Source organism: Hibiscus syriacus, unplaced genomic scaffold (assembly GCF_006381635.1).
Source record: "Hibiscus syriacus cultivar Baekdansim isolate YM2019G1 unplaced genomic scaffold, ASM638163v2 tig00110831_pilon, whole genome shotgun sequence".
In the NCBI taxonomy this organism is placed as follows: domain Eukaryota; kingdom Viridiplantae; phylum Streptophyta; class Magnoliopsida; order Malvales; family Malvaceae; genus Hibiscus; species Hibiscus syriacus.
This window is the reverse complement of record NW_024062882.1, coordinates 759041-831129: the sequence shown is the minus strand read 5'-3', so window position 1 is coordinate 831129 and position 72089 is coordinate 759041. Positions and strand designations below refer to the sequence as shown.

Below are 72089 nucleotides of genomic sequence, written 5' to 3'. Positions count from 1 at the left end.
TATCAAACATACATATATTAACTCTAGATATATTCCAGTAACGTACAACAATTATACATCCTTGCTCATTTCAATCCTAGGGTGTGACCTTGTAGGTTCTTGTAACGTTAGCAATAATTATTAAAACAATTCTAATATTACAAACAATGAGTGACATCTATAAATATATCATTTTCACCTAAGTTACAAGAAAATATGATTCGACATATCATCTTGGTGATTAACTCTTTTATGTATTACATCCTTATGTCCTTTATATCTAGAATAGGCACAAGTCTTGGAATAGTCACACTTGTATAGCTCATCTATTGTTTCTTGATATCTAGAGTATACTTTAATTAACGAATAGTTTGTGATATCTCATATCAACTTATTCGAGAATGGCCATGCTTTTCTAGTCTCACTCAATCAAGTGGCCTGTGATATATTTCCAATTATGTTGGAAGGACAAATCCTATCTTAATCATACACACCCACTACATATATTGAGATATATTCAATAACAATCTTTATAGAAAAACCAGTTATGGAGCTTGTTTAACTGCATCAAAACATACAACAATATATGTTGGGATAATATTGATCTCAAGTCTAAGGATCATACATATAGTTATCACCATGAGCAATGTTATGACTGTCACATAATAATCCAAGACATATGCTCATGGTGGGTCAATCCAATACATTGTTTTCTAAAAATGTAATCATGTATCAATTCTGACATCTCTATGTCAATGACAACTCGTTGTCATCAATCAATAACATGTTAGTCTTAAGCGTATTATTATTTTCCATGCCCATAATAATACTTGACTAGGGATCTTTTAATAATAACAATTATGTCATTATATGGACTTTATTATCTTCTAGTTTATGTTAAACACATATATATAATTGAAAATAATAGCGGTAATGCATTTATTCAATAAAATTGGTAAATGAAAGTATTATTACAATCATCATATGATTGGTCTTTGGGCGTACTCTAATCTCCCACTAGCACTAAAACCAATCACTCATATATCTAATACTGAGTGACTTACTGTGACGATCATGCCTCTGCTGTGTAAGAGGATTCGTCAAGGGATCAACGATGTCGTCATCCATGTGTACTTTGTATATTTCCATATCACCTCGATCTATGATCTGTCGAATGAGATGAAAGCGCCTACGAATATGTTTGGATTGTTTATGAGATCTAGGTTCCTTTGCTTGTGCAATGGCTCCATTATTGTCACAACAGAGTTTTACATCATCTGATATGCTGGGAACAACCCCTAATTCCAATATGAACTTCTTGATCCAAACAACCTCTTTTACTGCTTCACTGGTTACAATGTATTCACCTCTGTTATAGAATCAACTACTGTGTCTTGCTTCGAACTTTTCCAGTTCACAGTACCTCCATTAAGACAAAACACAAAACCCGATTGCGATCGTGAGTCATCCTTATCAGTTTGGAAGCTGACATTAGTATAACCTTTTATACTAAGTTCTTCCTCCCCTCCGTAAGCATGAATTTTCTTGGGATCTACTCTTATGCCTTATGTCGATACAACATGGCTAAGGAAAACAGCCTCTCCCAACCAGAATTCACACTTGGATAGTTAGGCATACAACTTTTTCTCTTCAAAAGTCTGAAGAACAATACAAAGATGAACATCATGCTCATTTCTCGACTTTGAATACACGAAAATATCATCAATAAATATCACCACAAATTGATATAGGTAAGGTTGGAATACTCGGTTCATCAAAACCATAAATGTTGTAAGGGCATTAGTGATACATGCATCACAAGGTTCACATCAAAGGAAGAAGTAATAACTCTTCCAAATGATCCACTCGTCCAAGCTTTGGAAAAGAAGATCAGAACAGCAGCAGACTTGTGACGACTTTTTGAATGGGATCCTGATCTTATTTAGTCGACATGTCTTCTGGAGATACAACCGTCTGTCTCTTATCTTTCCAACGGTTCTTGAATCGTATCAATTCAATATCGGGAACTCAAGATATGGTCATTTTACTGAAGATGGTGCATTCAGGAAATCCTATACGGGATTAATACGTTATTTTGTAAATATTACGAATTTTCAATATTTATATTGATTATTTGTAATATAACTTAATATAGGATGATGCATTATCTTTTAGGATTAGCTTTATTATTTTATTAGGAATTAATATTGGGTTAAAAATATTATCTTTAGTTATTATTATTTTATTAGGAATTAGAGTTAATATATGTTTAGTTTATTATTATTTTATTTATTAGTTATTTAGGACCTTTAGAACTCAGCCCCTATATAAAGGAGGCTTCATTAAACTTTGTAATTCAAGATTTATTTGATTAATGATTAAATGAGAGTTCGTTTTTGCAAGTGCTGATTGCCTTGTGCCTTCGAAGCTTCTTCTCCTGGAGTTCTTTCAAGTTCTTGTGAGGGAGATTAATCTTCACACTCCGATTTGCCTTTTCATCACGACTAGGAGGGTTGGTTAGAGCCATTTATCGTGTTTTCCTTTTCATTGCGACTAGGAGGGCTCGATAGGACACTTATCCATCTATTTTTCCACAAATCCAGCCGCACCATCAATCATCTTTACCGTTCACCTTCATAAGGGAGATCTTTTGATTTCTTTATTATCTTATTTCATCTTTCATTTATTTATCTTTTGTTTATTTTATTCTAATCGTGTTGTCTTGATTCCAGCACATAAAAGAAACCCTAAACAATCCTAGCACTACCGCTACCTTCCCATATTCATCACCTTTGTTCTTCATCGAGTCTAGAGCTTTCTAGGTTTGATTCTTCAACAAGAGCAACGTTCATCAATCCGCCACCGCTTCCCTATCAATTGGTATCAGATTTGGGCCGATTCTTGGAAAGAAGCAAGCAATCTTGTTTGTTCTTGTACACAACACCGTCAAGGTACCCCAACGGAGCTAGTTCAGAGAAGATTTATCGTTTCAGGTTATTTTTATTTAATTTTAATTTAGATTCAAATCCTTCTTGTTAGTTTGCTATTTTTTTTCAAAAACATAAAAACAAAAAAGGCAAAAAAAAAAAAAAAACAAAAAAACACAAAAAAGCCAAAATTTAAAAAAAATTGCAAACGAAGGTATTTAGGGCTGATTTTTTCCATATATCATATTCATCTTAATTTAATCTCTAGTCCAAAATTCACTTCAATCAGAGTTCATTAGAGCCTTCAAATACATCATTCAAGTTTTATCGGCAGATTTGGTCTAGAATATTGTCGAATTTCTTGAAAATTCTACAGGAGGAATTTTGTAGTGAAAATTTCCAGATTAAAACTTAATATATTTGAGATCATTCACACAAAAAATAAGAATTTTTGGAGATCAAGAACAACTTCGAACAAAGCAATCAAGAAAAACAGATTGTTTGAGGACTCACCGTTCAACAGAGTCTACTGGATACTACTGAAGGTATTTGGTTCTGAAATTTTACAGGTGATTTCTTGACACATCTAAAGACATTCAAGAATTTCTTCAGAATTTTTGGATACCGGTAACCCTCTCAAAAACGTTGCTCAAGTTGATCCAGCGTTTTCCAGGTTTTCTGGTTTGGTCCTTTTTTCTTTGACTCTTAGTGCTTTAGGTTCTTTTGTTTTTTCTCTGTTATTGTTCTTTTGCATTATCTAACACATTATCTTCCTTGTGTTAGTAGGACTAAAGAGTTTGCATACTTCTTCCTTCTTTGCATTCTCGTTCTCTTGGAGTCTAACCTTTGTTTGGCCTCTTAGAACTTTTAAGTTTTTTCTTATCGCCTTTGCTAGTAATCAAACTCCGATACGAACTGTGGAAGACTACTTGGTAAAGTGAGTTTTAAAGAGTACAAGATCGGCTTACTTGCCTCTCGTTGTGTTACTTTCTTGGAGTGACTTGTGAGGTTTCTTGCTTTGTTGAATTTTCTTCCTTTTATTTTTATTTTACTTTAAAATTTTCTTTTGAGTGTTATGATTTCAGGATGGACGACAATAACAACAAGACACTTACGGCTATCTTAGCCACACTTACCCGACTCACGACTCAAGTTGAAAGATTTGATGAAATCGTGAGAGAACGACAAAAGCCACAACTGGATCTACCAAACCAGAATCCAAGACCAAACAATGCTGAACTTTTTGTACCCGGGCGAGAACAACCACGTTTTCAAGCACCCGAACTATTTGCAAAACCAAAGTTCACGATCCCATCTTTCAAAGGAGACAATGATCCAGACAGGTACATCGAATGTGAAGGAAAAGTTGATCTCATGTTCGCATATCATGACTGCCCCCAAGCTAAACAAGTTCACCTCATCACCACATAATTCGAAGGATATGCTCGAACGTGGTGGATGCAAACAAGAAAAAAGATCCAGAACTTCCAAATTCCAACAATCACTTCTTGGACCGACCTCAAACAAACCATGAGGAAGTGATTTCTACCGACACATTATACACGAGAAGTTAAACTATGACTACACCGACTTCGACAAGGTAGAAGTTCAGTTGAAGACTACTATAAGGAGATGCAGTCCTTACTCAATAGGGCTAACATAACCGAAAAAGAAGAAGTCACCGTGTCAAGATTCGTCGTCGGCTTAAACTCAAACATCACTGATCTTCTTGATCTACAAGGGTACGAAAACCTCGAAGATACACTAAAGAAAGCAATGACAATCGAAGCACAAATCCAGAGGAGATTTCGAGAACATTACCAAGGTACTTCATCCTCTTACCAAGGTAATCATTCAAATCCTTCCTCATCTTCTGCTCCATCTTCTCTGATAAAGCCAAGAGATGACAAACCTAACAAGGAGAAAGAACGACCAGCAAAGAATGACACACTTCCAGTCCCTAAAGATCAAATGATAATTTGTGAGGAGGTAGGGAAAGCAAAAAAAGAACAAGCCGAGAAAGAGGCAAAAGAAAAAGAGGTCACTAGTCACAAAAGCCAAAAGAATAATGACCCATGGGAGGTGAGTGAACCTAATTGAAAGAAGAAAAGAGTGGCTCAAAATCTATGTGTGAGCACAAAAGAATTGAGAGAGAATATTCTTTACAAACAACCTTCTATCCTTGTTCACTTTAGGGAATCAATTGTTTCGATTTCTAACATTAACAAGGATTTGCCTAGTGTGTTTTCATCTTTGTTACAGGATTTTCGACAAGTGTTAGGTGATCCACCTAACGAATTACCACCGAAAAGAGGAAAACAACACCAAACCAATCTAATTCATGGTTGCATCATACCTCGTCAAACATACATTCTCGAAGAAACCAAAGAGTTAGATTTGTTACAAAAAGGCTACATCCAGGAAAGCCTTAGTCGTGACGCCATCTTAATGACGAAACATGACTTGAACAACTCCACATGCTTTATAGTTCGTGCACAGAGAATCCATGTAAATGATGAGAAAGTAAAAACAACACGAGACTGGCCCACACCATCTTCCATCGCCAAGAGTTGTCGAATAGTGCTAGGTGACCCTCCTGACGGGTTACCACCTGAAAGCCCTAATCACTATGCCATACCAATGAAGAGTCACGATTTACGAGAGTCCAAAGGTAAGTATTTTATTACTCATTTTAATGACATTGTAACGTACTTCTTCTCCTTCTTACAAGGTAAGGCTCGTGAAGTTGTCATCCATACTAAACACAACTCCTTTAAGTGCGTAACATACCGAGGTAAGCAAAACACAGTAGATGATACACTACCACGAAGGTATACTCTTACCTATCAAACTCATACTACTATTCTGAGAATTGAACATATCAAAGATGTATATCACGATAACTTGGATATTTCTGATATTTATACCCATACATTTAAAAGTGCTTTTAATGAGCTTTATCTTGTATATGAGTTTCCTTGCCAACTAAACAGGTTATACAGTCCACAAATCTCCTCCTGGGAATCATTAATTCATGAACCACACTTAGGAGACTTAAGGGATTACGTTAACAAACCAGTTGACATGGTTTTTAAACACTCATTCTCACCACACACGAATAAAACCATGGAGAAATTATCTGAAATAATCATACAGAAAGCCAACAGTGACCGGCGCCATGTTGAAATTCAACCAAAACATCAGATTACAAGACTTGTATGCAAAAGAGGATTTCAAGACTACAAGAAATCAGTTCCTACAAAGAAGAAACCTCGACTAAAACGCATAAAGACACATCACATTGATCCTGGTAAATGTTTCACAAGATTTTATTTCAACACATCTAATTCTCTTTCTTTTGGATTTTCAGATTCGAGGACGAATCCTTTTGAGGAGTGGGGGAATGATACATGCACCAGAGTCCATAATACATGCTTCTTTGGACTAATTTTTCTACTCGAACCTATTAGAAGAACAAAGTCTCGAAGATTCAAAGCATATCTATTCGGTAAGCATAATGTGAATGAATTATTAAACTATTCTAATGTTGCTCCCTTTAATGTTTCAGAATCGAGGTCGAATCTTTTTGAAGAAAGGGAGGATGATACATGCATCACAAGGTTCACATCAAAGGAAGAAGTAATAACTCTTCCAAATGATCCACTAGTCCAAGCTTTGGAAAAGAAGATCAGAACAGCAGCAGACTTGCGACGACTTTTTGAATGGGATCCTGATCTTATTTGGTCGACATGTCTTCTGGATATACAACCGTATGTCTCTTATCTTTCCAACGGTTCTTGAATCGCATCAATCCGATATCGGGAACTCAAGATATGGTCATTTTACTGAAGACGGTGCTTGCAGGAAATCCTATACGGGATTAATACGTTATTTTGTAAATATTACGAATTTTCAATATTTATATTGATTATTTGTAATATAACTTAATATAGGATGATGCATTATCTTTTAGGATTAGATTTATTATTTTATTAGGAATTAATATTGGGTTAAAAATATTATCTTTAGTTATCATTATTTTATTAGGAATTAGAGTTAATATATGTTTAGTTTATTATTATTTTATTTATTAGTTATTTAGGACCTTTAGAACTCAGCCCCTATATAAAGGAGGCTTCATTAAACTTTGTAATTCAAGATTTCTTTGATTAATGATACAATGAGAGTTCGTTTTTGCAAGTGCTGATTGCCTTGTGCCTTCGAAGCTTCTTCTCCTGGAGTTCTTTCAAGTTCTTGTGAGGGAGATTAATCTTCACACTCCAATTTGTCTTTTCATCGTGACTAGGAGGGCTCGATAGGACACTTATCCATCTATTTTTCCACAAATCCATCTGCACCATCAATCATCTTTACCGTTCACCTTCATAAGGGAGATCTTTTGATTTCTTTATTATCTTATTTCATCTTTCATTTATTTATCTTTTGTTTATTTTATTCTAATCGTGTTGTCTTGATTCCATCACATAAAAGAAACCCTAAACAATCCTAGCGACTGCCGCCACCTTCCCATATTCATCACCTTTGTTCTTCATCGAGTCTAGAGCTTTCTAGGTTTGATTCTTCAATAAGAGCAACGTTCATCAATCCGCCACCGCTTCCCTATCAGTTAGTCAAACCGAATGTCATCACCACAACTCATAGTGTCCATATCGAGTCTGAAAAAGTTGTCTTTGGAATATCCTCCTCTTAATCTTTAATTTGTGGTATCTAGGTCGAAGGTATATCTTATAGAAAATTGTTACTCCTTTTAGTTGATCAAACAGTTCATCAATCCTCGGAAGATGATACTTGTTCTTTATTGTCACTTTATTCAACTATCGATAATCTATGCATAACTGCATAGATTCATCTTTCTTTCTGCCAATAGCACAAAATACTACCCAAGGTGAAACACCCGGTCAGATGAAACCTTGATTAAGCAACTCTTTTAACTAAGCCTTTTGTTCTCCTAATTTGTTCAGAGCCATTTGATATGAAACCATAGAAATAGGCTCAATACCCTGTTAATCATCAATCTTGAATTCCACCTTTCAATCTGGAGCTACCCAAAGTAATTCATCTAAAAATAAATATGGAAATTCTTTAGTTGTGTGAATATCATACAATCTTACTTCAGATACTTGAGTATTTATCACATTATCTAGAAAAGATATACATCCTTCTAACATCATTTTCTTCACAATCTTTGCCGATATCACATTGGGCGGTATTTTGTTTTTTTTAACCAATCACTACAATTTCCAAATCCTCCACCTCTTTATGAAATAATAGCTTCTTGCGACAATCAACCCAACCTTAATGTGGATACAACCAACCCATTTCTAATATGATCTTAAGTCATCAAATGATAATCTTATCATATTCACCGAAAACATTGCCCTTTGAATCTTTATCAGATATTTACTACATGCCCGACTCATACTTGCACTATGACCCATAGGGTTTATCGCTATCATATCACTTGAGATCAAGTCGAATAGAATACCTCTATTTTAAAATTCCTTATTTCTTTCTTAAGGTAATATGTATAACTTTTCTGGATCCATTGAAAATATTCTCGGGCAGTTTAATTATTTCCATCTTAACTATGAAAGTCTAACTATTCACATAATTTATTAAGAAGACTTGAAAACTTTGTAGCAATAACTTCATAGCAGTTAATGCTAAAATAACACTAGTAAACAAATTTACTCTTTTTCCTACCACTACGAACTCGAAATTTTTCAAGTTCCTGAAAATCAACTACAATCTAAGCAATAATTCATTGTAGCATGGAAGGGGGTAGACAATCCATTCCATAATCTTACCTTCATAAGGTAACTCTATCAAGTCCATAAAACTTAACATCTACTCACATTGAAACTCATTTTAAACCATTTGGAATGATAACATAATTATCATCTGATTCACTAATAACTTAACTTTCTTTAAACTTTTAGCGAACAACTTACTTAACGCTTATTTATTTCCTCTAACTCAAATCAACATTTCCTTAAGCAACTTAATGCTTAACTTAAACATTCCTCAAATATTTAATCCTACCTGTAGAAAACTCAGTGTCATCAGTGGATTCAATAATATCCTTTGGATCCTCATTTGATTCAATGTCTCTTGTAATCCATTTAAACTTTTTAATAGATTCCTCTAATGTAATAACTTTATTAAATGATGAGGCATTTCTTCCACAGAATGGATGAAAATCCCTTACAACTCCAACTCTTCTACGGCATGATATTGAAGTCGTGTCAAATCTTTTTGGGTTGATTTCAATCTCGACATTCCTTTCAACATTATAAACTTCCTTACCTTTATCCTTAGTTCCGTCATCTAACACAACACACATAATAACAACTTAAGTTAGTGAGGAGTGACAACAATCATATCACATTGAATCCTATTAGTAACTTTGATATCCTAGTGGCATGTACTCACTTTTTACATAAAATAAACTCATTTTCAGCCGATAATCGGCTAAATCTATAACTCTGATACCAATAAATATAACACTAATTTCTCGTATACGTCCCCATACACGAGTCACATATGTCACATGACATTCAAAACATTTTCGTACTTTAAACCAAATAAAATTTTGTTTCTTTAAATAAAATAATTTAATAATATAGTTTATAAGACATTCTTCAAATATATATATATATATATATTAATGTTAAAATCCATCAAACAATAGTATAAGATTTAACAGAATATAATATAACAACTAAATACCAAGTATCTTATCAAAGTATCACCATATATCTAAGCACATGATAACTAGTAATATCATAATAAACATCTAGATATGTCATATTGTTACTGATAAGGCAATCCTTGACAGATGTTAGCTACACACCTTACTCTGCTCGTACGCTATTACCTACGCGTGAAAAACATCACACGCTAAGTATACACTTAGTGAGGCATAATAAAACAAATAAGGCATTTTAAAAACATGAGTAAACCATTACAAGATCAAAATACGATTTATCATATAAAATACATAAAAGTATAAAAACTGACTTGATAATCCAAATTTTCGTCAGGTAACCTGCTAAACAATATTTTGTATGCATAGCATACATATAAATCAATATATTCCAAAACAAACATTCACATCCCAATGTATGACAAATGAGAATGCAATGCACACAATAACATGGAACTAACCACCTTTGGAATAGTAATCTAGTAAGACTACCATCCCTACACACAGAGTGCCATAGTACTACTACAAGTACAGAAAATACTCTTGCCATAGTATACAAAGTACTTCTCCAAGTACACAATGTACTCTTGTCATAGTACACAATGTACTACTCCTAGTACACAAAGTACTATTTGCATAGTACACCAAGTACTACTCCAAGTACACAAAGTACTCTTACCATAGTACACAAAGTACTACTCCAAGTACTGTTACAAAAATGAAATAAGAATTTTCTAAATTGATAGATAACCATCTCAAACCAAATTTGTCAATTACATACATAATGCTAAAGTACACAAAGTACTATTACAATACCATATTATTTATGGTATTATTATTGCACCTATAACTGTCCATGTACATACAATAGGCTTTAAAATCCAAATTGCAAGTTAAACATTTATTCCAAACCATCAATATATAATAATTTGTATGAAACACACCCATTAGTTTTAGGGCAGTTCATACCCTAATCATTCGTAAAAACATTTTCATAAACTTTATGAAAATATTCCAAAATATGGTAAAACATGTTTGTATAAAAACATTTGAAGTTGAGTCGTCACAAGTCGTCCTCATACCATATAAGTGCATAAGAAATGCACTCACATGGTATGCCTCACTATTATGCCTTATTGTAGTCCGACTATTCTGAAACTTTTTCCTTGCCTCTTTGTTTTCTTGACTCACGAATTTGATTACAATCTTCACAAGCATCCATAATCACACATACCAATATAAATACAATGTTAATATCCTTACTAACATTTATACAAAATAATAACACTCAAAAGTACCATTATTTTCAATTCTTTTAAAATTCATCTTAACTTTTCTTTTTATTCAAAATGGGCCCTTGTCATAAAATTTTCAATTCAAGCCCAAATAAGCCCAATGAATTTCCAACATTAAACTTACATCCCAATATCTCAACAATACCATAATTACTACTTAAACCATGAACTTTCTCAATATTCACCATTTTGTACTTAAACTTTGCCAACTTTCCAAAATAGATTAATTTCACATTCTAAATTTAATTTTAGCCCTCAAACAATAATTTCTAGTATTGTACATCAATTATTGAGTAATTACAAAATCATCCCATAACTTTTAAAAAATACCAAGAAGTCCCTCAACTTTTGAAAAAGTACACTTTGGCACCAAAAACCAAGCAATTGTACCCTTTTTCCAATTTTATCAAGTAATTTTCCAAAAATTGCAATCTAGCCAATTTAATCCAATGGTCAAAATTTAACATGGAATAAATCTTCAAATGCAATGATCCATATTGTTTTCCATCAATTTAGCATGTGGAAATAATATTTTTAATCCGAATTTATCATCCTTCAATTTTTTCCTAAAAATTTTATTCGATTTGATTTACTGATTTCTTACTGGACTTTAACTATTTCTAATTTCAACATAAATTTTAGATCAAGAATTTGATTTTAATAAAACCCCACTCTCAAGAGTAAACTATACATTTATGGAATATAAATTATTTTTTGGGAAAATTACCAATTAGATCCCTAAATGTTTCCTATTTTTATACTTTAGCCACTAAACTTTCAAAACATACATTTTGGTCACTAACCAAAATTTGGGATATTACATACCATTTCTATGAAAAACCTCAAGATTTGATAGCATTTATCAACAAATTCATTTTTTTATATATTGGATAAATAGTTTTTCCTCTGCCAAACTCGATGTGTTATCGCATACCCATCGATCGACATGTTAACAATTAACATATCAATATCATAAACTCTTGTAGCAAACCAAAAAATGATTAACTCTTAATAAATGATTTTAAATTTAACAAATTAACTTATTAATCATAGCAGTTATCGAATCGAATAATAATATCATACATATTTGTCGAAAACGATAAAATTAAAACATGCATATCATACAGATTGTATAACCCGAATTCGGATCATACAAATGGCTCTGATACTATTGTTGGGACCATCATCGCACGTACCACGTAGCGAAAACCAAAATGTGACAGTCTCACCAACGATCCAAGTACGTTAAATCCGAAACTAGGAGGGAGAGATCCAATTACTTACATTGGATTCCTTGAAAATCAGCAAATACAACAATGAATAATGGAAATCAAGAAGAGTTTGAATCCTAGCCACCACGAAAATTCATCTTGGCCTCTACTTAGTTAACCAATTGATTAGTTGATAAGAGTAAAACCTTTTCTAAAAGGGTTCTATGAATTTTGGGATTTTTCAATTGATGTGAAAAGCGAGTGCTAGACCAATATATCCATTACATATGTACCACCCTATCTATTTGGGCTTTTTAAAAATTTCAAATTTAATTGGGAGTATGATTACTTTAACTATATTATTAAATTTGTTATTCTTGTGTAATTAAAATTACACACACACACACACACACACACACACACACATATATATATATATATATATATATATATATTAAATACATAATTTATTCATGTACAATCGAATTGTACATATGTGACACATTTATTTCAACCATTGGGTGCAACCTTGTAGGTTCATGTAACGTTAGTAATAATAATTAGAACTATTCTGTTATTACAAACAATGAGTGTCATCTAGTAGTATGTCATTGTTACCTAAGTTACATGAAGTCATGATTCGACATAATATGTCTGTGACTAACTGTTTTAATGTATTATATCCTTTTTTCTTTTATACTAAAATAAGCTCAAGTCTTGGAACAATCACACTTGTGTAACCCATTTATTATTTCTTGATATCTATAGTAAACTATAATAAACGAATAATTTGGGATGTCTCATATCAACATATTCGAGCATGGCCATGCATTTATAGTCTCACTCAATCAATTGGCATGTGATATATTTCCTATTATGTAGGAAGGACGAATCCTATCTCGATCATTCACACCCGCTACATATATCGTGATATGTTCAATGTAAGTCTTTATAGTGCAACCAGTTATGGAGCACACTTAACTTTATCAAAACATACAACAATATATGTTGAGATTGTATCGTGAGAAATATTGTGACCGTCACAAAATAATCCGAGACATATGCTCTAGCGAGTCAATCCAATATATTGTTCTCTGACAATATATTCATGTATTAATTTTGACATCTCTATGTCAATGAAAACTCTTTGTCATTAGTCAATACCGTGTTAGTCTTAAGGGTATTATTAGTGTCCATGCCCATAATAATACTTGACTAAGGATCTTTTAATAATAATCACATTATATATGAACATTATTATCTTTTAGATTATTCGATGCAAAAAAATACAATAAAAGAAAATAACGGTAATTCCTTTATTTGATAAATATAATAAATAAAACATATCAATACAATCATATATGATTGGTCTTTGGGCATACTCTAACAGTTTCACATGATAATGTTGTTGATGAAGATTAAAAATGGTCTGACTTCTGTGAGAAACATTGGGATGATTATTGAAATTAGCATTATATGTATTGTCAAAAGCATTGTCATTCCTTTGATAATTTGGCACGTAATAGACAAACTCTGGATTTTGAAAGCATTCTTCAAAATTGTGATTTTCGCCACAATAAATGTAAGCTTTCATCCTCCGTTTACTTGAATGAAGATAGATCATTTTGAAATTTGGCATTCATGTTTGGCGGGCTAAATCACAACAAACAATTATGTGATAGCACATTTCAGGATGCTATAGCACCTGTCGACAGTGAACTCAACGAAGCCCTTGCTTTTTCATGCAACAAATAAAGAAATAGCTTCAGTTTCAGTGCTTCCTCCAGAACATCTTGCTAAATAAATGAATCATAAACCTTCATGAAAACTCTCAAATGAGGCCTAGGATCATCAGCAACTGATTCTCCATATTGTCCCATATATTGTAGAATTTGGAACATGATAAAATTTAACTTGAAGTTTGCACCATTAATCATTGGCCTCACTATGCCTAGATGAAGATCATCCACCTTTGGCTCTATATGCTAACGTTATAGGTCGATCACGATCATCCATATTATAAAATGGTTGTCTCGCTCTAATGCCAGAGAGTAACACACAATCCTCTCAATTCTACAATGAGGGTAAAACACTATTCCCTCATCTTGCCATAATTGTTCAATTCTTTACATCTTTAAGGCAATATCTCCTAAAAGTCCTTTCAATAAATGGATCAAATGAATCTAATCTATCATCATTGTGGGGCATAAACTAGTAAAAATAAAATCCAAAAAGTACTTACAAAATAAAATGAGAAAAAAAGAAAAAATATAGATCCAACAGATGCTCATCGGTATTGGCGCCAAAACTAGATGACTGGTAAAATGCTACAGCTTAAGTGCAAGTATACACCAATTCCCAAGTAATAAGCGGTAGCTTAAAAAGCTACGAGTATTGTATCCACATTAACAAATTGATTTTCATTAGAGTTTTAATTATTAAATAAATGATGGGTATGAAGAATATTCAAATTCAAGGATATAAAAATCAAAGTAAGAAACACCAGGTCATGCCACATCAATACAAAAAGCATCAAATCAACAATCGAATAGCATGGAATAACATAATAAAAATCATATCTCAAGTAAGTAAAACATATTACCTTTATGTGATTAGTAATGATTAAAACCCATTGAACTACTCTAATCAACTTTTATTAATTAAAGGATTCAAAGTATTAACAAAGCTAAACCAATTGATGTATGTTTTTCAACTAACACACTACTACTCGTAATACCAAGGCTATCAAAAGTGCACAGCAAATCAATCAATCCTATTTTTAAAAATTAATTGAAAGAACCATACATTTAATCACTAATATTTCTACTAATAACCATGAAGCAAAAATCACATAAAATTAGTAGTAATAAAAACTTAAAATGATCAATTCAAAATATCATCCACAAAGTTTAGAAAACATCTAAATCACTCTCTCTCAACAGAAGGTTTCGAGTGGTGATCTATTGATTGTCGATGCTACTCAGTGAGCTTTCCTTGTGCTGCAGCAATCCCTATGAGGGCGCTCAAGCTTCCATGGTGTATAACGGAATAACATGGAAAATGGGTACTTTTCTCATAGCTTTCAATCCTCCTTCAACCTTGAAAAGTACTCTCATTTATAGTTTTGAGGATATTTCTATCTTCCAATTGATTGCTCCCATGATTCAGGTAGTTTCCAGTCCATTGACAGTTCACAGCTGTGCAATCTACTTGTCCCATTCCAGAAAGTTCTCCTAACCATCAGGAGATTCATCGATTGCTGCAACATCCACTCAGTATTTCTTGGAATTCTACGACATCAGTGTAACAATTTTGTAGGAAAAAAAAATCAATTTCAGCCCTAGTTAACCCACGAAATTCTCAATATACAATATATGTAAAATTAAACAAATATGACCCTAAAATGCTTCTAAAAAGGCTAAAGTTAAAACTAAACCTAGGTGAAAAAGGCTACTAAAAATAACTATTTTTAAGAGTTATCAGTTTTGTAAGCTCAGCCTTCGGATGTTTTTCGTTAGCACGTTAGTAGCTTGGGTAGTTCATCGAGCATCATTGTAGCACAACTTCCAGCATCTCCGGCAGAGAATTGTATTGTAGCTTTAGTGAGCATATGTATTCATAGAACCTTACTAATGTATTCAATTGTTAAACTCACAGTTTGTATTATTTTCATTTTAAATTAAGCGTCAAGCAGCTTCGTGTTTATAAATTTTTTATAAAGGTTATTTCTTTTTTAATTATGATTCCATCTGGCATGTTTGAAAAGAAAATGAATAGTTTTTGAAAATTAGGGTTTCCTTACTAGCCCAATGTGACACTTTAGGGCTAATCGGGCTCAGGGTATTATATTGAATTCTTGAATTTTTTTGAGATACCCTATGTTCGAATCATAAATATAAGATTTTTTTTTCATTTAATTTTCTAGTTTAGTATAAGTTAAATATATATTTGGCATTTAGAGCCAATGGTCTACCTTAGCCTAGATGGTTGAGCTTATTTGTTTCCCAGGAGACCCAACTTCAAATCTTGGATTGTTTCTCTTTGGGAGTTTATTCTTGGTATTATTTATAATAAGGTGGCTTTATTAGTTGAATAAAATTAATAAATAATTATATAGGCAATAATTTTAAAGTAAAAATTAAAAAAATATAACATCAGATCTATTGTTAAAACTTAAGGGCAAGCTACTAAAATGAAACAAAATGTTATGTATGATTTTGAAAAAATTGAAAGTTGAGGTACTAAAATGGACCAAAATTGATAGCTTGGATACTAAATGTGTAGTTTACACTATATTTTATTGTTTTATTGTCATGTAGCAATGAAAATATATATAGATAATATATGTTCATTTTTGTTTTTTTTAATCAAAGGTTATTTTCATGTGAACTCCAATATTAAGTTAGGGTAAATTATTTATTTAGTACATAAACTAGCAATTTTAATTTGTTTTAGTATTTAAACTTTTAATTTTTTTCAAAATCATACCTATAGTTTAATTTTTGTTTCATTTCAGTATCTCGTCATTGAAAACTTTAGTATTTGTTTGTTTTTAGTACCCTGTCCATAATTTAAAATTAAGTTTTGAAAAGGTTGAAAGTTAGGTATTAAAACGGACCAAAAGTGATAGCTTAGGTACTAAACTAATATGAATCCATCTGTGATGTCACTGAATGATATGTGATGCTTACCAAATCGTGATTCTAGTAAATGATGGAAATTGCAATGCTTGAACTCTAAAATGAACATAAAAAGATGATAAGAATTGAAGAAAATGTTTATAGTTATAATGGATTGTTGAAAGGAATATTTTTGCGTTTATAATGAAGTAAGGAAGAGTGATGGAAGTTGTAGTTTATATTAAATGGTAGAATGATAAAGGTAACGGTGAAATTTGTATGGAGATATAGGAATGAAAGAGCATGGAGTGTGACCCACTAGTTATATAGAACTAAGAACCAAAAATATAATATTATGGATTGGATAGAAGAGGTAAAGGATGGAACATGGCCCTCTAGATATAAGGAACTAGGAGCCAATGTTATAAACAAACGAAATAGATTTAATAGGAACAAGAAAAGCCGATAAAGTTCTTAGAGAACTACAAAGAAAGTACCCACAAAGAAGTTTTATATATAACAATGTTGTGTTTACAATGAAAGGATTGTGCTTATTTATAGTGTTTATAGGCTGAAAAAGAAGAGTCACACAAAGGGAATGAATTATTCATCTTAATGGTGATGAATAATCATGAATGCATTATCTCTTCTCTTCTTAGTAGTTGAATAGTCCAGGATGCCTAGTATGACTTTGAACATTTTCTAGGCTGAATTGAGACTCATATGCATCCAAAGGGAAAAGACTCTTACACTTCCATGGCTTTCTTTCTTGAGAAGTAGTGTAGGATGAATGTGGACTCCTTTGAATTTGTGTAGGCATCCTATGCATCCGAAGGAGAGTGACCTTTGATATTCATTGCCAATCTTCATATAATTATCCTTATTGAATGCCTTAACAGTAAGAATGAAGAAAGCCTTCAATATATATCTCATTGTAGAATTCAAATGGTCTCCCAAAGGATGTTAAAGAAGATGATATGGAATAAATTGAATGATTGTCTCCCTTATAGAATTTAAAAAGTTTCTCCTTGGTTCAAGCATATCCATAACCGATAGTGTACCTAGACACAATGGTGTCCAAGTTCAAGCTTAAATAAAAAATAAATAAAAAAGTCACGAAAACTTTAAAAGAGCTAGTTTAATTAATGTCCCAGTTTAAATGAATAAACTAGTTTAATTAGTGAACTAGCTTTATCAAATGGTCCAGTAAACTTAAATGAAGTAATTTACTTAAAGAAGTACATGCTTTGAATGAACTAAATTCTTTAAATGAAGTACAGGCTTTAAATGAAGTAGCATGGTTATTTATTCATATAAATTTATTATATGCAAATAATTAATACTTATGTAAATTTGTAACATCCAAATCTGATTTAATTGAAACCCGATGGGTTTAAGTGTTACACAGACCACCAAAGTGGTTAACCCAAATTTTTCTTAAAGCATTTCTTTTTTCAAATCATAATTCATCGCATAAAACAAAATAATATAGAGTTAGTTAAGTTTACAAAATCGGGGAGCTTCCAAAATAAATCTGAAAATACAAATAATCCAAGAGTTATGACTCACTATGAAATGCATGCCCACTATGATAATCAAAACATACTCTACAACTGCTGATATCTGATTGGCTGCTGAATCCACTATACTACATGCATTCATTAACTAAAAATTCTTAGCAAGTTAAATCATGCAACAATGAAATTCATCAAGCATATATTATACCATAATATTATGTAGATACATCATATGAAAGCATGGTATGGGCTTGCTACTTAATTATGGAAATGCCTTAACACTAATACTAAAGTGCCTCAGCCTGGTGCAAAAGTGAATTCGCACTTATACAATATTGTCATAGCATTGGGGAAGAGAATCCAAATATATATACTTACATATTCGAGTAGTACAAGCATACACTCCAGTAGCTAAGGTGTCCTTATTGTTTTTCAAGTGTCAAACAGAATCTAGTTTTATGCTACATAAATTAATGTTGTTGCTCTCTATGGTTTTGGATAATATTCTCACTTGGAGTCTTAATTAAGAAGCAGTGATGCCCTCATAACTGTCTTTCCAAGCTTATAAACTTAGCAAATTGTTTTACCCAAAATAAGATATTAGTGTTGATATTGGGCCTATCACTATCGATACTGGTCTTATGGTATAGATATTACCCCAAGTATGGATACCAAATTCAGCTTTGTTGTTTCAAATTAATTTCTAGTATTGATACCCGATTGAGAGTATAGATACTCCTCTCCTAGTATCGATACTCCAATGATTATCGATACCAAAATTACATTCTGGAATCCTCAAATTGTCACAAGTACCGATTCCACCTTTCGAGTATCGATACTGAACCTTGAGTATCGATACCCCTTGAAGGAGTATCGATATTTTCTTCATAAATTGTCCTGTTTTTACCCTATACAAAGGGAAGTATCAATATTTTTCTTTGAGTACTGATACCCTGCTCGAAAATGCCCTGTTTAGGTCGAAAGTAACTTTCTAGAGTCCTTCAAAACCCCCTTTAATGCTACCTAATATTTGTTAAGTCTTATGGGTTTATTAGCATCATAATGAGTTATAGTAACACAACAAAAACAACAAATATACATGATACCATTAAAACCCACCAAGAACCATTTTGCACCCATGAAGACAACAAGTAAGAAAACATGGTTTCATGACCTACATGTGGTAAAGGGAAATTATTTATGTTACCTTAATTCTAGTTGATTGAAGAATGCTCCAAAGACTATCCATGCACTAATTTGTCCTTGTTCTTAGCCTTTGAGCACTCTCTAAATAGTTCACTAACTAAAGCAAACAAAGGGATTACAATATCGTTTTAAAGCTCTAAGTGATTAGAAACATGTTTCTAAAAACTTAGAAACATTTTAGGGTCACACTTAAGCCCTAAAACAATAATCTATCTAAAATCTATAATTTGGCCATGAAGGCCAAGCCTTAAGATTTTGGGCTAGAAATGAAGCTCTAAAGATGTAGATTACACTTCTTACCTTTATAATTCATACTAGACTTGCTGAATAACAAAGTTCTCACCTTTAGGGAATATTGGAGAGGAAAAAGAGAAGAAAGAAGAGATGAAGAAGATGACAAAGGAGAGCCCTTTCCCAATGTGAGTGACGCAAGCACAATTAAGGGGAATGAACTTTTGATTCAAAACATGGGAAAACTACACTCTTGGTACTCCTCACTGTAACCCAAATTCAAAATACCATTTTTAACATCTTATGGGATCTTCTTTGAGCCCAATTCACTTCCCCTTTGGCCCAATGAATTTAAGTAAATCTTATATGAGCACTTTAAGCCCAATAACAATACCAAAACTACTAACCTAGATTTCGGTATGTTACAACTCTCCCCTCCTAAAAAAGAATTTTGTCCTTAAAATTTACCTACTTACAACATGTGTGGGTACTATAGTTGCATAGCTTCTTTTATTTCCCAAGTTGCTTCCTCCACTCAGGGATTCCTCTATAGAACCTTAACTAGTACAATCACCTTGTTCGTAGCTCCTCGACTTCTGGGACAAAATATCTAATGGTTCCTCAATGTAGGACATGTCTAGGTCTACATCAATCTACTCCAACAGAATCACATATGACGGGTCTGATCGGTACCTCTGAAGTATGGACACACGAGACACATTATGAATGCACTCATTCTTAGATGGTAAGGCTAGACGGTAAGCTAAAAGATCAACTCTATCAAGAATCTAGTAAGGTCCAATGAAGCACGGGGTTAATTTTCCTTTTTGGAAAAATCGAAAAACCTTTCTCCAAGGTGACACTTTAAGAAATACCTTGTCACCTACACCGAACTTGTTGTCCTTCCGCTATAGATCCACATAATAACTCTTTATATCAAAAGCTTCCTTTAGTTTACCTTGAATCAATCATACCTTATTTTTTGCCTCTTGAACCAACTTCCAAATCAACCAACTTCTTTTCACAAACATCGGTCTAACACAAAGTATTCATACGCTTTCGTCCATACAGCACTTCGTAAGGCACCACTTAAATATTGGTTTGGTAGGTATTTTTGTAAGCGAACTCTACCAATAGAAGGTGATCCTTCCAACTGCCCGCAAGATCAATGACGTAACATCATAACATATCCTCGAGAATGTGAATCACCCTCTCTGATTGTTCATCTGTCTATGGGTGAAAAACAATGCTAAAATGTAATTGAGTACCCAAAGCCTTATGCAACGCCCTTCAAAATCTCAAAGTGAACCGCATGTCTTTATCAAAAATGGTTGATGTAGGTACCCCATGAAGTCTCACAATCTCCCTTACGTAGAGTTAAGCTAACTTTTCAAAGTGAAGTTCGTTTGTACAGGTAGAAAATGGGTGGACTTAGGTAATCGATCTACTACTATCCAAACGGCATCATACTTTTAACGATTATTTATGAACCCAATAACGAAGTCCATCATCACCCTATCCCATTTCCACTGAGGTATTTGAATCGACTATAGTAAACCAGAGGGACATGATGTTCCACCTTAACTCGCTAACAAACTAAGAATTTGGATACGAACTCATATACCTCTCTCTTTATATTGACCCCCAATGTAGTTGTCGAAGCTCTTGGTACATCTTGTCATTTCTAGGGTGCATGATAAATGGAACGCAATGGACACTACCAAGGATCCTTGCCCTCATCTCTGAATTAGCCAACACACAAAGTCAGTTTCAAAATACAACACATCCCCATCTCTCAACTCAAATTCTGGCAGCTCCTCTGGACGAACTCGCTTTGCCCTAGCCATCAAATGCTTATCTGGTGCTTGTAAATCCTTTACCTCCTTAACTAATTTAGTCTCAACTTGCAGTTTTGCTACTAATTCTCCATATAAGGTTAAGCTCATCCTAGCTAACAACAATCGAAGGTTAGACATTAACTTGTGACTCAAAGCATTAGTGACCACGTTAGCTTTTCCCAGGTGATAGTTTATGATGCGATCATAATCATTGAGTAACTCTACCCATCGAAGTTATTTTAGATTCACTCTTTCTTTGTAAATAGATACTTACGAATCTTGTGGTTGGTGAAAATATAGCATTTTTCCCTAAAGAGGTAATGCCTCCAAATTTTCAAAGCAAAGACTATTGCGGCCAACTCTAAGTCATGGGTGGGATAGTTACATTCATGTGGTTTAAGCTATCGCAAAGTGTATACCATATCTTTTCATATTGTATAATAACACACCCTAGTCTATTCAATGAAGCGTCACTAAACACAATGTATTTCTTTCTGGGCTCGAGTTGCGTTAGGGACTGGTTCCTAAGAATCTCCTTCAACTTATCAAAACTATGTTGATGTTTTCATTCCAAAAGAAATGCTCATCTTTTCGAAGGAGATTGGACATAGGAGCAACAATAATAAAGAATCCTTTCATGAAGCGACATTAATACTCGACTAGTCCAAGGAAATTACATACTTCAGATACGTTCTTTGGTGGCTACCTCTCTAACACGACTTTAATCTTTTGGGGATCTACTCGAATACCCTTTATGGTTACCACATGGCCCAAAAAGGACAATTTAGACAACTAAAACTCACATCTGTTGAACTTTACATACAACTAATGTTCCTTAAGCGTTTGGAGCACAAATCGAAAGTCGCGGTTGTGATCCTCCTCTGAATGGGGTAAAATAAGATTCTTCGATGAATAACTCAAAAAGTTGGTCTAAATAAGGGTGGAACACTCGATTCATCAAGTCCATAAAAGTTTTTACTGCATTAGTAAGTGCAAATAGCATCACTAGAAATTCATAGTGACCATATCTAGTTCTAACGACGTCTTGGCCACACCTTCATCTTTGATATTAAACTGGTAGTAAACCAACATCAAGTCTATCTTGGAGAACAGTATGGCCCCTCTAAGCTGATCCAACAAATCATCAATGTAACACACATAGCCCTTATGCGTCTCAAAATATAAGTTAAAGATATTACATTAACATTACATACATTTACTGATCATAAACACTTAAAATTTGTTTCATTTTAAAACATTTCTTTATCAACTTTAAAACCATTTCATTAATTGTGTTTAATCATAAAATAATTTTTGAACATTCAAAATGAATAAAATTTTAGGCAATAATTAGGTAGATTAGTGAAACCAGTTCTCACATAATTATATATAAACTATTCATTCATAAATACAGACATAACTAGACTAACCAAGATAAAATGATCGTAATTTACTATTCCAAACCATTTAGAAAAAGATCCAATAAAGTAACGTGCAGATATAATATACATGTTACAAATAAGTCAAAGATAAGGTGTCTTACTGATACTGATTTAGGAATGATTTTTTGAAATTATGCTCAAGAGCCTTCTCACTTCATGTTCCTTTCTTTATCTTAACCTATGCATAAAATTCATCATGCGCTAGTAAAACATAGTGAGGTAATAACATAGCTAAAGTGATATAAGACATAAATTTCATAAAATATTATAACATAAAATTGTAATTTAAATACAAGCATTAAACTTTCAAACTGAATTATTCAAGTTGTTTTCCTCTTGAAAACCCAAAAAACATCATCTCATGATTTTATTAAAAATCGTGTAAATCAACATCAAATGTCATAAACAAATCATATTATTTTCATTCGAACATATTTCAGAACTTTCATTTTATTTTCATATTTTTTCTTTCATATACTTTTCATAACTTTCATATATACCTTTATAACCCCAATGTATATGTAATCGAATACAAGGTATGTGAGTTGAACATAAAGTGCGCACGGGGCACTTCCCGATGCCAATCGTAATAATCATCATAAAATGCAATCCAACTGCAAATCATAACATATGCATCAACGGTGCAATACATAATGTACACAAGTGTACCATATCTTAACTTGAATTTATTGAACTTAAGGGCATGCCAAATGTACCAACGACTCTCGATGCAACATACAATGGGCTTATACATTATAGTATAATCATTTATTATTCAACGTCTTAAAAATTGTAAAGATTTAATATTCATCATCATAAAAATTGTAATTGGGACATTCATACTCTAAATTATTCATAAAACTTGATGAAAATATTATCAAAATAATCCACAATTAAAATCATAAATCATACTTGAAAATAATATGAGGTTGACTTATCGTAAGTCGTCATCGATCGTAATAATTAAATAAATATATTGTACTCACTTTCACACTTTTTTTAAGTCAAAATATAAGCCTCACTAAACTTTAGATTTAATCTTTTGCTTTCAATTGCTTCAACTACATAATTTATCGAAATTGCATACTTTGGCAGTTTGCACTACCTTCAAAGTAATATTATTCTGTAATAATCTACATACTTAAAAATTATTTCATTTATACTACTGAAAACTAGACTCAAATACGAATCTAACAATAAAAGGCTCTTCTTCTAATTCAATTTCTACAATTTATAGTGAATTTTCAAATCTGACTTACAAAAACTATTTTGAGCAGCATCTGCTATCCTGTTTTCTCACCTATCCTCGATTAAAATTTCATATATTTTTGTATACTCCTTGAAATTAGTAGTTTTATATTTTAAACAAAACTAGACTGATATAAAAATCCAACAGTATAAAGATCATCCTCTAATCACTGCTGCATAATTTATAGTGATTTTCTAAAATTATTGTTTGAATCATAATTTCTAGGCAACTTTCCTTAATTAGCATCCTTATTTTATTCCAGAATTCTATTCGCTTACCAAATGAATATATATTAATGAAACACAAATTACATTTTATTTAGGAGTCACTTCTTACCATAGTAACTCCGTCACTGGCTCATCGCAAGCTAATATTCGTTCGAAACATAAATAAAAATTAAATATGCAGTCATCTTTGCCTCACTATTGAACCTTCTCGACGATAATCTTCTCAATCCCTCACTTTTTCCTTCCCTTTCGAGCTACTTGAATCAATAGATTTATCATGGTCTAATGATGACATATAATAACATAAAATATTCAAACTATATGTTAGTATCGAACTAACATAAGCTAAGATTAAATATAAAATTCGATAGAAATAAAATTGATATTATAATCGATATAAAATTAAATAATATTTTCCATCAAAATTTCAAACTTCTTAAAAATGTTCATTCAATTCCATAAATATTTATTTCCATCACCAACCCTTCAACGTTTGTCAATTGCACAATCAAGCTACTAATTAAAAATTATTTCTACAATTCATCTTAACTTTTCCATGAAATTCATAATGATCCTTCATCATCATGATCCTTGCACATTAGTTACTAAAATTTCCAGCACCTTAATAATACTCAAATAAATACTTTAACATTCAAAAACTTACAATTTTATCCTAAATTTTCTTAGACTTTTCGAATTCAATTACCCACCTTTATATGCTTGCAATTTTATCCCAACTTAATATTTAAACTCAAAAATCAGTCATTTACTAAAATTTCCAGCATTATAATTTCTTTTTCAAGATAATTCTAACACATTTTCAAACTTACAAACAAGTCCCCTAATTTATAGGACTTTACGAATTCCACCATGAAAATTTACCAAATTTATAAGTCGATTCCAATCAACTTTCTTACTTAAAATTATATCATTTCAATATTAAAAATTAACATTGAACACCTCAATTTTCCCATTTCTACAATAATGTCCCACAATTCTCTAAGCTTACTAAATAACCCTTTATAATTTCAAGCTTCCAAATTGATCTCCAAAACAAATGGAACACTTCTACTATCAATTCTAGACCATAGGAAATTTCTCAATACTCCCCACAAATTTCCCGTATGGCCGAATGCTTTATATTCTCTAGGGTATACTTTTTCTACAATTTCAAGCATGAATTCAACGTTTTTGTAAAAAAAATCATATTATTCTTATTTATCACTGCAACATCCTAATCTAGTATGACCCGAAGGTCCATGCATTATAATTTCACACGGGACTACTGAAATAGTAACCTAATTTTTTTTTATAAATATTTATAATAACTGAAAAGAAACCATCCATTGTAATAAAAATAAAAAAATATAAACTAAGTTTACAAAATGATGGGGAGATCCCAACTTATATCTCAAAATAATACAATATCAAATACAAATCGGAGTTATAACTGAATATACATAAGGGTCCATATAGAGTAAATGCCATTTAAAGATGACTCAAGATGCACTTTGAAGGTCTTTGAAAAGCTAGTATGTTGCACTAGTATATATGGTGATGATAACACCCCACAAAATGCCCCTAAAAACCTACACACGGAAATACATTACGAACACTAAGCCTACAAGCTAGTGCCTCACTAAAAACTATTATATTATATTATATTCATTTAGTAAATGAAATGGAAAGTGGTACATGTCTGAGCATACAACTACTGAACTACTAATTTATGGTTGGCATCATGGTGTGGCTGAGGGATTATGCATCTCGAAGCTCGTGCACCCCTATAGCACTATCGATGTACCCTTAGGTACACCTAGAGTGAGATCCAGAATTTTGCATCAGAAGCGTACATCGGTCAACTTACTCCATTGAGTCTTAAGACATCTACGTACAGTTGGCCACTAAAGTGCATGACACTGACTTGGATCCACTGATTATCATATTCTGCTAGAAGGAACTTGGGTGTCCTGGTTGTTTCCCGAGCATCAAACAAGGCTAGTCTTATGTCAACATAGTTGTTATTGTTTCTACTGTTCTATTATTACTTTTTTTCTCTCTTGAAGTCTTATTTATTGTTATTAGAGTGTATTTGGGGTACCTCAGGTCTTATACCTAAATCCTTGGATTATTATCCAAATATGTACATGGCTATTGATACTGACACTTCAGTATTGATACTAAACCTTTGGTATCGATACCCACCTATTGGTATCGATACCCGTAGCTTACGTGGCTTTTGAATCAGGGAAGTATTGATACCATCATATGAGTATCAATACTAAGGTGATGGGGTATCGATACCATATTTATGTTTGATATTTTGAAAAATACCTAGTATCGATACCCCTATGAGAAGTATTAATACTCAATCCCTAGTATCGATACTCAATGAATGAGCATCGATACTACCCTTATAAAACTACCTAATTTATGCCTAACTGAAGAACAATATTAATAATATTCTTATAGTATCGATACCCTCGTTACTGAGTGCTCTGCTTTGGCACAAAAATCCTATCATTATATACCCAAATTCTCCATTGAGGTCCCCAACTAATGTTTAGATGTTTTACGTGATAATACAGGTCATAATGGGTATGTAAACATGTTGAAAACACTCAAATAATGCAATCTACCATTAATGCTTCATTTTTATGCTACTTACCAAATCTCACATAGATAAACTACATACGATATAGATGAGTTAATAACGAGTTACCTGAGTTTTTAGAATGTTGGGGTGCTCAAACATCAACCCAAAGTAAGTTTCTTCTTCTCTTTGGCCTTTGAGGTTTCTCTAATCTCTCTCACATGACAAAAATTAAATGATGCATTACTAGTTGATTTAATGGTTAATAAGTGTTTTAAAAGCACTCCATAAGGCTATAAATCACTATAACCGTGCTGGAACTTTCATGCTCCTTGAAAACCACAAAACTTATTTGTAAACTATGTTCAAACCTTGTGTTTGAGAGCTTGAATTGAAGCTTAAAATGAGAGTAATTTTATACTTAATTTGGCTTGCTAAAAAGTGCTGGGAATAAACTAAAGTTCTCTTCTTTAGCTTGGCTTGCTAAGAAGATGAAAGAGAGAGTTTGGGAGAAGAAGAAAAAGGTGAAGAAAATGATGCTTGAGTTTCAGACGTGATATCACCTTCAATTAAATAATTTTAGTTTACATATGAACCATGGTCTAATTACCTTCTTGGTCCCTCTGATTTTGGTTGCAAACTAAAAATTATCTTTTTACTCTCTATTGTTCTTAACTCAATCCCAAATTCACCTTAAATATGATCAAAGTTTCCTAAAAGTTTGGGAATTAATGCAAGGCCTATGTTGGGTTAACCCAAAACTCCTAACCCGAGATCCGGGGCGTTACAATTTCCCCTCATAGTTAGAATTTCATCCTCAAAATTTACCTGGGTAAAAGAGATGAGGACACTGAAGCTACATGTACTCCTTAGTCCCTCAAGTTGCTTCATCTACGTCATGGTTCCTCCACAACACTTTAACGAAAGAAATCTTCTTGTTCCTTAACTCCTTGACATCCTTTACTAGGTTTTTAACTAGATCCTCTATATAGGTCTGAGCTGACCTCAATATGTTCTAGGGGTATGACGTGAAAAAGATATGAATGGTATCTCCTGAGCATGGACACATAGAACCACATTATAGATGCATTCTAACTCTGGTGGTAAGGCTAACCTATTAGTCACTGGCCTAACTCTCTCAAGTATATCATAAGGTTCTTTGAAATGAGGAGTCAGCTATCATTTATGCCCAAAGCGATGTACTTTCTTCCAAGGGGAAACCTTGAGAAACACATAGTCCCCAACGGCAAACTCGATATCCTTACACTTCAAATCCGCATAAGACCTCTGTCTGTCTGAAGCTTTCTTTAGTCGGCTATGGATCAGTCAAACATTCTTATCTTTCTCTCAGATCAAGTATGGGCCCACTATCTTACCCTCATTGAGATCTTTTCAACATAGCATAGTCTTACACTTGTGCCAATATAAGGCCTCATATGAAGCCAACTGAATGTTTGACTGAAAACTATTACTGTAAGAAGCCTCTACTAATGGCAAGTGGTCCTCCCAACTACCCTCTAGATCAATGATAGTGCACCTGAGCATGTCCTCAAGAATCTGGATAACTCACTCTGACTGGTTATCCATATGAGGATGGAAAATGAGAGGTCAATCCTTGTCTGAGATTATGGAAGTCAGTATACCGTGTAACTTTACTATCTTGATGATGTATAATTGAGCAAACCTCCCTGAGGTATAAACCATTATGAAGGGGAGGAAGTGAGTTAATTTGGTTAGGTAGTCATAAAGTCCATGGTTACCCTATCCCATTTTCAATGAGGAATCTAAATGGACTGAAGCAAACCTGATGGAACCTGGTGTTCCACTTTCACCTGTTGGTACACTAGACACTTAGCCACAAACTTTAAGACTTCCTTTTTCATACCCGACCGATAAAACAATCGATGAAGCTCTTGGTACATCTTGTTAATGCCTAGGAATATTGAGAGTTGACTATAGTGTGATTCATGGAAAATCTTATTGCATAAATAAGCATCTGCGGGTGCACACAACAAACCCTTAAAGTATAACACATCTTGAACATGAAGCTCAAAACCTAAGGCCTCACCCTGACAAACTTGTTCAATCTGAGTTCTCAACAGATCATCCGAACCCTACAGTCTCTTGGTTTTACCTACCAATTCTGGTTCAATTCATAACTCGATTAACAAACCACCATTGTTGGATAAACTCAATCGTGCTAGAAGGGCCTGTAACTCTGAAATCAACTTCTTACTCAAGGCATCTGCTACAATATTAGCCTTTACTAGAAGATAGTCTATAACACAGTCATAATCCTTAAGTAATTCGACGCAAGTATACTGTATGAGGTTTAAATCCTTTTGAGTAAGAAGATACTTAAGGCTTTTGTGGTCAGTGAAGGTATGACACTTGTCACCAAAGCATTAGTGTCACCAAATATTTAAATCAAACACCACTGCGGCTAACTCCAGGTCATGAGTAGGGTAATTACGTTCATGGGATATGGAAGTTACAAACTTATCCTTCTACATCAAAACACATGTAAATCCACTTAATGAATCATAATTGAAAATAGTAGTCTTTACCCGACTCAGGTTGGGTTAACACTAGGGCTTGGTTCAAATTGATCTTCAACTACTCAAAGCTCTGTCATTACTTCTCATCCCAAACGAAAGGGACTCCCTTCTAAAATATCTTAATGAGTGGGCAGTTATCATCGAAAACCCATGAACAAATCAATGATAATACTCGACCAAGCCAAGGAAACTATGCTCTTTGAATACATTCTTGGGTGGCTCCAACTAAACTATGGCCTGAATCTTTTGGGGATCAACCCTGATGTCTTATGTCAACATGAAATAACTGAAGAAGGAAACTTCTGATAGCTAAAACTTGCACTTCTCAAACTTAGAATACAATTGTCTATCTCTAAGAGCCTGAAGAACGATATGCAGATGCTGATTAAGCTCCTGATCGGGAGTACAATAGAATGTCGTACCTTATCTCAAAAGCTATCTTTGACACATCTGCTTCTTTGACTTTTAGCTGATAGTAGCCTAGCTATAGATCAATAATGGAAAAGACGCACGCTTATATCAGCTGGTCGAAGAGGTCTTCTATCCTAGGGAGTGGGTAAGGTTCTTGATGGTTAACTTATTCCATATCCTACAGTCGACGTACAACCTCATTGGCCATCATTTTTTTAATGAACAAGACCATGTCAAACTTTCTGAAGGGAAACTCCATCAAATATACGAGGAAGGTTTGATCCTGAATCCTTATTGGTCACCACCTGAAGATTTTGTCCACAAGGATGTCTAAACCTAGGGGACTTGAGACTCGAACACCTACCTCTAGGTCCTCTGCTGGATTTCTATTTCTTAAACTAGGTCGAAGGAGATGTAAGAGTGGGTGAAATCAGGGTCAATCAAAGTGGTCACTGGTAAGGAAAATACTGTAAAGGTACATGATATTACATCTACCATGTCGACCTCCTCTCAAGCTCGTACCCGATATTGTTTGGAAGTCACTCTTAACTGTACACCAGTCACTGATCTAGCAGTCCCATGACTCTATTGTCCAGACATAACGCTACCACCTCTAGTTAGACCTCAGCCTCTCAGCACTAATGGTGTTACATGCTGAGTCGCCGCTGATACTGCACCCTGAGCACTTGGGCAGTCTTTGGCGAAATGATCCATGAAGCTTGAGAAGGTCTCCCTGGCTTAGTGGCTCTCCCGAATGATCATGTTGCCTCACTTGATTGTCTAACTTATCTTTTCAAAGCCCTCTCAACTGTCTTTGCTTAGTGAATTGACTGAACGAAGACCTTGGGAGGTTTAGCTATAAGGTGGGTTAATATGTCATCATGAAGACCCTCTTTGGACCGATAGTAGCAACGCTCCTCACTCGCTATCAAATTTATCGCATATTTGCTAATGTTGAGGAACTCGTGCTCATATTCCAACAATAAGCGACCACCATTAGTCAAGTGTATAAACTACTCTATCAGGTAATCGGTGTAGATCTACCCAATGTAATTCTCTCTAAACTCGGTGAGAAATTTCTCCCAAGTCGACCTCACTAGATCAATCACCATCTCAAAAGTCTCCCACAAATCCTCACTAGATCAATCACCATCTCAAAAGTCTCCCACCAATCTATTATGTCACCCTTAATTAAGGAGGTGACACACTCTACGTTACCCGCTAGGGTAAGATAAAATTATCTAAGGTTACGAAGCATCTCCTTAAGCCACTAGTCTACTACTATGGGGTTGCCATCCTCAAAACCAAAGAACTCAAAGGTATTATATCTGTGGATTCACTCTACTGAGGACTCATGAGGAATGGCCACTAGCTGAGTTGCAGGTACTGGTGTGAAAGGTGGTGCATCTAAAGAACTAGGGAGAGACCTAGCTATTTGTTTAAGTCTGGAGATGATGTCCCTGAAAAAGGTCGCCTCCTCAACCCATGCATCTACCGAGGCCTCTTGTTGAGAGGTATCTAGGAAAAACTCGTCACTGGCATCTAAGACTAGCAAGGCATGTATCTCATCACTTCCATTATGACTATGGGTTGAATCGTCTGTCATGGGTTCTATCTAAAATTAGAAAGAGAAAGGGAGTCATTATTGTCATTCCAATTGTTATAGTTCTCTTGACTCCCTAGAGGCATATACATATACAGACACTGACTGAATCCAACCGGTGAGTCCAATGAACGACTAAAGATGGGCGCTCTGATGCTACTAAATATAACACTGTAATCCAGTTTGACCCGTATGTTAATGGGTTAAAATCTCAGAAGGGACTACTGAAATAGTAACCCAAAAATTTTCTTTTAAATATGTTTATAATCACTGAAAATAAATTATTCATAATAATAATAATAAAATAAAATAATATGGGTTTACAAAACAATAGGGAGCTCCCAAATTGTGTCTCAAAATAATGCAGTAACAAATACAAATCAGAGTTATAACTGAACATACATAAGGGTTCATATATAATACATACCTTCTAAAGATAACTCAAGACGTACTCTGAAGGTCTTTGAAAATCTGGTCTACTGCACTAGAATATCTGGTGACGATACCTCCCCACGAACTGCTCCTAAGAACATGCATACGGAAAGACATTCCAAACTCTGAGCCTACGAGCTCAGTGCCTTACTAAAAATTATACTCTATTATATGTATTTACTAAATGAAATGGAAATTGGCACAGGTCTAAGCATACAACTACTAAACTACTAATATGTGGTTGGCATCATGGTGCGGGTTAGGGATTCTTTATCTCAAAGCTCGTGCACCCTTCTAGAACTGTCGATGTAACCTAGGGTACACCTAGGTTGAGATCCAAAATTCTACATCGAAAATGTACACTTGCCAACTTATTACGTCGAGTCTTGGGGCATCTACGCCTAGTTGGACACTAAAGTGTATGGCACTGACTTGAATCCATTGCTTGTTGTATTCTACTAGAAAGAACTCGAGTTTCGTGGCTATTTCCCGAGCATCAAACAATGCTAGTTTTATGTAAATCTAATTGTTACTATTTTTTCTATTATATTATTAATTTTTGTTCTTGCTTGAACTCTTATTTTTTGTTATTAGAGTGTATTTGGGGTACCTCGGGTCTCATCCCTAAATTCTTGTATTATTTATTAAAATATGTTCGTGGATACTGATACTGACCCTTCAGTATCAATGCTAAACTTTTGGTATCAATACCCACCTGTTGGTATCGATAACCCCTTACTGACCTAGCTTTTAGATCAAGGTAGTATCAACACCCTCATATGAGTATCGATATTATGGTGTTGCGTATCGATACTTTACAAAGTATTGATACCAACTTTTAGTTCGATGTTTTGAAAAATACCCAGTATCGATACCCCTATGGGGAGTATCGATACTCCTACCTTGGTACCGGTACTCAATGAATGAGTATCGATACTACCCTTATAAAACTACCTATTTTATGCCTGAATGAAGAACAATATCGATATTATTCTTATAGTATTGATTTCGTCACTGTTAGGTACTTTGTTTTGGAACAAAAATCCTATATTTCCATACCCACCCATTGAGGTCCCCAATGATGTTTAGATACTTTATGTGATAATAGAGGTCATCATGCGTATGTAAACAAGCTGAAAACACCCAAACGATGCAATCTACCATGAATGATTCAAGCATATGCTACTTACCAAATGTCATCTAGATGAACTATATATGGTATAGATAAGTTGTGAGTTACTTGTGTGTTTAGATTGTTGGAGATGCTAAAATCTCAACCCAAAGTAAGATTCTCATTCCCCTTGGCCTTAGATCTTTCTCCAATCTCTCTCACTAGAAAAATATCAAATAATGCATTACTAGATGATTTTAATGGTGAAAAAGGGTTGTAAAAGCACTACATAAGCTAGAAATTATTGTAACCAAGCTGGAATTTTCTTTCTCCTTAAACCTGTCAAAGCACATTTGTAAACCATGGCCAAACCTTGTGTTTGGGAGCTTGAATTGAAGCTTAAAAGGAGAGTAGTTTATTGCTTACCTTAGCTTGCTATAAACTGTTGGGAATAAACTAAAGTTACCTAATTTAGCGTGGTTTCTCACAAGAAAAGGAAAAAGATGAAAGACATATTTTGGGAGAAAAAGACAAAGGTGAAGAAAATATGAGCCTTGTGTTTCAGACGTGATATCACATCCAATTAAATAATTTTAACTTTATATTAGAACCATGGTCTAATTACCCTCTTGGTCCTTATGATTTTTGCTATAAACTAAAAATATCCTTTTCTTTACTCTCTATTGGGATTAACTCAATCTCAAATCCACCTCAAATCAGGTCAATTCTTCCTACAAGCTAGGGAAATAATCCAAGGACTATATCGATTTAGCCCAAAACTCCTAACCCGGAATTAGGGGTGTCAAAATCCAATCTTTCCTTAAAACCCTAACATGGTTGAATCAACTAAAAGGCTTTAGATATCATTTTAATAATCACAAATGACTTGGAATTAATCTCCAACATAAAAAATATAATAATCTTTCAGTAATCCTTCAAAATCCATAAACACAAATTTTTATCTCATGAAATATGCATGTTCACCGTGAAATATTTATACCATATGATAGAGAATTTCATGTAGATTAATTATCTATCTAATAGCTTAATCCAAAAGTCAATCATGTAAGCTTAAAAATCAAAACAAAAAATCCTTAACTTGCATCAATGGAGCTCACGACCTAAGATGGAGAAGATGAAAAAAACGTGTTGAGTATTCTTGTAATTATCCTCTTATACACTTGGCTTAATATTATAATTGAATTTTGAATTCAATTAATGAGAAATCCCAAAATTGCCATTAATGAAACTTGATAATTACCAAATGACAATACATTATCTTCCATTAAAATATTCCATAGTAAAAGAAAAACTAATTCGACTTTAACTTTCTACCTTGGGCATGTAATTTTCAAAAAATTGCTTTTTTGTTATTAAATTTCCAATGTTCAGCTAAATCTGAAAAATTACATTGTTTTGTACTAAATTTCTCAAATTTAAAATATGGAAAAAAAACTTTTCCAACACTTATCTATCATCCTTTAAATTTTCATTAAAGTTTAGTTGTATCAGATTATTCGATTTCTATACTGAACTTTCTCACTTTATAGCTTTTAACATAAGTATCGTACTAAAAATATGATTACCATAAAAAAAATTTTTTAGAACAAATTGTTCATTTACATGCTACAATATATAACTTTTAAATTTACATTTTTGGTTTCTAAACTTTTACAAAGTTTAGACTTTATCCACTAAACTTTTATAACTTACATTTAAGTCACTAACTAAAAATTTTGAGTATTACAAGAAATCCTCTGAATCAAATATCGATTCTTGATCATTAATTTGTTTAGTTGGCGATAGTCGATGCATAGCCTCATCAACAAATGACACCATCCTTCTCGGGCGAATCTTACAAGGTATGTAACTCCTCTGGAAATATCGAGGGGAAATGTCTCATAAAACGGATGCCATCGAGCTTTGGGCTCAAAACTCGAGTGTCTATCACATGAGATAAAAATGCCTTGAATCCCTAACTAACTAATCTCTAAGTAGTTAAGGATAAAATGATCCTATAGGTACTAAGAAACTCACCACTAGCCATCACCACTTTAGTACCATCCTCGTGTCTAAGCTTGAGTTGCCTAGTCTTACACTTTAACCTCACCTTATTCCCGGTCAACCAATCTATTCCGAAGATAACATTGAACTCTCGACAATAAGGTCAGTGGAGAAAACCTGTCATTGAATTGTTATCAGACACCTACGATAGACCTTGTCCACAAGCACATCTAGTCTTAAGGGGTTCGAATCTCTCATCTTAATCTCGAGGACATCGACTGGAATACCCCACTCTTGAACAAGCTCATGACACAAGTACGAATGAGTAGAATCAGGATCAATCAACGTTGTAACTGGTGCACTATGAATAGTAAATATAGTTGAGATAATGTCTATTGGCTCGCAGTCCTCCTAGGTGCTCACTGCGTACTTCCTCAAAGTAACCTTAGCCTCATGACCGACTACAGATCGGGTAGTGCCCCTACTCTACTGCCATGCTTCCAAGCTACCATCTCTATAGACTAATCCTCGACCCTTATAAACTGACTAGGTTGATCTTTGGGAAGTCGATGGCGCTGCACTGCCTGCCTCAGGGTTTTCTTAAACAAAGTGCTCTAGTGAACCATGACTGAAGTAAGCCTTCTGATAACTCTCCAAAAAATTTGTCTTTTGTATCCTTTTTCACCTCGGTTTAGTTTGAACTTGAGCATTTTAGGATTATATTTGTTTAATTTTTACACTTTTTGCATATTAGTTACTTTTTGGGTTGCTTAGTGCTTAATTTCAATTTTGTTGCTGCAAAAAAGTTACACAATGCTGTAGCACTATAAGAAATGATAAGCAGATGCTACAATAGCCGATAAATCTCTGGACAGTTAGGAGAACTTTCTTGATAGGACAACTGGCTTGGAAAGCTGTCAGTGGGCTTAAAACTACTGAAACATGGAAGCTTTATATAAGAGGATGAAAATCTCCTCAAAGCTATAAATGGGAGTACTTTTAATCGTAAAAAGGGTGACGATCAAAAGCCATTATAAAGTACCTTTTTTCCACATTGATCCTTCATACGCCAAGGAAGCTTAAGCCCCCTTTCCAGGGATTGCTGCAACACAAGGAGAGCTTGCTAAGTAGCATCGACGGTCAAAAGATCACCATTCGAAGCCTTTTATTGAGAAAGGGTGTGATTTGGATGTTTTCTAAACTTTATGGATGATATTTTGGATTGAATATTTAATGGTTATTTTGTTACTAGTTTTATGTGTTTGTTACTTCATGAATATGAGTAGAAATACTTTGATTAAATGTATGGTATTTTTCATTACTTTATAGAAATAGATTTGGTTTATTTGTTGTGAACTTTTGATGGCATTGGTATCCCTAAGCAACAATGTGTATGTTGAAAAGCATGCATCCAATCAATTGGCTTTGTTAATACTTTGAACCATTAATTATGAAAGTGATTAGAGAAGTTCAAAGGGTCTTAATAAATGCTAATCACATAGTTGTATTATGCTATGTTTACTTAAAATATGATGTCCATAATATCATTCCCTTCAATTTGGTAGCTAACTTAATGCTCTTTGTACTTTTGTAACATGAACTGGTGTTTCTTACCTTTATTCTTATTTCCTTTACTTAGTATCGATTTCATACCCATCTTTCTTTAATGCTTAAAAACTATAAATAAAACATTTTGCTCCCTGTGGATTCGATACCCGTAGCTCTTTGAGCTACTTCTTATTACTTGGCCATTGGTGTGCACTTGTACTTAAGTTGTAGCGTTTTATTGAGCATCATGTTTTTGATGCCATTTTCGGGGAGTATTGGTTTGATTTAGGGTTTTCTTTATTTTGCTTACTCTGTTATTTTCTTTTATAGGTATTCTTTTTTTGCTTTTATTTATACTAGTGTATGCTCCGAAGCGACGAATATTTAGAGCCATTTGATCTAGAGATTGAAAATACTTTTAGGAGATGTCACCGTGAAGCTGCAAAGAATAGAACAAATATGGTTTGACAAGGGAATGGTATTTTAACCCCCTTGTAAAATAGAGAGGATGAGGAGTTGCCCACTGGCATTAGAGTGGGACTACCATTTTGAAAAATATATGACCGATATCGCCCTATCTGTGAGCATATAGTGACAACGCTGGATGATCTATATCCAAGCATAGTGAGGTAATGATTAATGATATGAACTTCAAGTTAAAGCTGCTTGTGCTCCAAATATTACAATCTATGGGACAATGTGGAGGGTCTATTACTAAAGATCCTAGGGCTCATTGAGAGCATTCATGGAGGTTTGTGATTCCTTCATTCAGCAAGGTGTTCCAGATGAGGCACTGAAACTGAATTATTTCCTTATTCCATGCGTTACAAAGCATGAGCTTGGTTAAGTTCATTTCCATCAGGTTCTATAATAACCTGGAATGAGTTAGCACATAAATTTTTGTTACGATTCAACCTGAAAACATGAATGCCAACCTCCAAAATGATCTAACTTCATTTAAGCAAATAGTGGATGAAACCTCCTATGAAGCATGAGAAATATTCAAGGATTTCTTGTGGCAGTGTCTTATGCATGGGTTATAACATTAGATCCAAATAGAGATGTTTTATAATGGGTTAAACATACATACTCGTATGGTGGTCGATGCTTTAGCGAACTAAGATTTTTTATATAAGACATATATTGTGTCTTACGATATTCTAGAGATGATCTCAACTAATGATAGCCAATACCCTAATATAAGGAATATATTGGACTGATGCAATGGTGCAATAGTATATTTTGAAGCTTTCAACTCTATGGCATCTTAGATTTCAATGTTGACGAATATGGTGAAAAAAATACAAAAACCAGGGGGAATATATGAAGTCAAAGTTTTATCTCTTTTCATTTATGTTTAATGTGGTGATAAGCATAATTTTGATTAATGCCTCAAAATCTGAAGTATATCTATTATGTGAGAAATTATGAAATGAATGATAATGGTTTTGGAAAAACATATAAAGCTAATTTCAGGAACCATCTCAATCTTTCTTGGAGAAGTCAGAATGTTTCTAATCCTCATTAGCAATATTATTAGCAATATCATTACAATCAACAACAATTGGTGTCATAACTACAAGTACATCATGTTGCTCAGCACAATAAAGGCAAACGTATCAAGGTCAATCGTTAACCAGAAATTCAACTATATCATTTCTTCAAACTTTGATGAAAGGGTATATGGAGAGCCAATCAGCCTTATTAAGGGCTCTAGAAAATCATATGGGACAAATGGCAAATGCTCTTAATAATTGGTTGCAAGGAACATTGCATAGTGACTGAAAATCCAAAGTAAAATGGTAAAGCGCATTGCAAAGCCATCACTACAAGGAGTGAAATTCATATTGGGGAGCCAATTGAGGAGTCTAGGAAGAATTATGTGGAGGTTCCTAAGCATGATAAGGGAAAAAACAAAAATGTTGAATCAGAGTCACCTGTGATTCGTACCACATCATTAGATGCAAAACAATGTAGTAATTCAGAGGAAATGCCAACATCAACACCTATTACATCTTACTCTCTATGAACTTCAATGCCTCAACAACAACAACCAAAGATGCCTCCACCATTTCCACAACACTTCAAAAAGACAAAGTAAGATCAACAATACAATGCTTTTATTAAGGTCCTTCGCCAACTCACAATTAACATCTTGTTGATTGATACTTTAGAGAAATATCCGAATTACTAAAATTCATGAAGTTCTTTCAAATAAAAAAAGACTTGGTGAATTTGAGATTGTCGTTGTTACCGAATGATATAGTGCTATGGCTCAATTACCACCAAAGCTTAAAGATCTAGGGAGTTTTACTATTCTTGCAATATTGGTGATACATTTTCAGGTAAAGCTTTATATGATTTGGGTGCTAGAATAAATCTAATGCCATTATCAATCTAGGAAATTTGGGAGTAACAAAGCAAGGCCCACTACGATCACTTTACAACTTACTAATCCCTCTACCTTGTATCCTAGTAGTATTGTGGAAAATATGCTCGTGGGAGTAAACAAGTTTGTTTTCCCCACGAACTTCATCATTTTTTTATTATGAAGAGGATAAAGATGTTCCATTTATTTGTGGTCGCCTATTTATTGCCACGAGTTGAGCTTTAATTAATCTTGAAAAGAGAGAATTGACTATGCGTTTAAACGATGAGCATAGTACTTCTAATATTTTGAATGATACTTCTTACGTAAATGATAGTGATGAATGTTTTCACTAGATGTGATTGATGTTTTTGCACAAGAGCACTGCGAAGAATGTTGCAGCACAAATATAGACACTAGTAATTTGGTCACTACCGAGGAATTATTTGATGATGTCGAATGTGAATGTTGTAGCAATTATCTGTAGAAATTGAACTTCTAGAAATGCTTGATAATGTTCGAGCTCCAAAGCATCTATTAAGGAACTACCAAAGCTTGAATTGAAACATTTGCCAAAGCATTTGAAATATGCTTACCTTGGAGAGAATGAATCATTGCCATTCATTATGGCAACACAACTTATAGCATCGCAGGAAGCTTAGTTTATTAATATGCTGAAGCAGTACAAAAGAGCTATTGCCTAGAGCATTGTTGATATAAAAGGAATTAATCCATCATTTTGCATGTACAAAATTCTTTTGGAAGACCTTAATGGTAGCTCATTTCAAAATCGGCGAAGATTAAATCCAATCATGAAGGAAGTGGTTAGAAAGGAAATATCAAATGGTTGGATTTTGGGATTATATTGATTTCATATAGTAATTGAGTTAGCCTTGTGCAGTGCGTTCCAACAAAAGGTGACATTATTGTGGTGGCAAATGATAAAAATGAATTAGTACAAGTTGGAGAATATATATGGACTATAGGAAGCTCAACAAAGTGATGAAAAAATACCACTTCCCATTGTCATTCATAAACCAAATGCTAGATCATCTTACTGGCAAATCTTTTTACTACTTATTGGATGGGTATAGTGGTTAGAATCAAAATTCTATAGCACTGGAGGACCAGGAGAAAATAACATTCACATGTTCGTATAGTATATTTTCTTTCAGTATTATGCCATTTGGGATATGCAATGCTCCAGCGACATTCCACCACTGCATGATGGCCATATTATCTAATATGATTGAAGATTATCTTGAGGTATTCGTGGATGACTTTTTTATGTTTGGATAAGATTTTGAGAATCACATCAATAATTTGGTTGTAGTTTTGAGGAGATGTGAAGAGACTAATTTAGTTTTGAATTGGGAAAAATGCCATTTTGTGGTCACGGAATGTATAGTGCTTGGGCACCGTATTTCCTGCCGCAACATTGAAGTAGATAAGGAAAAAGGGAAGTTGTTGAGAAATTATCACCTCCAACTAATGTAAAGGTAGTTTGAAACTTTTTTGGTCATGTTAGTTTTTATAGAAGATTTATTAAGGATTTTTCTTATATCGCTAAACCGTTATGTCTATTGCTGGAGCAAAATAGAAAGTTAGTTGTTGATGAGGAAGTTCTTATGTCCTTTGAGACAATCAAGATGAAGATAGTGAATGCTCTAGTCGTTGTATCACCATATTGAAATCTACCCTTTGAGTTAATGTGTGATGTTAGTGACTTTGTCGTAGGTGTAGTGTTGGGGTAGCAAAAAGAAAAGTGTTTCACGCTATACATTATGCGAGCAGGACATTAAATGATGCTCATGTTAATTACACCACAACTAAGAAGGAGTTACATACAGTGATGTTTTCCTTTAACAAATTTTGTTCATACCTAGTGTGCACCAAAGTAATCATCTTTACTAACTAGTTGGCGCTAACGTATTTGTTTGACAATAAGGATACAAAGCCTAGGTTGTTCTGATTACTGCAAGAATCTGATAATGAGATTCGAGATAATAAGGAATCTGAAAATCACGTGGTTGATCACTTATCTATGTTAGAATATGTATTGAGGATGGAACCATTTTAGTAATTCAAGATGATTTTCCTGATGAACGATTACTTGCTGCTACTTTATTACTGTGGTATGTTGATTTCGACAACTATATAGTCATTGGGATGATTCCACCCAATCTAAATTATCAAGGCTGAAAAAATTTATGAGGGATGTGAGGTAAAACCATTGGGACGAGTTATATTTATTTAAATAATACAATGATCAACCCATGTTGTAGTGTATTCCTGAGTGTGAGAGGCAAAGTATTCTACAATATTACCATAATGCCCCGTATGGAGGTCATTTTGGTGGTATACGCACAGCAGTGAAAGTGCTTGAATGTCATTACTATTGGCCATCACTTTTCAAAGATGACAATGAATTTGTAAGGCATTGTAATCGCTGCCAGGAAAAATTAAATATTTCTCCTTTGAAATGGAATACCAATGCAACCTATCTTGGAGATCAAACTTTTTGATGTCTAGGGATTATATTTTATGGGTTCATACTTATCTTCTTTTGGCAACCTTTTTATTTTAGTTGTTGTTGACTATGTTTCCAAGTGGGTGGAAGTTGTAGCTTTACCAAATAGAAATGTTAAAGTATTCTTATGTTTTATGCAAAAAAATATTTTCATTCGCTTTGGAACACCCCATGTATTTATCAGTGATGAAAGGTCTCAATTCATTGCAAATCAAGTTGCTAGAGCAATGAACTGATATAGTGTGAAGCATAAGATTGCTACAGCATATCATCCATAGACCGATGGTCAAACTAAGGTATCCGATTAGGAATCAAGCAAATTCTTGAGAAGGTTATGAATCATTCTAGAAAAGATAAGTCACAATACCTTGAAGAAGAACTATGGTCTTATAAGAGTGTTTATAAGATTCCATTACGGATGTCTTCTTATCATCTTGTGCACGACAAAACTTTCATTTGCTGGAGTATAAAACTATGTGGGCGTTGAAGAAGCTAAACTTTAAACTAGATATTGCAGGCGAAAAATGAATGTTAGAGCTTAATGAGCTAGAGGAGCTCCGAAACAACACCTATGAGAGTTCATGCATTTACAAAGAAAAGAGAAAGAACTGGCATGAGCAACATATTTTTCTTTGGAATTTCATCATTGGACAATAAATTCTACTATTTAATTTGCAATTGAACTTATTTCCTGGGAAGTTCCGATCTCGTTGGTCGCGCCTTTTTGAAGCTCTTGTAGTTTTCCCTCATGGAGTTGTATAACTAAAGAACTTGGTGGATGGAAGCACATTTAAAGTCAATGAGCAGCGTCTAAAGCATTATTGCAGCAACAAAGCCCTATCATTGCTTTAATCACATTTATTTTTCTTAAGTTCTTATTTTTGTTTTCTTTGTATAGGTTGTTTTGTTACATCCATAGAATCAACCAAATTGATATTTGCTTCATATCTCTTTGCAATATAGTGTACATCCAATTTGTTCCTTAAGCTACCGTAGTACCCAACTAAGTATATTTACTCTATAGTAACTATGAGATGTAAACTATCTATTTCTCTCCAAAATTTTTAACCACCCACCTTAGCTAATCACAATCGTCCATTCAAAACAACCATTATCCCCCACCATTGCATTGTGAATTTTAAAATCAATTTTTATCCTATCTTTCGCGTCATTCATTAAAACACAATTACTTTACACTTTTACTTCACTCTCTTTCCTTTTTGTAACATTGAGATAACCCTCTTCTCCGTATAAGCATTCTACTTGATTTTTAACATGACACTAAAGAAGAAAGAAAGTATGAAGCCGTCTGGCCGCACACCCACTTCACTTATGTCAGTACCGATGTTGAGTGAAGTTGGTCTGTTAGAAGATGTGATACATTTTATGGATGATAAGTAGTGGCAACGGTATGATAAAGAATTTTTTGATCGAGAATTTTGCTTTGATCTATTTACTGGAGAGGAACTTAAGCTTTTTTTATTACATCCCAAATGATAACGAAGCGAGGATGGGAGAAATTTTGTGATCATCCTAGTGATATCAACAACAAGTGTTTTGGGAATTTTATAGCAACTTCACCGATCAGACTAGATGGTTCGTGTTTGTCTATGAGAAAATGGTCCACTAGTAGGCTAAACCCATCAATAATCTGTTGGGTATAACTGAGGAGATGTGCAAGATTCGACGTTCATTGAATATCTGACTGAAGAAGATCTATAGCAAGTGGGTAGAGACGTTTGATTGCCCGGGTACTCTTGGACAAGACCAACAACTGGCGTGTAGACCAACAATAGCCTTGATCTTCATCGGGATACTAGGGTATGGTTTATTTTTCTTTGAACTCAGTTAATGCGCATTATGCAGTTTTCAAAATTACTATGGATATAATTTTGCTTTTTAACTCTATTTTACCGAGAAGAAAAATTGATGTTGGGAAGATTATATCTACTGAGATTTTTTTTGTGCCCAAAAGACTTTATATTGTTTATATTTTTCGTCTTTAATAACTGCATGGTGCTATCAAGCATAATGGTCGCCTTGTCTAGATCAGAGCTTAATTACCCCTACAGCTGTGAGGCGAACTTTTTTGAAGAAAGGATTAGACCCCAAACTCTAAAGGAGTTAAGAGTGTTATAGCATCTATCAATGCTAAACAAGATAACAACATGGCATTGTTAAGTCATTCTCTTTAGAATTTATCTTAAATGCACAAAGCACATGTCCAATATTGGGAGTATGCCAAGAATAGGGATCTAATCATAAAGAAAATATTTGCCAAGTTGTTTGTAGAAGTCGAATGGATTTTTCCTTCCTTTCCAGTAAAGATCTTGAAGGATTTGATGCAGCCAGCCATGCTTGATACTGGCCATAGTTCATAAGCACAAAGAGTACCAATGCTACACAATCGGATGGTGAATATGAAGCAAGGGCTATGGATACCAAATCGTCTAAAGCTGAAGAAAAGTTTGAAGGTGATGAGGATGAAGGGAGAATAAAACTGAGGTGCAATCAAAAAAATCCACTGAAGTTTTACCAATGGATGTTGAATTTAAGAGGAAGAAGAACATGTGAGTAGCGAACATCTGCAAGAGAAGGTCATTGAAGGAAATGATGATCCAGCAGATCAAGTTATGGCACAATTCTTAGATTTGAATGAGGCTAAAGTTGCATGAGATCCTACATATATTGAGGAACCTGACTTGGATGCAACAAATGTTATAAGCAAGGTCATTGTTGTTGTCGAAAAATAAAATGTTGCGAGTCCACCTATTAGCTCTCCTATTGCACCGGACATCGACGCCAAACAATAGAGGATGAAGAGCTTAGTAAAGGCCAACGCAACAGCAAAGCGTCTCGTCCAAATATTTGCATCCTGTGCAAGAGCTCAAAGAAACCCCCTTAGGGGAGTTTTACTTCCCTTTCTCATGATTTAGTTTATTTTTCTGTGTGTGTGTTTCTTTTTTTTAATTTTTTTGTTCATTTTTTGTTGTTGCATGCATTAGGGACAATGCACCAATTAGGTTTGGAGGTATGTTGTTAGTTGAATATTGCATTTAGAAATGTAGTTTTACATATAGGAAATGCATTAGTAATGCCATACAATAATTTTATAAAAATCAATGAAGTTTTTAAGGGAATTTTAATGATGCCTGATCATGAGTATTAATTGATTTGAAATTTTATAGAGAATGTTGTAGACTTTTTGAAAATAGAATCCTTTGAAGTTTTTTTACACTTAGGTGTATATTTTCAATACTTAGAAAATTAAGAAATTTTTAGGTTGTAAATCTCTTATCTTTATTAGATTTGTAGAAAAATTGAATAAGAGATCTTTCGAAATAAGTTGGGTAATGTTGGTAATAACTCCAACATAGTTTAGGAAATAAGTTGGGTAATATTATTGGTAATAGCTCCAACATAGCGAGAGAAATAAGTTGGAAATCCAACATCGGTAGAGGAATATTGTTGTAACATTGAATATCTTTAGCATAGTATATGCAAATTTTTCTAATTTAGCTAAGTATTGATTTGATACATATATTATACCTTGAGGATTCTAATTTTGATGAGATGAAATTGCATTTCCTTATTCGAGAATATATTTATGCTTTACAACATTAGCTGAGGGATAAAAAAGGAGCTTATTTGTTTAGTTAATTTCTTGAAGTTATTTTATGGCATTGTCGTTAGTTTTTACATTTCGTGCATTTTTGCTTGCAACATATAGGTTGAGCTATGATAACTCTCCAAAAGAGTTATATTTAATGGCCTTTTCACCTAGGTTTAGTTTTAACTTGAGTATTTTTAGGAGTATTTTAGGATTATATATTTTTTATTTTACACATTTTTCATATTAGGGACTTTGTGGTTGCTTATGGCTGAATTTGATTTTTGTTGCTGCAAAATTGTTACACTAATGTCGTAGCACTGTAGGAAATACTGAACAGATATTGTAGTAGCTGATGAATCTCCAGACGATTGGGAGAACTTTCTGGATGGGACAATTGGCTTGGGCTGTAGTCAATGGGATGGAAACCACCTAAAACGTGGAAACATTTCATTGGATGATGAAAATCTTCTCAAAGTTATAAATGGGAGTGCTTTGCAAGCCTAAAAATGGTGACAAGTAGAAGCCATTAGTAAGTACCCTTTTTCCATATTAATCATTTATACACCATGAAAGCTTAAGCCGCCAATCAGGGATTGCTACAATATAAGGGGAGCTCCCTATGTAGGATCCGTCGTCGTAGATCACTAATCGAAGCCTTTTATTGAGATATGGAATGATTTAGTTGTTTTCTAAACTTTGTGGATGATATTTTGGATTAATTATATTATGTTTATTTTGTTATTGCTTTATGTTATTGTTGCTTCTTGGTTATGAGTATAAATACTTATGATTAAATGTATGGTATTTTCAATTACTTTCTAGAAATATAGTTGGTTGATTTGTTATGCACTTTTGATAGCATTGGTATTGCTGAGTAGTAATGTGTATGTTGAAAAGCATGCATCTAATCGATTGGCTTTGTTAATACTTTGAACCTTTAATTAATGAAAGTGATTAGAAAAGTTAAAAGGTCTTAATCAATGTGAATCACATAGTTGTAGTATGTTTTGTTTACTTAAAATATGATGTCCATAATAACATTCCCTTTGATTTGATTGTTGACTTAATCCTCTTTGTACTGTTGTAGCCTGAACTGGGGTTTTTTTACCTTGATTGTTATTCCCTTTACTTTGCATCTATTTTATACCCATCATTCTTTAATGCTTAAAAACTCTAATGAGAACATTTTGCTCCTTGTGGACTCGATACCCGTAGCTCTTTGAGTTACCATTTATTACTTGGGAATTGGTGTACACTTGCACTTAAGCTATAGCATTTTACCAAGCATCACCTTTGTAACTCGGTAATACTCCCTGGAATACCAGTTGCCACAATGCTTGCGTTGTAAGGGCTGTAATCCTCTTCCATAACCTCTGGTGATCACCACTAAGATCAATGTCAAAGGTCTTCTACGTTGTTCCGATCCCTGGCAACTCCCTATACTATTTTCAGTCCACATGGAATGAGATGGTGGGGGCCTCCGCTCTATATGGGAGTCCCTAGCCCTCTTGGCCTCGTATGATCTAAAGCTAGCTCGACTATAACCCACCAGTTGATGGCATCACCCTTCAAAAAAGTAATGATGCACTCAAGCTTACCCTCTGGGTAAGGTACAGATGTCTCATAGTACAAAGTGTCTCACAGAGCCACTGGACGGAAGCTATCGAGTCATAATCTCTAGTTTCATAGAAGTTCGTGGTCTTATAGTATCGAAGTCCCTCTATATGTGACGCTTGAGGTACTACAAATGTGATAGGTACAGTGGGTGCTCATGGAATATCTCAGATAATGTTTCTAAGGGCATCTATAAGGCCCTAAAGAAGGTGGTCTCAACGATCCCTGTAGCCCCTAGGACCCTAATGTCCTTGAAATACGGGATAAACTGATCACCAATATCTCTGGTGAGTGAAACGTGACTCTCATTGCGATCCTCTTGGCTAGGAGCTGGGTCATCGGGCCATATCCTACAGAGTTTAAAGAAATGAGTTATTATCTCCATTCTAAATAACCAAGTATATTGATACTCTAGGGACATGTACATCACTAATTCTTTTTAACTCTAACCCTGGTTTCCTAGGAACGACTGAACCTGACGCTCTGTTACCACTAATGTAATACCTAAATCTGATTTAATCGAGACCTGGTACGTTTGAGTATTACATGGGACCACCAAAGTGGCTAACCTAGAATTTTCTTAAAACATTTCTTTTTCCAAATCATAATTCGTCACATAAAACAAAATAAGGTAAAGTTATTTAAGTTTACAAAACTAGGAAACTCACAAAATAAATCTCAAAATACAAATAATCCAAGAGTTATGACTGAAATACAAAAAGGGTCTATTAAATATATGCCCACTATGATAATCAAGGCTTACTCTGCAACTGATGATATCTGGAAATCTGACTGGTTAATGATAAGCTCTTGAGTATGGCATTTACTAACCTGGAAACGAAAACAATTCCAAACGATGAGCTAGCTAAGTGCCACATAAATGACTTCACTATACTATATACATTCATTAACTACGAATGCTTATAAAGTTAATTCATGTTGCAAAAGAAATCATCAAGTATACATCATAGCATAATATTACGTAATGATACATCATATGAAAGCATAATATGGGCAGGCTACTTAGTCACAGAAGTGCTTTAACACTAATACTAAATTATCATAGCACTGGAATAAAAATGCATTTTTACTAATACAAAAGTGTCATAGCACTTTGGGACAGAATCTGGATATCTCTACTTACATATTTGAGTAGTACATGCATATGCTTTAGTAACTCGGGTGTCCTTGTTGTTTCTCGAGTGTCAAACAAAGGCTAGTTTTATGCTACATAAATTAATTTTTTTTCTCAATGGTTTCGAATAATATTTTCACTTGTAGTCTTAATTAAGAAGCCTTAATGCCCTCATAACCCCTTTCGAAGTTTATGAACGTAGCAAAATTTTCTGCCCAAAACAGGATGTCAGTACCAATACTAGGCATGTTAGTATCGATATTGCCTAGAGTATCAATTCCAAATCCAGCTTATATGTTTCAAATTAATTCACAGTATCGATACCCCAATGGAGAGTATCAATACTTCTCTCATGGTATCGATACTCCTATGAGTATAGGTATCAAAAATACATTCTAGAATCCTCAAATTTTCATCGGTATCAATACACCCTTTGAGTATCGATATTGAACCCCGATTATTGATTCCCCTTTAAGAAGTATCAATATTTCCTTCACAAATTGCCTTGTTTTTACCCTGTACAAAGGGAAATATCAGTATTGGTCTTTAAGTACCGATACCCCTTCTAAAAAAGGCCATGTTTAGGCATGAAAATGACTTCTTAGAGTCCTTCATAAGCCCCTTTAAGGCTACCCAATGTTTTTTAAGTCTTATAGGGTTTATTATCATCATAATGAGTTATTTCAACACAACAAAAACAAAAAATATAAATGTTACCATTAAAATCCCCCAAGATCCATTTTGCACCCATGAACACAATATTCAAGCAAAACATGGTTTCATGACCTATATGTGGTAAAGCGAAGTTATTTGTTTGTTTACTTGACTCTAGTTGATGGAAGAATGCTCCAAAGATCAGCCAAGCACCAACTTTTCATTGTTCTTAACCTTTGATCACTCTCCAAATTCTTTCACTAACAACAGCAAAAACAAAAGGATTACAATCTCATTTTAAATCTCTAACTAATTAGAAACATGTCTAAACACTTAGGAATAATTTAGAGACACTCTTAAGCACTTAAAAAAAACCTCTATAAAACCTATACCTTGGCCACCAAGGTTACACCCCAAGATTTTGGGCTATAAATAAACCTCTAAGGATGTATATTACACTTCTTACCTTTATAATTTTAGACTAGCCTTGTTGAATAACAAAATTCTCATCTTTAGGGAAGTTTGGAGAGGAAGAACAAAAGAAAGAAGATATGAAGAAAATGAAAATAGAGATCCCCTTTCCAATGTGAGTAAAATAATTACAATTAAGGGGAATCATCTTTTGATTCAAACCATGGGAAAATTACTCCCTTGGTCTTCCTCATTTTAACTCAAATTCAAAAATACCATTTTTAACATCTTATGAGCTCTTCTCTAAGCCCAATTCTCTTCCCCTTGGCCCAATGAATTTAAGTTAATTTTATATGAGCACTTTAATCCCAATAACAATACCTGAAACTACTAACCTATTTTTGGGGTATTACAAAGTTCATGCTTAAGTAAAAGATGAAATAAATAAGAACTCCCTTAGAATTCACTACAAGAAAATATACCTTTTCTTGACCAACACCGACCTTTGCCTAAGGGGACGAAGATGTCAATGGATGACGAAGAAGCCTACGGGGGCTTCGGCCAGGTGGATACAATGATCAGAAGGGTTTTTGTCCCTCCTATAATGGCAGAGGTATCTTTCTAATAATGAACCTTTCTCACAACATGGATTTATGACTTTGGTTTGGTAGATGACAATTAAAATGTTGTGATGTTTAGCAACTGATATGCAATTTTCTCTCAGTATTGGGAGAAGGCGGAGTTTCCGTTCCAAATTATTCCCAAACTCGGTGCTCTTAGTATTGCGGGTGGTACCATCAAGGTTAGTCATATGTGGGTTTCAGTTTTTTTAGCTTATTTGTTCCTTGAAAGTGGAAATTAAGTATGATGTTTTGTTATTACTGATTTTGCAGGGTTATGGCTGCCCTGGTCTCTAGCTTACTACAAGTGCAGAGATTGCTTGGGTCGATGCAAGTTGCTCAACTTTTATCTTGGTGCATTCATCTCTAACCATGCATACCATTGGTGAGATCTGTGGAACGAATTTCTATAATTTTTTTTAATTTATGGATTCACTTTGTTATCGTTTTTTTTAGAAAAAGCTAAACAACTAATCACGATCTTCTACACTTGTCTGGACCATCAATGATAGCATTATGCGGGATAGAGGAACAGAAGCAGAAGTATTTACCTTCTTTGGCCTAGTTAAAAACTGTAGCTTGTTGGGTAGGTGTTATTTTTCTTCATTAACTTCCTGGTTGATCCTTAGTGTCTTTTTGAGCCATAATTGAAGAAACTTAATGTTATCTTTAGGCTTTGACTGAGCCTGACTATGGAAGTGATGTGAGTTCTCTGAAGACAACTGCAACAAATGTCTATCCACAACCTTGTATTTTAGTTTTCACATAAATTCGTTTAATATAGATAATTTCAACCACTTATCAAAATTCTAACTTTTTTGTTATATCATTTTTGCTTTTATCTCAAACATTCATGTCGAAAGAGGTTGGATACTCGAGGGACAAAAACGATGGGTAGGAAATAACACTTTTGAAGATGTATTGGTTATCTTTTGCACATCCAAAGGGAGGAGCCAGAGGGAGACCTGGAGGGAGGCCAATGAAAGACAATGGTGGAGTATGGGATACAGAAGTGCCTGATACATGGAAACGTGCAGATGAAGATGAGGTATTTTTTTCCTTCAATGGATTTTTAAAAATTGAAGTGGTTATTGGATATGATTAGTGAAGCAAGAGTTCTTCTTTGACAGTTTGCTCGTAGCATTTGCGAGATAAGAGAGTCGAGAACAGCTCCGGTGGCACAGAAGTTTGAGCGTAAAGCAACTCCAATAGCGGAGAGAGTGCTTAACACTCTGCAATCGTTCCCTCGTGGCGTGGACTGTGTTGATCCACTTGGAATGGGGTAAATCTTTTCAGCAACTTCTTATTAATTTATATTCATTTTTTTTGTTTAGATTAGAGGAATTCGCTCTAATTCAATCTAGTTATGTCTCATTAAGATAAGACCGTGAGAGAAGTTAGTTCCATTCTTAATTATTGTACTAATATGATTACATGAATTGTTGCCTGGTCTTTTTTTTAGCCTTAACTGGATTCAGTGGATCCTCAATTTCATCTGCTATAAGTTTTTCTTCTGACCTCTATGTTTTGTACGATTGGCAGAATAGTAGACAACAAGACCTTCAGGTTGGTCAATGATTCATCTGAAAGCACTCGCGTTGAGAAAGATCATATCGACAGTAACGTCTGTGGTATATTTTTTTCCTGTCTTCCGTATGTTTTATGCAGATTATACTTCGTAATAGACTTTAATAACAACGTTACTCTCACAAACTGTGTATCTGCAATCTAAAATATATAGGTATTTTAAAAGGGTATCACTTGTCTGAATTCCTCAATGAGCTACTTTTCTCTCTTGAATATTTTAATTTAATACCTAAAACTATAATGCCCGTAATTTTTTAGTAAAATGAAATGCCAGTGAATTATGTAATTTGTTTAGTGAAACTTTGCAGAGAAGTTGATGTATTTCTCTGAAAAACTTGATGCAAAGTTGTTTCTGTCCCGGATACACCAAGATACACCTGCTGCAAACTTGGAGGCTGGAGCTCTTGCACTAAAAATAGATCTCCAAGGGTAGACTCAACAGAGGAAACAATTGGTTAAAGACAATTTTGAATGCTTTGTTTCATGCAAAACAACAATTGATGGTAAAGCACCTCGCTTTACTTGATTCTGGTACTACTTTAACTATGGAAGTGCAATTTTCTTATGGGCTAAAACAAATTTATTGGCATACTCTTTGCCATATAAGTTCATGAATTTTAGTTGTTTGCAAACAGTGCTAATTTGGGGATGGTACTTGCATAGATATCGAGTCAAAAATTAAGTGAATTGAGGAAGACCCGGAAGGTTTAGGGACAGTTAACTTGTAAAAATATATGCAAGGAGTATATTCACAGGCAGAACGGGCCTTTGAGCCTCTATTTGAGAGACAGGTTGGTTAACTGTAGGTGTTGGTTTGCTTTCAAATTCCTTTATGATTATGCTACTCAAACATGGGATATGATTTTGTTGTGGTAGACGTGAAACGACGGATTCTTGCTGTTATCTAATATGTTAGTTGACTCAATGCCTTGAATGCCTGAATGCTTTACTCGAATTCCATCGTCAATGTCGTGGTTTGGATGGTATAGTTCCGACGATTGGTCGTGTAGCTAGTTTTACTCCACTGTTGCTATATAGTTGTGAGTTATTGCACATATACATATAAGTGTAGATAGACAGTCATAAGAGCTCAACTAAGCGTCTCGTAGTTACGGTGACGGTCGATATGTTGGTAGGTTCAATGAATTTGGGGTCGATGGAGGGCCTGCAGTGAAGGAGTTGATACCAAAGCTTGATCTTGCTAAGAAACACATATCTTCACAGCTCCATGTGGTTTGTCGGATATCGAAGTAAGATATTATTTTTCTCTCTTAATCATCTACGATGAATTTATTTCTTTTGTGGAATATTAAGTTCGTGTTAAATGTTAATATGATATATGATTTTCATATTATGGAGACCTCTCTTAAACGCAGGTTAAACAATTAGTTTCGGCTGCTATTGCTTTGAAAAGACTCGGTGATATTCTATTTGTATTTGGCCATGGCTTTGGAGCCTTCTTCCTGGTGATATTTTTTCTTCTTAAGAGTGATTATTTTGGTTCCGTTTGAACTATGAAGTTATATGTTAATTCCACCAAGCAATTACGTTTGATTCTACTTTCGTGTCTCATCTAATTGTTCTTTCCATTGTCGTAGTTTGTGTATTTGTTGGTTAACACTCCTTTTCTCTATGACTTCTACGACTATCGACCTGAAGATCCCTAGTACGTTGCTCTGCTCGGTGATTTTCTGCAGGTATTTGCATATCCATATCCGAAGTATTTCCCTATGGATTACGAAATACAACGTGCAAACATCATTGATTCTTTCATTAATGGCAGTCTGTTGCGCAATGTATTGCATTATTGTTCTTCTGATGGATGAAGAGCTTGATCACAAAGATACAACTAAGGAAGAAAATCATGAAGCCAAAAACTGCTTAGATATATCGAAGTGGTAGCAGGTGAAGATTGTTGATTTGCAGTGACAGGTAATATTTTGTAGGATTATCCGTTACCGAACCGAACTTTTAGTAGTTAAGCTTATTTTAGTTATTTATTAAGCGGAAAATTCAAAAAATAAGTTTGCAGATTCAAATATTTTCCCTCCGATTACAAGTTTAAGTTTAAAAGTAGCGTTTGACTGAATCTGTCGCTTCTCCATAGCTGTATTTATGACAGGCAAAATCAATTGCTCTCCCCTCCCATGTAAGCAGAATGCTTGGAATTGTTATGTAGAAGATAGAAATGCGTGGACACGGTTGGTGTGGTATTTGGTTCTAGTGCATATAGTGAACATATTATTTGATGTTTGAGCATGATTTTAGTCAAAATTCTAGCCATAAATCCATTGCATCTATAAACTAATTTGTTATACATTATTTATATGTATTGATTCCTTGATGGCTAACATCAGGCATTGGACCCTTTATTTTTTATTTTTTATGCATGTGTCACATGATTTTGGTGGTCTTATTCTCAGTTCAAGATTATTCTGTACTCGAGTATGTTTATATAGAGGCCTTTCAAGAACTATGTTTGTGAATACATTATGTATTGGTTGAAGAATACCATATCTATAATCCATAATTAATATAATTTCACACGGCCCGTTGCTGTTTATATGCTTAAGCAGGCAAACTTAACATTATTCGTTATTGTCAGGTAAAAATACTAAAAAAAGTTCTTGAAGAGGTTGAAAGAGTGATACAAGAATTCAAAGGCACGCTTTACAAGTCCATGGAAGATCCACAAATAAACCTAACAAGTGTAAGCATTTGACAATACCTTTTCAATATTTTGAAAATTTTTACTTGTGAGGAAATGTACAATTGATGTTGATTTAAGACCTAAATTTTCATGGATATTTGTTCAATATTAATGCTCGTGGTATTAAAATATTATTGCTCTATCTTAATTTGGATGTTGAGGTGAGTATTAAATTCAAATATGTATCTGATATAGATATGTGGTAGATTATACTTCCATACCTATATCCAAACATGTGTCAGCCATAAGTGTAGAACTCAGGTACTTTAAAAAAATGACATGTTCGTGCAACATAACAATTATTTGATGCTTACTGACCCATGAGATGCAAGCTTTTTTCCCAATAAATCAATTTTATGATGTTAAATCAGTTTTTACAAAATTTTCTGAGTTGCTTGGGTAAGCTTTGAGTGGGGATGTAGATAAAGAGAACATACTAGTATTCTACAAACCAAAGGCCTGCTATTGAGAAGTCAATGAAATGATTTCCATTAATTACCATGTTGGAATGCTCCTGTTTTCATTTTATTTGTAATGCTCCATGATCTATATTCCCTTCCTGTTGTCTTAGGAGTAGAAGTACGGGATATTTATGTCGAAAAGTTATGAGATGGTTGAAAATGGAATCTTGTTTTGTTTTGTTGAATTGGTGAGAGTATGAAACTAGAGTTCTAGGATATTGTCATAAATGTTATTTCTGACTATATAAAGCAAATTATTGTGGCATTCAAGCCTGTGATTAAACAAATGCTATTTTATTGATCTTACTTGCATTTTAAGCTGACCAAAAATTAGTTTTTGGGAATTCATATTTTTTAGGTTGATGAAATGATTTCCATTGATGCACACTACTTAACCATCTTTTAAAGATGTTTACGGTTTGGGCATTTACTCAGAAAGTTTTGAGAAGTCTTTCCTGGAGTGCACATCCGAGTTTTATACAGCTGAAGGAATGAAATACATGTAGCAATCAGATATTCACGTTTACTTGAAGCATGTAGAGGTGCCTCTTCATATTTCACTTTCTCAGTTAGCAGTGATTGTTACTCTGTATTTTGAATTGTGCATGTTTTATCCTTCTAAAAATAATGTTAAATTTGTCACATTATTCCATATATATGGAATTTGAATGTTTATCCCTCTACAATTTTTGTGTAAGTTTATGTAACTGAGAATTGTGCATGGAATTTGAATGTTTATCACTTAATGTGAATATATTGTATGCAAATGAATTGCTTATATATAATATGATGATATATATTTAGTATTACAAGGCATTAACTATGATTTAGCTTGATTATTTTTCAATCTACAATATATAAATATTTAATTTACGAAATACAATTATGACACACGCATGTGTGTCATCTTCATTTATGACGGGGGCTTCAATGACACGTAATGTAAGTCATAAATACGTGTCATAAATTTATGACAGACAAATGTGTGTCATCTTCATTTATGATGGGGGCTTCAATGACGTGCAATGAGTGTCATAAATGAGCGTCATAAATGCGCGTCATAAATGTGTGTCATAAATGTGCGTCATAGATTTTTGACGCACAATTGCGCATCATCTAAGATTCATGTCGGTGGCTTCAACGACAGGCATTTGTGTGTCATCCGCACCCATAGATGATGCACAATGTGTGTCATTAAAGGGGTTTTTTCTAGTAGTAATTAGCCTTGAAGATCTTCGATGATGGTGGTGGTTCTTCATTTGGGTTGAAATACACCTTTATTGTTACGATCTTGATTTGCTCAACTAGAATTTAACAAGGATTATATCCTTGAGATTTCTTGGAGGCTATCAATTTACCTCGATCAAATAGTCTTGAAAAGGTTTTCAAAAATTTAATAGATTCATAGCCATGCTCACAGCATTCATTCCCTCTTTAACGCGATTTGTCCTCAAATCAAAAATATCGATAAAAGAACAAATCTCAATGGAAAGTAAGAAAAAATCTTTTTCACAGGTAAAATAATCCAATTGAGTTCCTTGACTTGAGAAAAGTTCATCCTCGAATTACAAACAACATTGGGGAGATGTTCTTCATGATTAAGAAAAAAAAAGTCTTTTTAATAGATGGAGAAGACCTTTTGATCTCCTCGTAGTGGCTTGCCAAATTCTTGAAATAAAACAAAACCATTGTCAAATTTTGGGACATTAATAGACAAATTTTGGTTCATTGGAATGAGACATCTTGTTCTCCATGAATCAACCCTACCATTTTAAAATGTTGAATTTTCTTTGTTGGAACTTCAATTTGAAACACCAAAGTCTCATGTATTATTCAAACAATCATGGATTAATTAGATTTTGGAAAATCTCCTTCAGTGGAAAATGCAATCGTTTTTGCCTTTTTTGTGTTCTGGAACATTCTCAAATGTGATTTCTTATTCACCTTTTCTTACACTAGAAAAAATTTGATCATTCGTGGTGCAAGTAATTAAGGAATGATTGGACTAACTTATTTCTTCTATGACTTTTTTTTGAATCATCCTTGGTGAGAACTTCTCTTTTGGCTTTAGAAATTATGGTGCTACGATTAGGACATAGGCTCAGGACTTGTCCTTCTTTCAAACACCGATCACATCGAGTTGTAGCTAAGGTAGAGCATTGTTTCCATTTCCAATATTCATATTTGCTTGATTTCTCACAGCTTCTCTTCGACGGTATAGGAATGTTGTTTTTATTTCTGGATCAAAAGGATATGGCTCTTTGTCACTTCGGGGTATAAACTAACCAAACTAGTAAAGATAAGTACCTACAAAAAGAAAAGAAAGAAATAATTAAAAAATATAAAGAATCTATAAAGTAAAACCGATGTTCCATGATAATGGCTTAAAAAACTTGATACTACGTAAGATATTGCAGCAATTACGTAAGTATACGTGTCGTTCAAGTAATAAAGTGGTAACAATAAAGTTACAATTTTCGAATCCCACAAGGAGCAAAACTTGTTTGGAAAAGAGTCAAAGTGTAGGGAAATGTATGGTTGAAATGGTAATCTAACAAATAACAAAGATAAAAAATAGAAGAATGAACGCAGAAGAATGTTGCAGCAGACAGTAAAGCAATCATACCGATAGACCAATAAATGTTGTTGTCGTTTGGTTGTTGATAGTATGATTATGATGTAGCAATACAGTTATACAACTTGCAAAGATTAACAATTTAATATCATTTAATCAATTAAACACTTAATAAACTAGAATAATTCTCACCAACTCCATTAATCAAGTATTTAACAGAGCAAGACAATGGGTAACATACATCTCTATATGCATAAATTTACTCTCATAAATAACGATGTTGTACATAAATAGCATAAAACCTCAATAATTTTCATCTCTAAAATTCATCAAGATTTCATACATAAAATATTTTCATCCGTAAAAATATAGCAAAAGCTCCATAACATAACAATATTGTTTCATGAAAAAACCTTATGTTCAAATCCAAATAACATGCAAAAACAATAAAACATACAAACTAAATAAAGTATCTTCCTTTCTCAAGTAACAAAACCAAAATAAAGCTTGAACCCTTATCGGTCATCGCTGCTACACAACTACTCCACTGCTCCTGGTGAATGGTTTAGGCGGCAACGGTGGATCGAATATAGAGGTGAAGAAAGGTTGAAGAATAACTCTCAAAAGTGTGGATAGAGGCCTTATTTGTAATCCCAAAAGTAAAAGCATACTCCAATAGGAAAAATATGATATTTCTTATATTTTCTAGTCATTTTATAATTGTATTGGGTAGCTTTCTGAATCCATAAAATTCCATAATTGTCTTCTTAAACAAGCATTAAAATGAATAAACTAGTTTAATTAGTGAACTAGCTTTATTGAATGATCCAACAAACTTAAATGAATTAACTTGCTTAAAGAAACTACATGCTTTGAACTAACTAAATACTAAATGAAGTACATGCTTTGAATAAAGTAGCATGCTTATTTATTCATGCAAATTTATGATATGCAAACTATTAATACTTATGTAAATTCATGCACATATAATATATGAAATATGGAAAAATTCCCTTAGAATTAGCCTTGAAGATCTTCGATGATGGTGGCGGTTCTTCTTTCTGGTTGAAATACACCTTCATTGTTTCGAAGATGCTTTGCTCAACTAGGATGACATCCTTGAGATTTCTTGGATGCAATCAATTTTTCTCGATCAAATGGACTCAAAAAGGCTATTGAAAACTTAATAATGTTTGTAACCATGCTTACATCATAAACACATTAAATTTTTAACAGGCATGGTACTAAATAAAATGAAAACTAAACATTAAGTGTGATCTTAAAAGAAATTTGAAAGTTTATGTACTAAAACATACCAAAATTGATAGTATAGGTACTAAACGTGTTAAATTTCTAACAGCGGGATACATAAATGAAACAAAAATTAAACTCTAGGTATTGTTTTGAAAAAACTAAAAGTTTAGGTACTAAATAAATCAAAATTGATAGTTTATTTACTAAATATGTAGTTTACCCTAAATTTTATTTAATTTACTCTATTTTTTAAAATTATTTGTATATAAATTTATTGCTCCTTAATTCAATTAAATTTTTTGAAGTATATTAACATATGTGTTTATCTTAATCTACATTATATTTATAACTTTAACATTTAAATTTTAAGTATAATTTAAAGAAATTAACATGTTATCTAACTAGACAAAACATACAATTAGACAAACTTATCATCTTCTTACTATATATTTCGTAAATCATTATTGATTTAGTTAGCAAACTATATATATATATATATATATATATATATCCATTCATTTTTCAGTTACACATAATTCGTAGGTAAACCTGTAATCATATTTTATGGAAAAAAATATTTTTCAAGAAAGGTCACTCTTAACTTAATTAAATCTAAGTTCAATGAAAATAAAAGAGATAGAGAAATATCCAATTTTAATAGAAGTAATACAAGATAAAGAACCCAAGAGACAAAAAACACACAATGCATTTGAGCAACAAATAGAGCAAGCATCCAGTAGCATACTCAAGTTTAATAATAACAAAAGAAAAAAATATTGGTGCACGATTTCATGATAAAACAAAGAGAAATAACTAAACCATTTTTGCAACTAAGCAGTTCGATTCATTCAACACTAAACATTAGCACATATCCTCTTTAGAACTCCGCACCTTCATGCACTTCTTCCGAGATCGGTAGGATCTAATGTGAGCACGACTACGAACCTTATTAGGTTTTCGATAGCCTTTTTGCAACTATTTGATAGATGTAAATTGATGGCCTCCAAGAAATCTCAATGATCTCATCCTAGTTCAATCCTAGGTGAGTAGAGTAAGTTTGAATCAATGAAGGTGTATTTCAACTAGAAGGAAAAACCTTCATCATCATCGAAGATCTTCAAGGCTAATTTGAACGGAATTCTTCCTTACCTCATCTTTTACTTGTGCATGAATTTGCATGAGTATCAATAATTTGCATGTGTTAAACTTTCATGAATAAATAAGCATGCTACTTCATTTAAAGCACATACTTTATTTAAGCATTTAGTTCATTAAAGTCTAAGAGTCGAGCTGAGGTGCTAACTATGTGGAGCTAATGGATGGACGTTCCGAAAATGAATACGCCTAGGTCCCATTCAAAGTAAGTTAGTAGACTTGTAGGGTGTAATTCATATGATACCGTGTGACCCATACTCGCAAAGTATGCTTATGTAGTTAAATAAGATATCACAATGGTCCTTTGGGTGGTCCCGGGCTCGCGCTTTAACTTGGAATCGTGATAGAGTTGCCACTGATTATTTTTTAATTAGGTAGATCAAACATCTTGATTTTCCCATTTATCGGATTTGCGTCTTACCAATAATTTTGTTGGATTCAAGAGTCATTTATGTTCGAGGAAGGATGAGCACCCCTGAATTGCCCTTTCGATACCATTTGTTTACCTGGTTGTATTGAATACAAAAATTGCCATTTTAATTAATGAATTGCATGTTTAGAAAAATACAACAATGCATGAGGATTTTGAGGCATTGATCCAAAAAGTATTTGTCATGATAAAATAACCTTCATTGAGACAAAAGTGTTATACTTAGGCCAAAAACAATTAATAGTATGGTTACTATATTCCTTGAACTCTGTCCAACTTCTAGTAGATCAATAAGTCTCCATACTCCACTGGTAATGAGCGATTTTGTGAACTTTCCCAAGGAACTCCTGGATAACTGCTTTGTTTTTATTGTGCCTATTCTCCTCTGGAATCCTCATTCTTAAGGGACTATCTAAAGCTCGCTCATTTTTGTATATCCTATCATGACGCTTTGTGCATTTTCAAACTCCACGTTTAATGCTTTCTTTAATCTCGTCATCGTTTGACTTGATCTACTCTGGCAATCTTCGTAATGTTTGAAATAGATTTGACCCGTCATGCATCACGTGTTCTTTTTTATCATGTATTTAAGAATTATGCTAGAGCTGTAGAACTACATTAATGCTTCCTCCCATGTTTGCCCCACATGCTTCGTAGCTTCTGGTCGTCATTCTGCTTGATTGATGTGAAGCTAACTAACAAAGCCATCTCATGGTCATGTTTTCTTTCCGGCCTTCTTAGATTGCAATCATGCACCTATATTCTTAACCTCTTGCTTCACATACCCTTTTGTCCATTAATGAAGATTATTCAAAGTTTCACAAGCACTTTACGGATCAACACCTCTTATGAAATTATGCAAATGATAAAAATAAATAAAAAAGAAAGGGAAAACAAAAGAAAATAAGTTAGTATGGTGAATTAATAATTAAGGAAAAAATCAATTCCAACACCACATGCTTTTGTTCTTACCCGATCATGATTTTTATCCTGCATGCATTCTGACAAAAATAATCCTAATCCTATATATCTCTAGTTCACATGATTTGTAAAATATAGTCAAGAAATAAAGCAACAAAATCCTAGTGTTTGCATGAGGCTTATGGGTAGGCTCTACTTCCCTCAATGACATGATTTGGGTCTAAAAAGGGACTTAAGTTCTCCTTGTTGGTTCTCCCTTGAGCTTACCAGACCCTCAATCCTAAACACATCATAGGCTTATACGGACTGAGTTAAACATGAGGTGACACATTTCCCTATGTCTTACACGAGGAATAAATTCCTACAAAAAAATAAGGCATATGAATCCCAGAGGCTAATTGATAGGCCTGACTTGGAGGCTAATTCCTAATCCTATATATCTATAGTTCACATGATTTGTAAAATATAGTCAAGAAATAAAGCAACAAAATCCTAGTGTTTGCATGAGGCTTATGGGTAGGCTCTACTTCCCTCAATGACATGATTTGGGTCTAAAAAGGGACTTAAGTTCTCCTTGTTGGTTCTCCCTTGAGCTTACCAGACCCTCAATCCTAAACACATCATAGGCTTATACGGACTGAGTTAAACATGAGGTGACACATTTCCCTATGTCTTACACGAGGAATAAATTCCTACAAAAAAATAAGGCATATGAATCCCAGAGGCTAATTGCTAGGCCTGACTTGGAGAATAAATTAACATCATAGGCCTATAATAAAATTTTTGAAAATTCATGAAAACTCTAAAAGCAGACATCAATATAACTATTTATTTGAAAAAATAAAGGTAAATAAAGCGGATAAAAAATAAATTGAAATTTAAACTTACGATTTTTTCCTAAGAAGACAACCGAATAATCGATTTTGGACTGACTCTCAAAGTACTAAGTGGAATCGCCAAGCTATCGTAACGGTCCCTCGGGTAGTCCTGAGTTCGCATTCGACTTGGAACCGTGATGGAATCGCCACAGATCATTTTCAAATTAGGTAGATCAGACACCTTGATTTTTTCCATTAACCGGATCTATGTCTTACCAGTGATTTTGTCGAGTTCAGGTGTCGTTTATGATCGGGGAAGGATGAGCACCCCTGAATAGCCCTTTCAGTACCAATCGATTACCCGTTTGTCTTGATTGCAAAAAAATCCCATTCTAAATAAAATTTAAATTTGATCATATATTTTTTACCTTTGATGAAACTTGAATTTAAATTGGATTCCTTACAAAAAAATAAAGTCAATGTTAATGAAAATGTTAATAATAAAATAAAAAATTAAAACTATTGATAAAATAAAAGGATGAATAAAACACTGCAAAATAAAAAAAAGGTCAATACACCAAAATAAATAAATAAATAAATAAATAAGGGATCAAATTGCATTAAATATAAAATTCAAGAGCCAAATTGTAACACGTGATCGAATTGAATTACACATCATAACATGGGGGACTACGTGCATAATTTAAGAATATGGTACTTGTAACTGAGTCCCCCATATATAAATGCCTAAAGTCCACTCTCTTCCATCATTTGAAACCTTCATCTCAAAACCCAGAGTCCCAAAACACTCTCAATTCTCCTCTCCCTCTCTGGTCTTTCTCTCCCAGAAACACAGCTCATCGTTCGTCTAGACACTATTTTGACCATCAACCACTATGGATAGAGACCTAAAAATTACACCAAAATGCTCACCCAATAACCCCAAACCCAAATCCACTCACCAAATAGTCATGCAATGACCCCTATAATCTAGATATAAATAGAAAGACTTTAATTTTCTCACCTTCTTCGGTGACTTTCGAGCTCCCACAGTGACTCATCAGCCTTTCTCGCCATTAGCGACTGCAAGCTGAGTCCTTCTCCCTCTCAGTTTATCTTTTTCGGTTTTGAATGCCTCTTTTTTATGGTTTTCTCTTCCTATAGAATTAACTCTTATTCGTTGTTGCATGTGACCTTTGTAGCTACACGGTGGTGCCTTGCTTCCTTTTAGACAAAGAAACTCGTCCCAAAATCAACGGGGTTGTTTCCCGATTTATTCTCAATCGGGTTTTTTTTCATGTTTTTCCTTTGTTTTTGTTTAAGATTGATTTATTGCTATTTACTGCTTTTATTTGATTGTGGTTGATTTCGGTCTTTGATTCCTTATGGGCTTCGAACCATATTTTGGGAAAGCATTTTCTTTCCATTTTAGCTGGTGCATGGCCTTCACGTGTCGTTTGGGAGGTTCTCAATGATTCCTGAATCACCTTGGATTTATCTTGGTTGTTGGATTGACTGCAGATCTAACGATCCAGATCTATCTACGTATTATTGCATCCTTTAGGGATTTAAAACTCTTGATTTGCTTCGATCCTAGCCATTCATTCATGCTCTGATCATGCGACTCTCCTTCATGCGGTGTTGGGCTCAATGATCCAACCCTAATGCATTATTGGAACCCACCCGACTTTGCTTGTTGGGTCAACCATACTTGCCCAGTTTGGGCATTTAGACCTCAACTGGGCTTGGGCTCTTTGGCTTGGACTAGACTTGCATTAGATCCCTTTTTATTAGATCAAACCTAAAAATAAAATAAAAAGTAAAAGTAAAAGAAATAATGTGTATATGTATATATTTCTTAAAAAATATATAATATATATTATATTTTCAAAAACTACATAATATGTTTTCAAAAATTATTTATTTTCAAAAATTATATATATTATATTTTTTCAAAACTATACAATATGTTTTCCAAAACTATGTTATATATTTTCAAAAACTATATATTATATATGCTATATATTTTCAAATAAGACTATATATATTATATATTTTTCAAAAATTATATATATTATATTATATATATATTATTTACATAATATATACAATATAATGTAAATATTATAATAAAAACCCTTGAAGTCCCATACGAAAATGAGTGTCTACATAAGAATTTCAGTTTTTGACCCCAAACTTCATCCTTTTTGTCTTCATGTTGTTGTAAAAGTGTGATCTATATACACGCCTACGGTCATGTAATATCAAATAGCCTGATGGATTTTAGTGCTTGAGGTTAAAGGAGACCAAGAACTTTAAGTGTTGGTTGATTAGCGTTAGCTGCCCTCGAATAGTTAAGTTACAGTAAGTGATCGTGGGTAACGTATGTAGAGTCATGGAATCCTTAACTCAAAGTGCAGCTGTGAGAGGTTTCTACTCTATGGTGCATACTCTCTAAGAGGGTCAGATATAGCTAGTTCGCTAAGCAAGTAATATATTCTCAGTCGTGGTTAACTTAAATGCACAATCTGTTATTAACTCGTGTGTGAACTACAAGTAAAATAGGAATCAGTAAAGTAGAAAGGATAAATATTGAATCAGATTTGTGCAACGAAAACATATAGATAGATGCTTAGGAAGTCAAGAATTGTCATCCTATCTTTAGTGGACAAAAAAGAGACAGTGGATGGCAAGTGTCCGTAAGATCTTAACATGTAGTATGGTGAGTTACCTATGTTTAGTAATAGAGACTTTTATATTTCAAATAGTCGACGTATCGATTGTGACTAATTGGATAATAAAAAGGGTTTAACAGTAGCAGTTGAAATCATGCAGTAGCATTACCATCGTGAAACATTTCAAGTATTCCATATTAGAATGATAGAGTGAGACTCGATAGTTTTTTGCTTCTCAAAGGTTTTTGCTTAAGATTTGACGTAGGTAACCGTCCTTTGGAAAATTGTAGATTGATTTTGAAAAGTTTTAAGTTGCATGTCATGTTGTGGGAACTTTTTCCTTGGGATCAAAATTGATAAGAGTTTAGGTGCTTCAAGGCTTGTAAGAGTTTAACCTAAGGGTATGACATTATCCAAGCAAATTTCAAGGATGAAATTTCTTTTAAGGAGGGGATAGTTGTAACACCCTAAATTTCATGTTAGTAGTTTCAGGTTTACTCGAGAGGTATTTGGACCAAATAGTGTTTGTAATTGAATTCTTTGGGCCAAGTGTGGTCATAATTAAGAGTAAATATGACTTGATTGGCAATAAAAAAGGATTTTGCATTAGAGGAAAAAGAAAAAGGGCCAAAAGTGTAATTATCCTATTTATGAAAATGAGGTTGATTATTTGGGATTTTAACACATGCTTGGGCATAGGTTTCGGGGGTAAAAGTTGGGAGCTTTTGCTTCTCCCTCCATTCTCTATCTTCCTCAATTTTTCTTCATACTTCTTCATTCCTCAAGTTTTGTAGTTCAAAGGTAAGTCCCTTAGGCATCTTTCATGCTCTCTTAGGCTTAAAATCCATTCTTAAACCATCTATCAATTTGGTTTTAGATTAAAGACCCTTATATTTCTTGTTTGGCTAGAAAAATAGGTGAAGAAGCTATCAAGTCTTATAGGAGAGTGTTTATTGGAAAAACGAGATTCACTTGGAGTTTCTAACATCAAGGTAGTGTTTTTCTAATATTTTGTAGTGTTACGAACTTCCTAAACATGATGCTTGTTGGGGATTTGGGAATCTTATTGATTCTTTCATTAGATGAATTTTGTTGTAAAGATTGTGTTCTTAGGGTGCTATATGAGCCTAAGCAGCTTCTATAAGCCTTAGATAATGTTTAGGGACCTTGCGAGGGTCTTAGGAGTGTTTGCATGGCTTGACCGTGAGATACAAGGAAACTGCAGTAGTGGTTTCAAAACCTCCTAGAGTGGTTTTGAAACCTCTGCTCAAAATGTCAAATTTGGCCTAAAATGTTGCCCAGAAGGCCCTGGACCCATAGTATGATCATAAAGATCATAAATGGGATTGATTATGTGTAAAATACTAGAATAAATGTTAAGGAATGTGTTTAAAGGTGGGTTACGACCAAAGTAATCGTATTAGGCCTAATAATTTCAGGTACCTTCAATCGAATGTGTGTCGGTTAATCATGAACAAATTATCGTTCTGAAATATATGCCAGCAAGTAAAATAATGATTGACGTGACTAGCATTATAGAGGAAGATGAGTAATATGTGGACACCTTTAATCAAATATGTTTAAGTCATCTTATCGGTTCAAGGGCGAATTAATGAGAAGTGTGATGAGAATGACTATATAGTTATTGTCTATAAATTATCCCCGAATCGAGTGTTAGGCTAGTTATAATATAGCAAGGGGTAGCAATGCATATGAATTACTTTAAGGGCACAAAACACTAGAATACTATTAAGTTCTTGCAAATGTTCTAGAAGAGAACGAACGAAATAGTAATAAGTGAGGGAGCAATATCACCTACTTGTGTTGTAATTGTTAATGAATAAGATAACAATGGGATAATGATGATATATTTGTGATAACCATAAATATCTTATGGTGTAAGGTTCCATAAGACCTATGTCTTTTTTTGACATTCGGGAAACGATAAGGACAACCAAACTTGTATGCAAGATGATTGTCTAAAGTATATGTATTTGAAATATCCAGATATGTCCCCAGCAGTGCTAACGTATTTTAGTAACAATGTTAACACACTTCTGCATCAGTGCTGAGGCACTTTTGTACCAATGCTAAGGCACTTCCATTAATCAATAGCAATGCCACCATATATATATATTCGATATTTTGCTATGTATCATGCTTATTGCATTTTGTCATTTTTGGTATTATGGTTAGTGACCCAATATATGTATATTCATGGCAAGGATCTTAGTAGGAGACTAAGTGAAGCATAAGGATCAAACTAAAGTGATAGAACTATTGAACCCTAAATAGGTAGCACTTGATTATAATCATGTATGTACCTAATGCTCATTAATATGTCTCATAACATGCTTATGTTTATGAGACTCATATAGTACTTTAGATTAGTGATTATGCTATTGGCTTTGTTAACTTAGTGTTCGGATGTTTTCATTCATAGGTTAGTATATTAAGCAGTTCGAGGAGCACCGTCGAATCAGAAACTCCAACATTTCTCAAATTGTTCGTTGGTTACTTGTTGTGGGTATATGTATACATATGAATTTTACATATGTATTTGGATTTGTAAACTTTGAGTTGTATTATTTGATTTAAAATATGTTTCATGGAGCTCCAACTTATAAAAAAAGTATTTTATTATTCTCTTTGAACTATTGGTTTAAATGATGGTTGTAATGCCCGAAACCCTGGTCAGTAGTTCGGGTTAACTCAAAACCAATAGTTAGAGCCCAAAGGATCCATTAAAATGACTTGGACCAAGTTTATTTGGACTTGGGATGAGTTGGGCCCAAAAGAATTTTAAGAAGATGATAAATATTTTATGAATTAGGAAGTTCAGGTACTAAAAGTGTAATTTATCCATTTTAATTTTGAAAGCTGAAAACCCCTTATTTTATGGTGTTTACGTGATCCCCACTTCCCAAATATCCTACCAACTCTCTTATTCTTCTTTTTATCATTTTCTCTTCCTCTTCCCTCCCAAAATAAAGAATTCCAACCATTCCAATTCTAATTTGGTTAACCCAAGGTAAGAATGTGAATCACCATCCTTTAAGCTCCAATTTAAGCTATATTTTACAAGTTTTACACCATAGTTTGCAAAATGGGTTTTTAGGAGGTTTAGTAGAATTTAGTGATTCTAAGTGGTTTTGCTAGATTCAGGGGTGTAATAAGTGTTATAATCTCTATTCTTATTACATAGTTAACATACAAATTCCCTTTTCTTACCTTTACTAGTAAAAGAAGTGGGAGAAAGCTAGAAAGCTAAGGGAAAAGATGAAGCACCTCTTGAGTGAGTTTTAGCTTTGCATTAGCCAATAATTCAAAGTAATCACACTTACAGCTCCTTCATACTTCCTAGTGGGTCATTAGAAGTATTAGATAGTGTAGACACGTATTTTCTTCTGGATTAATATATTTTATACATATTATTGTATAATATAATATAATATCTAGAATGCATTATATTATGGTACATTATTATATAATATATTTTATATTATATAGTATATTATATATATATATATGATATGATATAGCATATTATTATTATTATATATAGTATATTATATACTATATAGAATTTATATATTTATTATATATTTACTATTATATTTATTATATTAATATTATTATTAATTTCGATTTTTGAGGTCCAGGTCCAAATTAAGTCCAAACACTCCAGCTAAGGAAGTCTAACCGAGTAAGCTCGGTAGAAGCCCAATAAGGTCCAAGCCCATGTGTAGAGGGTTAAGGTTTTCCAAACCCTAAGATGACAAAGGCACCACAGGTGGCGGTGCACGCGTGGTTGCCACACACCAATCGAGGTTCGAAAATCAGCCAAGTAAATTTGGACTGAGTCATCCCGATATTTCTGGTCACAACAAAATCAGTCCGATTTTCCAGCAATAAATGCCTAACATGCAAATTGGGACTGCACTATCCCGTTATATCCAGTAGCAACCTTGTCGGAGGGGTTATATACACGACAGAAACCAACACAAGCAGGGGACGAAAAAATAAACCACAAGAGAAATACAAGCAATAAAACCATAATAGCCATCAAAATACCAAGAGAAACGAAATGATATATAGCAAAAATAAAGATCATCTAGAGAAAAAACAAAATAGCCGAATGAAATAAAAAAAAGTTTGGATACTCATCAAAAAAAAGAAAAACCAAGGTTATCAGTCGCTTTCGAATCGGGAAGGCATCGGTCGACGGAAGTTGAAAAGGTTTTTGAAAAAGGTAAAAATTGTAACTTTCACCCTAAATCTACGCCGTTTGGGATTGTTTTAGAGGATTTCGGCTTCGGATTTGGGTTTGGGGTGTTGAGGGGAGCAATTTTGTGTAGTTTCAGGTTTTTCGACCACCGAAGGCGGTGGTCGGAGTGGTGACTGGTCGGCGGGGTCATGGCTAGTGAGTGGCTAGCCGTTGGCCAATTTGGATTTTTGGGAAGAGGACTTGAGAGCTTTTTTTTGAAGAGAAAAGGTTTTTTTTGTGTGATATGGATTAAAATGAGTTTTTATGTGGTTTTTTGGTACGAAATAGTTTAATTATTTCCGCATTCCCTCTAATTCTGAAGTATAATTAATTTTGGTCACCTATTTTAAATTTGTCCTTAAATTTTAAATTTATTCCATTTAATCCATAATTATATTTTTCATATTTTTCGAATTGACCCCCTAGCTTTTTATTTTTCTCCTTGTAGTTTTCAATTAACATCAATTAGACCTTTAATTTATAATGTTTTCCAATTTAACCCGTGTTTATTTTATTTTATTTTATTTTAATTTAATTTTTTATTATTTTGTTTTCTTTATTTCATTTTATTTTTTTATTTAACATTAATTTGGCTTTTTTAGGACAAATTTATTTGGTCAAAGATATGTAAATCGGATCAAATTTTAAATTTTAATTTAACTTTAATTTTCGCAATTAAGACAATGAAAAAATTAAATTGGTACCGAAAGGGTAGTACAAGGGTGCTAATCCTTTATTGACTGTAATCGACTCCCGAATCTAATTAATTTATGGTTAAATGCAGATCAGGTAAATGGCAAGTTAAGGTGTTAGTCAACCTTATTTTAAATGATCGGTGGTGGCTCTAACATATTCAAATTTAAGTCGAAATCCGAATCCAGGCCTACCCGAAGGACAGTTACGACATATAGCATAAAGATTGAGAAATAAACTTGATGAGCATATTTATGGTAGATGTATGTTATATGTTTTTAATACACTTTAGAGCCTTATTTATGCCCCTTTATGATTACATAAGACATTAAAAACATTTGGGAACCTCAAGGTGGTAATGTTGTGATATTGAGCACTCAAATAGGGCCATCTCGAACGAGGGCATCGGTACTGAAAGAACAATACTGATATTGTTCTTCATTCAGCTTAAAATGGGGTGAATTTATAAGGATGTATCGATACTTATTTAAAAAGTATCGACACTCGGGGTCTACAATGGATACTCAGATGGTAAGTATTGATATTAGAGTATTATTGAAAACATCGAAGCCAAAATTGGTATCGATACTCACTGGAATATTGATAACCAAGGTAGGAGTATCGATACTCCCCATAGGAGTATCGATACTGAGTGAAATTTCAAATAATTAAACCTCAAACTGATATCGATAATAAAGAAAGGTATCGATACTAAGGGATCAATATTTATACTGAGGGTCCAGTATCGGTACCATCATATATTTTTGGGTAATAATTTTTAAGGGATTGCAAGAGGAAAATGAGGTTCCCAAGAACTCTATAATTACTATCAAATAAGATTTCAAGTGAGAACAATAAAAAAATTTAATCTAACGTAGAAACAATATAAAGTAGGGTGACATAAAACTAGCCTTGATTGATGCTCAGGAAACGATCATGACACCCGAGTTCCTTTAGAAAAGTTAGCGGTGTAGAAAGTATAGATAAAGTAAGGGTATCCTTAGGTAGTGCGTGAGGCACTTAAAACTAACTAACTAGGGTGCGAGGTCTGACACCCGCGAAGGGTGGGTTAGTCGGGGTGTGGTGTCCGATGCAGAGATTCCAGGGGCCACATCCTCAATAGACTAGAGGTTTGTGTAAGCTCTGAGATGTAGAGATAACTCAGCCACCCCATGATGTCTACCATAGAGTAGAGAGTGAGTATCAGGTGGATACTCACTAAAATATGAGATTGAATTGCTTAAGTATATTTATGATGCACATTTAGTATGACCTTTTTGTTATTGTGGCACTGGGCTATTGAGATCAACGTTTGAAATTTGTTTCCTTACGCAGATTCTAAGGTGGAGCACTTGAAGAAGTTTTGTGCAAGGTAGATCCAGGCCCAGATTTTCAAAGCAGGGTACGTCTCGGTTTCTTCTTAGAGGGCATGTATATTCATAACCCTTATTTTGTATAATCAGTCATAACTTGATTTAAATTCAAGGTTTTTATATTTTGATCTTTATATCTATGTGAGCTCCTGATTGTAAACTATTTTGTATGAATATTATTGTTTATTTTATCACAAGTATTTACAAATGAATGTTTTATATCAAGTATGCTAAAGAAAATTTTCAGCTAGCCACTTCGGTAGTTCTATGTGGCATTCTTATCGGTCGACTATGTGTCATTCTTATCGGTCGACTATGTGTCGTACTAGTTTAGGGTGTTACATTGGCTTTGGGTTTTGATTCAGAAAAATGATTAGCCACCTCGGTGATTCCATGTAATATTCCAATCCTCCAGATTTTTGGTTGGATCGGATTAATGTGTTGCACAAGATTTTTTAACAGGTTTGTCATAACCTTTTTTTTTGTAAAGAAATCAATTTTAAAATAATTATGACTTTATTTTTGGAAAATTGGGATTTTTAATAAATTTGATTTAGAGCCGCCATCGACCTTTAGGTTACGTAGGTCGAACACCTAAAAAAATCTTTTTAGCGAATTTTAGAAAATCATTTAAAAGACGAAAATTAGTTTGTGCTTACCAAAGATTCTTTTTTTAAGGGTTCAGGAGTCAGCTAGACGTGGGAAAGGATAAGCACCCTCATAGTGCCCAGAATTGGGACCCTCGATTTTATGATGTCTAAAATGGTGGAATTTCATAAATTTGAGCTCAAGATTTAAGTTTCGATCATTTTATTTCTATGAATTAAAAATGAGAGAATCTCTTTTTAAAATAATTGACTCGATGAAAATGATTTAATTCACTCGATTTTATTTAAAAAGGATGTCCTCTTACTACGTGGATTAACAGAAATTGAAATCCAATTATGTTGGATGCAATTCCATTAACTCACGACGCGAGACAACATTGCCTTTAAATAATTTTTAAAAAATAAGTGCATGATTTGTAAATGAATCAATGATAAATGATATATACATAATGAATGAAATATCAACATAATATGTCAAATTCATAAATAAAATAAAATCAAATCAAACAATGGGAAATAAATAATATAAAATAACTAAAAAGGACAAATAAATAGATACAAGAAAATAAATATAATAAATAAATAAGTAAATAAAATAATAAAATGATAATAAAAATGAATATTTATATTTTTTTTTGAAAAGAAACACATATAAGGATATTTTTTAAATAAAACGTTTCTATATATATTTTCTAAAAATATTGAATGAATATAGAATATCATTTTTATTCGAATAGCCTTCAGAAGGCACTCTAGATTTTTTAAGGTCTTACATAGGTTGTCGAGCAATCGAATATTTTATAGATATCTAAAATATTAAAGGATCGCGTTGTTAAAATATAATATGTAAATAATCAAGTATCACAAAAGTATCTTTAATAAAATATAT

At 33.7% G+C, this 72089-nt stretch overlaps 4 long non-coding RNA genes and 1 other non-coding gene across 5 annotated transcripts; 4 read left to right on the top strand and 1 right to left on the bottom strand.

Annotated features, from left to right (window-relative positions):
* Positions 1-37660: 37660 nt before the first annotated feature.
* Positions 37661-37767, bottom strand: LOC120142937. Its single transcript, XR_005517900.1, has one exon. It is a non-coding gene; the product is annotated as a small nucleolar RNA R71 (small nucleolar RNA).
* An 11813-nt stretch (positions 37768-49580) lies between these two features.
* LOC120142760 lies at positions 49581-50052 on the top strand. The gene is made up of 3 exons (XR_005517885.1): positions 49581-49666; positions 49778-49855; positions 49947-50052. It is a non-coding gene; the product is annotated as an uncharacterized LOC120142760 (long non-coding RNA).
* Positions 50053-50094: 42 nt separating this feature from the next.
* LOC120142759 lies at positions 50095-50405 on the top strand. Its single transcript, XR_005517884.1, has 2 exons — positions 50095-50259; positions 50347-50405. It is a non-coding gene; the product is annotated as an uncharacterized LOC120142759 (long non-coding RNA).
* A 478-nt stretch (positions 50406-50883) lies between these two features.
* LOC120142819 lies at positions 50884-51652 on the top strand. Its single transcript, XR_005517889.1, has 3 exons — positions 50884-50955; positions 51216-51304; positions 51569-51652. It is a non-coding gene; the product is annotated as an uncharacterized LOC120142819 (long non-coding RNA).
* A 744-nt stretch (positions 51653-52396) lies between these two features.
* On the top strand, positions 52397-52920 carry LOC120142818. Its single transcript, XR_005517888.1, has 3 exons — positions 52397-52510; positions 52637-52726; positions 52859-52920. It is a non-coding gene; the product is annotated as an uncharacterized LOC120142818 (long non-coding RNA).
* The last annotated feature ends 19169 nt before the right edge of the window (positions 52921-72089 follow it).